This window comes from Fistularia commersonii, chromosome 5 (genome assembly GCF_037954325.1).
Source record: "Fistularia commersonii isolate RoL2024-O1a breed Wild chromosome 5, RoL_Fcom_v1.0, whole genome shotgun sequence".
Lineage (NCBI taxonomy): Eukaryota > Metazoa > Chordata > Actinopteri > Syngnathiformes > Fistulariidae > Fistularia > Fistularia commersonii.
The window spans coordinates 3,146,178-3,214,549 of record NC_141288.1 but is presented as its reverse complement, the minus strand read 5'-3'; the positions used below and the strand labels follow the sequence as shown (position 1 = coordinate 3,214,549).

At 42.5% G+C, this 68,372-nt stretch overlaps 8 protein-coding genes across 17 annotated transcripts in view; 4 read left to right on the top strand and 4 right to left on the bottom strand.

Moving 5' to 3' along the window:
• saxo6 (stabilizer of axonemal microtubules 6) overlaps positions 1–3,576 on the top strand; it is a 9,255-nt gene extending 5,679 nt beyond the window's left edge. For 2 of the 6 annotated variants that reach the window (XM_086146120.1, XM_086146122.1), the window contains exons 9-15: positions 1,258–1,424; positions 1,491–1,583; positions 1,778–1,854; positions 1,963–2,018; positions 2,416–2,626; positions 3,133–3,177; positions 3,247–3,575. In XM_086146120.1, coding sequence (XP_086002246.1) covers positions 1,258–1,424; positions 1,491–1,583; positions 1,778–1,854; positions 1,963–2,018; positions 2,416–2,626; positions 3,133–3,177; positions 3,247–3,356 — 759 coding nt within the window. In that variant the 3' untranslated portion in view covers positions 3,357–3,575. Of the gene's footprint in view, positions 1–1,251; positions 1,425–1,490; positions 1,584–1,777; positions 1,855–1,962; positions 2,019–2,415; positions 2,627–3,132; positions 3,178–3,246 lie in introns of all 6 variants that reach the window. The other 4 variants (XM_086146119.1, XM_086146121.1, XM_086146124.1 and 1 more) reach the window with 3 other exon arrangements.
• A 1,487-nt stretch (positions 3,577–5,063) lies between these two features.
• Positions 5,064–6,593, top strand: LOC147233858 (uncharacterized). The gene is made up of 5 exons (XM_086147377.1): positions 5,064–5,198; positions 5,422–5,484; positions 6,012–6,161; positions 6,282–6,341; positions 6,464–6,593. Exons 1-5 carry the CDS (start codon positions 5,064–5,066, stop codon positions 6,548–6,550), a joined length of 495 nt encoding a protein of 164 aa, XP_086003503.1. The 3' UTR covers positions 6,551–6,593.
• Positions 6,594–15,356: 8,763 nt separating this feature from the next.
• Positions 15,357–19,050, top strand: LOC147233857 (uncharacterized). The gene is made up of 5 exons (XM_086147376.1): positions 15,357–15,555; positions 15,750–15,804; positions 16,893–17,059; positions 17,191–17,256; positions 18,563–19,050. Exons 1-5 carry the CDS (start codon positions 15,388–15,390, stop codon positions 18,659–18,661), a joined length of 555 nt encoding a protein of 184 aa, XP_086003502.1. The 5' UTR covers positions 15,357–15,387; the 3' UTR covers positions 18,662–19,050.
• A 1,689-nt stretch (positions 19,051–20,739) lies between these two features.
• Positions 20,740–23,095, bottom strand: LOC147233856 (uncharacterized). 5 transcript variants are annotated; one of them, XM_086146452.1, is made up of 6 exons: positions 22,960–23,095; positions 21,972–22,129; positions 21,700–21,801; positions 21,491–21,616; positions 21,277–21,318; positions 20,740–21,201 (listed from the first exon to the last, which is right to left on the bottom strand). In XM_086146452.1, the coding sequence occupies exons 2-6, from the start codon at positions 22,125–22,127 to the stop codon at positions 21,103–21,105; spliced, it is 525 nt and encodes a 174-aa protein (XP_086002578.1). In that variant the 5' UTR covers positions 22,128–22,129; positions 22,960–23,095; the 3' UTR covers positions 20,740–21,102. The 5 variants fall into 5 exon arrangements, with proteins under 5 accessions (XP_086002578.1, XP_086002579.1, XP_086002580.1 ...); XM_086146453.1 differs by having other exon boundaries at positions 22,967–23,072; XM_086146454.1 differs by having other exon boundaries at positions 21,972–22,132; positions 22,960–23,063.
• Positions 23,096–24,180: 1,085 nt separating this feature from the next.
• LOC147233855 (bestrophin-3-like) lies at positions 24,181–32,588 on the top strand. The gene is made up of 14 exons (XM_086146450.1): positions 24,181–24,296; positions 24,596–24,778; positions 25,168–25,262; positions 26,097–26,184; positions 26,632–26,777; positions 27,631–27,785; positions 28,293–28,370; positions 28,501–28,653; positions 28,720–28,800; positions 28,950–29,101; positions 30,019–30,106; positions 30,435–30,553; positions 30,633–30,884; positions 31,185–32,588. The coding sequence occupies exons 2-14, from the start codon at positions 24,627–24,629 to the stop codon at positions 31,579–31,581; spliced, it is 1,956 nt and encodes a 651-aa protein (XP_086002576.1). The 5' UTR covers positions 24,181–24,296; positions 24,596–24,626; the 3' UTR covers positions 31,582–32,588.
• A 281-nt stretch (positions 32,589–32,869) lies between these two features.
• Positions 32,870–38,405, bottom strand: nots (nothepsin). Its single transcript, XM_086147375.1, has 10 exons — positions 38,367–38,405; positions 38,263–38,272; positions 37,941–38,155; positions 36,570–36,687; positions 36,179–36,297; positions 35,711–35,910; positions 35,099–35,224; positions 34,085–34,229; positions 33,148–33,246; positions 32,870–33,062 (listed from the first exon to the last, which is right to left on the bottom strand). Exons 1-10 carry the CDS (start codon positions 38,403–38,405, stop codon positions 32,886–32,888), a joined length of 1,248 nt encoding a protein of 415 aa, XP_086003501.1. The 3' UTR covers positions 32,870–32,885.
• Positions 38,406–40,046: 1,641 nt separating this feature from the next.
• On the bottom strand, positions 40,047–46,379 carry cct2 (chaperonin containing TCP1, subunit 2 (beta)). The gene is made up of 16 exons (XM_086146451.1): positions 46,316–46,379; positions 45,022–45,096; positions 44,877–44,942; positions 44,257–44,368; positions 43,860–43,936; positions 43,661–43,773; positions 43,323–43,525; positions 43,152–43,252; positions 42,899–43,026; positions 42,432–42,535; positions 42,117–42,236; positions 41,880–42,008; positions 41,682–41,785; positions 41,506–41,605; positions 41,020–41,161; positions 40,047–40,350 (listed from the first exon to the last, which is right to left on the bottom strand). Exons 1-16 carry the CDS (start codon positions 46,316–46,318, stop codon positions 40,320–40,322), a joined length of 1,608 nt encoding a protein of 535 aa, XP_086002577.1. The 5' UTR covers positions 46,319–46,379; the 3' UTR covers positions 40,047–40,319.
• A 4,486-nt stretch (positions 46,380–50,865) lies between these two features.
• On the bottom strand, positions 50,866–65,630 carry myrfl (myelin regulatory factor like). Its single transcript, XM_086146118.1, has 24 exons — positions 65,376–65,630; positions 63,476–63,610; positions 61,960–62,053; positions 61,427–61,488; positions 60,482–60,902; positions 60,026–60,217; positions 59,756–59,951; positions 59,101–59,177; positions 58,213–58,323; positions 58,037–58,127; positions 57,714–57,914; positions 57,469–57,577; positions 56,612–56,721; positions 56,357–56,502; positions 55,826–55,987; positions 55,673–55,741; positions 55,252–55,295; positions 54,144–54,287; positions 53,892–53,939; positions 53,503–53,587; positions 53,348–53,422; positions 52,538–52,649; positions 52,045–52,116; positions 50,866–51,096 (listed from the first exon to the last, which is right to left on the bottom strand). The coding sequence occupies exons 2-24, from the start codon at positions 63,546–63,548 to the stop codon at positions 51,007–51,009; spliced, it is 2,784 nt and encodes a 927-aa protein (XP_086002244.1). The 5' UTR covers positions 63,549–63,610; positions 65,376–65,630; the 3' UTR covers positions 50,866–51,006.
• Between the last annotated feature and the right edge of the window lie 2,742 nt (positions 65,631–68,372).

Here is a 68,372-nt window from a genome sequence, read left to right as displayed (position 1 = left end):
AACAAAGAAAACACCATAAAAAAAAATCAGAAAACACCTGAAAACAACTAGAAAACACCTGAGACTTTCGGGAGAAAAAAAAAAAAATCTACAAAGTTGCATGAAATCCTGTGACGAGTCAGAATATTGATTATCACTTCACGTTCTCGCTAAATCAAGAAGGAATTTCTTCATCATCCTTTAGATCAGAACCATTCCTGGATGAAAAAAACAGAGCCCGTAAAAGCGAGAAAGAATCAAGGTTTTATTTTAAAGCTCGGGATCCGGAGAATCGAGTCCCGGAAAAACCCGGACGGAACCACAGATCTGACCCGCGAGGGGTCAGAAGGTTCTCCGAGTGACCTTTTGACCCCCTCTCTTCTCCCCCTGCGTCTCTTCTGGAGTGTGTTTCGGGGTCAGGACGAGGCCGTAGATTAAAATCGGGTCGACCGGTAACCAGAAAAAAAAATCCCAGGGCTTCTTTCTCGTGGCTTCTAGGTTGGAGGAGACGAGAAACAGCTTGATCATCAATGAGAAAAAGTGTGATGATCAGAAACAAACAGCCGGATAATCATTGAGAAATATTGTGATAATCAATAAGAAGCAGCCTTGAGAGTCTAATGATCAATAATACGCATTTTAATGATCAATAAGAAACGACAGACATAAATCAATAAGAAATGCTGTGGTTTCTTATTGTGTGCCTGTGCGTGTGTGTGTGTGTGTGTGTATTTGTCTGTTTATCTTTGTGTGTGTGTGTATGGGTCTGTCTGAGTTCGTGTATGTGTGTGTGTGTGTGTGTGTGTGTGTGTGTGTGTGTGTGTGTGTCTGTCTGTCTATGTGTGTTTGTCTGTTTGTCTGAGTGTGTTTGTCTGTGTGTGTCCCCGTCTGTGAGTGTGTGTGTGTGTCCCCGTCTGTGAGTGTGTGTGTGTGTGTGTGTGTGTGTGTATTTTTGTGTGTCCATGTGTGTGTGTCTGTCTGTCTGTGTTCGTCCGGTCATCTGTGTGTGTGTGTGTGTGTGTGTGTATGTCCTAGTCTGTGTGTGTGCGTCTGTCTGTGTGTTTGTCCGGTCATCTGTGTGTGTGTGTGTGTCCTTGTCTGTGTGTGTGTTTTTATGTGTGTGTGTGTGTGTGTGTGTGTGTCTCCCTGTCTGTATGTGTTTGTCTATCTATGTGTGGTTGTGTGGGTTCATGTGTAACTGTCTTTTCATCTATGTGTGTGTGTATGTTTGTGTGTGTGTGTGTGTGTGTGTGTGTGTGTGTGTGTGTGTAGCTGCAGGCTCTGCGTGAGGAAGCCTCCTTGTACCGCCGTAGAGGTTGGGGTCTCCACTTCAGCAGGAAGCACCTGAACCAGCTTCTGTCCGAACACAACGCGCTGTGGGAGCCCAGCGACTCCACCGCCGCCACGACCTCCGACCTCCCGGAGGAGCCTGAGGAGGAGGCCAGGTGAGGAGGAGGAGGAGGTCACATGACTCCCGCTCGTCTCCGGCTAACCCAGCGTTCTCTCGGCAGCGGCCGCCACCCGGACTCTTCTTCCGTGGTGTCTTCGGCGGCCGGACCCCCGTCGGAGAGGGTTCTAGAAGCTGAGGACGAGGAACCCGAGCGGTGAGTCGAAGGTTCCTTCGTCGGCGGCTCCTTCCCTCCCAGACCCCCCCCTAGAACCCGAGCGCCCGCTCGGCGGCGGGTCGTTCTCGGCGTGAGTTCCTCGGTTCTCGGATTCTGACAGCGGAGAACGTCTGGGAGAACCTGAGCGTCCTCGGAGGAGACGGAGAAAAGACCCGTGTGTTTGTGCATCTCAGGGAGAAGCCGAGGGTCCCGACACAGAGGAACAAGATGGAGCCGTACCGAAGAACCCGTGTTCCCACACCTGCCGCGGGTACAGCCGACACACACACACACACACACACACACACACACACACACACACACACACACACACATATACTAAACAGTCACACTGTTGTGATGGCTGTATGTCTTGCAGGATGTGCCGCCCTGCACAGTAAGCCCACGCACCAGGAGGTGTCTCCACACACACAGGTGCGTGCACACACACACACACACACACACACACACACACACAGGTGACTCCATACACACTGACATGGTTCCAAACACACACCAACACATGTTTCTTCACACATACGCACACAGGTAGCTACAGAAACACATACACACAGGTCGCTACACAAATTCAGGTAGCTCCACACACACACACACACACACACACACACACACACACACGTAGCTCCATGCATACACAGGTAGCTACACACACAAACACACAGTTAGCGCCACACAAAAACACACACACAAAAGTAGCTTGACACACAAGACAGGTAGCTACAAACACACACACACAGGTAGCTCCACACACACACACACATCGTGTGGTCCTGTGTGTCATCACCCCACCGATGCTGCCGTCTCTCCGCAGGGGTGCGGAACTACTGTTTCCATAGCGACGGAGGAGGAGGTCCGGCAGGGCCCGGGTTCGGAGGTCGTCTCCGACCCCCCGTGTTCCCCCGGCGCCAGGTGGAAGCAGGCCTCTCCTCAGGCTCCGCCCCCAGCGGCCCAGCACACACAGGCTCCGCCCCCTCAGTACTGCATCCGGGGCCTCATGAGACACCCGGACTTCCAGCACAACGGTGAGTCTGTTCCTTCATCCCGCTCGTCTGATTCACTCACTGATTCATTTCCTGCTCGTCTGATTCACTCACTGATTCATTTCCTGCTCGTCCTCATTCGTTCACTGATTCATTTCCTGCTCGTCTGATTCACTCACTGATTCACTTCCTGCTCGTCTTCTTCATTCGCTGATTCGTTTCCTGCTCGTCCTCATTCGTTCACTAATTTGTTTCCTGCTCGTCTGATTCACTCACTGATTCATTTCCTCCTCTTCATCCTCACTCACTGATTCATTTCTTTCTCATCTTCATCACTCACTGATTCACTTCCTGCTCGTCTTCATTCACTGATTCATTTCCTGTTTTTTTCTTCTGTTGAGATATATGTGTGTGGGTGAGTGTATGTGCTTGTGTTTCTGCTTGTGTGTGTGTGTTGGAGGACTAATTTCTCAGGTTTGTTGTCTGATGCTGACTGATAACCGATGCGATCAATAAATCAATAACCTCCCGGTGCTGTGTGTCACCAGGTGACCTGGGTCTGAGGTGTCGAGCGCCCAGGTGTTCGGAGGAAGGTGAGTCTGATCTCGCCGTCTCCCCGCGTCCTTTCCAGGCCTCGCTAACCCCGCCTCGCTGTCGCCTAGACGACCGTCTCTCGGTGATGTCGTGGCACTCGGCGGCCTCCTGCTCGGCGGCGTCCGCCGTCCTGGAGCGCGCTCAGAGGAGACGGGAGAACTTCTGGGGGAAGAGCTGACCTCTGACCCCGCTACAAAGGTTACCGTAGAAACCAGACCATTCGTAGACGAGTTTCAACGGCAGAATAGAGACGGAAATATTTTTCGACAACAAAACATACAAACATTTTGTACTTTTTTTGATTTTAGTAAAAATGATTTTGAGATCAAACTGTTTACTTTCTGGTTATTTTTGTAAATGTATTTATTTAGTCTTTGACATCAGTGGAGGAAAGAAAAAAAAGATAAGCGACTGGAATAATTAATAAGAAAAAAAAATCTCCAGGGAAGAAACAAGCATCAGTTTAAGATTAGATAAAGTTATTCAAAGTGAAGAATTTACTGCATATATTTAAATTAGCTCCACTGCTAATAAATACATAATAACAAGTGAGTGGTTTTGTGAATTATCCAGTCTGACAACTCATATCTCCAGACTGAAGTTACGGAAACGTTTGTTTGGCCCGCAAACTTTCCACCTGCCAAAACTTCCATGTGTTTCCCCACATATTTCACACACACACACACACACGTGCACATACGCGTGCAGACACACACGCCTATAGCTGGCAGATATGACCGTCACTTCCAGTTGCTATTCAAACACAGCAACATAGTACACACAGGTGACGTACACACAGGTGACCGTGAATTCCCAGTCCAACATACACACACCCACACACACACACACCTACACACACCTCACGAGGGATGCTGGTGAGCTCGTCTGACCACCAGGGGGCTCTACACTTTTTCACCCTCACTAGATGTGCGAGAGTCCTAACAGCAATTCGGAAAACTGTCAGATTATTTTTTTTTCTTAATTTACATTTTTTCTTAACATTATCTTTGAATTCATGCCAAAGTACAGATCATGTTGTCCCAAAAAAATTGTTTTAGGTCATTAATTACTACTTTATTATAGTGATTTATTTCCTAATTAGTTGATGATGATGAGACTTAATTGAGACTTTTTTTTTTCCAATTATCTATCTTTTATTTTATTTGGTTTTGATATTTGGTGTGTAACTTTCTATATTATTTCTTTTTAAATTACAAATCGAATATATATATATATATATATTGAATTAGTAAACATTATATATATATATATTGTTTACTAATTCAATAAATCTAAATAAATTAAAACATTTTAATTGATCTCAAATTATATTTTTCAATTTCAGTTATAAAAGTAAACTGTAAAACAAAATCTGTGACTAATTTGAACTAAATTGTGTTCAATCCTGACCACGACAAAGGTGTTCCTGTGGCGATGAGCTTAAAGGTTTAAAACCTCAAACTGAGTTCTGGGTAAAAGGTTAAATCTCTGCTCATCTTTACTGTCACCCAAATCAAGATGAAGCTGCTGAACAAACACCTGCACAACCTGTTTGCAGTTTACATACACACACACACACACACACGCACACACACTCACAAACACAGAGGCGAATGCAAAAAAAAAAGAGGAAATGATGTCACAGAAAAGCCAGAAATTAAAAAGTGCAAATCAGACTCCCTTGAATTTCCTGTCGGCCTGACAGTAAACACACACTGACCTCCCCGTGTGTGTGTTAGGGGGGGTTTTTCACTGGCCTACATTCGAGCGAGGGGGCGGAGGGGGGTGAGTGTATAAAGATGTGGCGCAGCGTCTCCTCACCATCACCGCCAACCACCTTCACCGGCTGCTCAAGTCTCATCTCGCCAACGCCTCGGGTTCCACGATGACCTCCTCCGTCTTCCTGATGTTGCCGCTGCTCCTGGTCAGCTGGTCAGGTGCTCAGCCGGTGGGTTGGCCACTCAGCGAGGCCCTCAAGAGCCAGGAGACGCACGAAGCAGTTCAGCAGGTTTCCCATCACGTGAGTGTCTTACAAAGTTCTCCTCGACTACGACCTCAGCTTCTCGTGGTTCTCCATCGTTGTCCTGGAAGCTCAACTTAAACGTATAACGGTTGAGCTGAACGACGCCGACTTATTCCCGGGATTTTAGTGCAGATCGTTGACGTTGATGACGGGAAGCTTCGGATGAAGGGTTTGAGGTGATGATGTCATCGTGTGTGTGTGTGTGTGTGTGTGTGTACAGTACCAGAGAGCTCAGTCGGAAGAAGACGCCAGTTTCAGGCTACTGCCCCGCACCAACGACCTCGTGAGTAGCGCACACACACACACTCACACATCATTTGATTCCCCTTTTTTTTTTTTTAGCAAAAAGGACCTCTGAATGATCTGAAAAATAAGAAAACATTGTCTTTAAAAGTGGAAAACAATTTTAAAAAGCAGAAATGTATCCATGTAATAAGAATGAGAATAACAACTTTATTTATCCCGAAGGAAATTGTTGTGCCAGAGTCTCAAGTAAAACATAACAATAATATATAATAGTAGGAAATTATATGAACAGTGAAAAAAAAGGGGGAGAATAAGAAATACAAATAAAACTATAAAGTGTCAAAGTCAAGGCTATTAAGTGTTTTAAGGTCTTAAGTACAAAGCTTTTGAGATTCCCTGCGGCTGAAGGAAGAGGAATTAAAAAGTAAAATTAACCAGAAACCACAATAGAATTTGAGGCAATTAATAAAAATAACTTTTATTAGTGTTGCACTCATTCAGTTATCTATGACTAGTTTATTAGCATCTCTTTCAGCTAATTATCCTTCGACCTTTGACCCCCAGGAGAGTTGGAAGGCCTGCTGCCTCTTCGTCAACATCCTGGACTACTACGTCCGCAACATCCTACCTCTGCGCCATCACGAACATCCCATGATAGTGCCGCTGCACATCGACCTGACCCGGATCAGCGACGACCTGCATTCCAAGGGCTGCGTGAGTCCTCGCTAATATCCGCATATAAAGTACCAAAGTACAGATTTTGTAAAAGATGAGCGCCGATCCAAACGCAGTAAAGCGTGCAAAGTGTGGTAAAACCCCTCCTCCCTCCTGCAGGTGTCGATTCACTACCGCGACCATGAGCACACTGTCACCTTCCGGGAGAAGCTCCGCAAGGTGATGCTTCACACTCTTCTTCTGAAAAGACGCTCATTCGAGTCCTACTCTTGATGTGTGTGTGTGTGTGTGTGTGTGTGTTTCCATCCTGCTCTGACGTGTGTGTTGTCGGTATCGTCCAGATGGAGCTCGACCGGCAGGGGGTCAAAGCGCTGAGCGAGGTCGACATCCTCTTCTCGAACCTGCACGACAAATGCGTCAGGGAATGACGGCTCTTCTGTTCATGAATCCGAGGATATTTATGCTTCCCTGCCGAGCGCCAGGGGTATTTATTCCGATCTATTTATTGATTTATTGATTGGGGCCTGGAAGCCGCCGGTGATTAAATATTTAAAGCCTTCATGTGTTACAGCTTTTATTTTGAAAGTAATAAAGTTTGCATCTAAAGCTCAACTGCTTCATGTCGTTTTCCGTGTCCTGATCCTTCCTCTCGACTTTCAGTTTGACCCCCCAAAATAAAAAGAAAAAGGGCTTTCATTTGTTTAACAACTGTAAATAGAATTACAATCAAATAGAATAATAATTTCAAATTAAACTACAGAAAAATAATTTGTGAAAATTGTTAAAACTAAAAACTACATACAATTATAACATAATAAAAACTACAATTATAATACATTTCCATAAAATAAATGTAACTCTTTAAAATTACTCTTTTAAAACCTATTGAAAAATATAATTATATTTTTATCTTATACAAAAAAAAAAATGTTTTACTCAATGAAAATTAAGGGGCAAAATGTGAGTATATCTGATCATTCATTGAAATTAATAATCTCAATATAAGAAATAAAAATAGTAGATAATCACATTAAGTTGATCAAAATCAATAAATAAAATTGAGTAAAAATTAAAATGAATCACAAGAAAATTGTTTAAAAAATTCTATAAAAGTTAAAAACATTAATTCTTTGAAAATCAGAAACAGAAGTAAAAAAACAGAAAATGTCAATATCATTTAGATTTTAAAAAATCCCAATAATTATTTTAATTTTTTAATAATGTAATAAACAAAATAAAGGTAAAGGGCTACAAAGTCAATTTCATGTATTAATAAATTATATCAAAATTAGAAAAAGTCCCTTAAAATTAGGGAATTCAAAACCTAAACTTATAAAATACTGATGATAAATTCTTCCACACATTGTAAAAAATTGGAAGATGACAGTTCCCCAAAATGACAAAAATTAATTTGTTCCAAAATTTTCGAATAAGCTGCTAGAATTTCAGGATTAAAACTCCTTTCAGATCCAATTTTCTTAATAATTCTTTGAAATTGAAAATAGAAAAAATTGAAGTCTCAGATATAGTTCAAACTGACGATTTGAAGTCTACAATTTCCAGAAAATACATTTTATACTACTTCAAAATCTTAGAAATGATCAAAAATAAATAACTGAAAAAGTACAATAAACAATCCAAGGAAATGAAATTTGATAGAAAAAAAAACAATTTGTGGTTTTGAAATACCGCACAACACTTTGAGGATAAAAATTCCATTGAACTATTTTGATTTGATTTATACATTATTGATCAAAATGCTTAAAAATAAGAATAGAGAAAAACATTAAGAAACTGGAAAGTTAAATATTACTGTTCAAAGGATGTTGATAATTTATTTAAAAAATATTACTGGAACACAATTTTGCCCTATAATTTTTTCAACATTTTGAAATAACTTACAAAAAGTTCAAGTAAATAGATTTGGTGATTTAAAAAATGTATTGAAATTTTTAGGAAGACTAAAAATTTAGGGATGAAAATAAAAGAAAATTAGATAACTGAAAAATGTGGAATGAACCACAGAAATGATTAATGAATCCAAAAGAGATCACTGAGTATTAACAATAGAAACCATAAAATAACAAATAATATTGTTCTAAGAAAAATGCCAAAAATGAAAGAAATAAATTCCAGAAAATAAATTTGATGCTTAAAAAAGTGTGAAATATATAAAAAAAGGGGTAAGGACAAATTTAATATTTTGAGTAATTCTTTGGAATGAGATAAATAATAGATACATGAAAAAAACATGTAAAAATGCCTGAAGGACTGAATATTCCAAAAATACTTTTGGTTAAATCAAATAACATTTTCCTTGAAATTGTTAAAATGAAAAACTGAAAGTTTTTGATAATATTACAGAAATTCACACAAGTTAAAATATTTAAAAGATTAATTAATACATAAATTATAAGGGTTACATTTTCAGATTCCAAAAATTTCCCAAAACATTTCGAAAAACAGACAATACTTTTTTAAAACTATAAAACGTTTGTGGAAGCATTGCGAGACAAAAACTATGCTTATTGTCTAAACTCATGTTTCCATGGAGAGAGGAGTGAGAACAACAAGTCAAAACAATAGCATTCACTCAGAATGAAGGAGGTGTCCTTGCTAGATCTACTGTCTGTCTTCCAGACAAAGTGTCCTTCTCCAAACATTGTGTCCTTCTCGGTCTCGTACAAAAAACCGACCAGACATCTGACTGTGTCCTTCAAGATGGTGCCTCCTCTCTATACGTGAAAATCCCGCCCCACTTGCATGTTCTCTGCATGGCTTGTGCCTTTTGAGGCCATGAAATAAACATCTGAAAGCCATTCCGACCATTCTTAGTTATTTCCTAAGGAAGCCTCCAAAAATTTTTCACATCAAAAAATAAACGATATACTTTTTAGATATAAAAATAAGATTTTTTTTTTTTAAATATCTTAAGTTAAACTTTAGAATTTAAAATAGATCACTTTCAGGCAAAAAAAAAAATCATAATTACAATTAAATTGATTGAATTAAATGCACTTTTTTTTTCATTAGCAATTCATTTTTACATGTTTAAAAGTTTTACATTTTGCTATAATCAATTTCATAAAATATCAACGAATCGTTTTAAAAAATCTCTAAGAGTTAATGCAAAAAATATTCAGAAAAAAATGATTGCTGAAAAAAATTCCAATAAATTATTGTTGCAAATCAGTCAATGAAAATTCAATTTAAAATTCGTGACACTTACAATTTAGAAAAAAAAAAAAAAAACTTAAAAATAAGGGACACATTTTTACAAGATAAAAATGTATTGTTAAAAACAAAAGAATAAGGTCCCTCAAAAAAAAAAAATAAAGATATTAAATAAAGATTCAATTTCCTGAGAGTTGAATTTTTAGAAAAGTTTATTTTGTTTAAATAGTCACAAAAAATGTAGGATGCATTTCAAAAACGTTTTTTATGTGTTGATTTTTCAAAAAAAAAACAATTTTCTGAAACATCTCAGAAAACATTTTTTTAATTATTAAAGAATTGAAAATCAGATAATTGTTTAATTGTTTAATCCAAAGCAATGTTTTCAAATAAATCACTCCCATTAAAATTTCTTTAAAATCAAGGGATAATTACATATACATAAACCGCCTCAAAAAAACACTGAATGCCAGCTGCAAAAGTACTAAAATAATTTGAAAATTCTTCAAAAAACCAGACAAAGGGATAGTTGGTGTGACAGAAAATTTAAACCTGATTTTTTAGTTTATAATAAGAAAATTAAGGTACTCAAAATCACCAAACATTTACAACTGTTAAATATTTTCCAAACCATAAAAAAGACAAGTAAAATATCTAAAGATAAGAGGCTTGTGGCTCAAATGGTTTTTTTTTTAAGTGAAAATAAGGGCGAAAAATCTTCCAGATAAGCAACAGGAAAAAAACAAACAATGTAATAAATTCAAAAAGGATTCACCCCTTGGAGGGTAGCGGCGGGGTGAGGGTGATGGTGTGTGCGGGGGGGTGGTTACTTCCAGGATTCACCCACAGCCTCAGTGGGTTCTTTATCTGGTGCAGCATCTGCAGAAACCACAAGTACAACAGACCTACTTATCTACATTCACTGCACTCAATATGTGTGTGAGTGTGTGTGTATAGAAGATGAGATAAGATTATTATTTGGTATTACATTATTACAACATTATTTGTATTGTGCAGTTAAACGGAGGACAATGTGTGGTGGAATGTATGCCTCTAATGAGTATTTCATTAAAATCAATGCTATTTAATTTTTTTTTTTTAAATTGGAACTCCAAAATTGGAATATTATGCTGACATCTTGTAACATCAAAATAAAACGTGCTGCGCAAAAATATCCGCCGCAACGCCATTAATTTTACTTTTGCTTCCCTGGGGTGCAGACGCTGCGTACTGGGGTTCAGGGGCAAAAATAACTTTAAAACAGGTAAAATAAATATTTTAGTTGACAATTCAATTTCCAAATATATAGTGCTCAACTTTCGGTGAAAGAGTCCCTTATTTATTTTCGGTGACAGCTGACAACACGACTCAGTACATGAAACAGCATTTTTGGATTTTCTGCAGAGTGATCATTTAAGTGTTTGATGTTTTATATTATAAAAACAGTAAAGATTCAAAATTGATATTAAGTATTTTATTTGGATGTCACCTTTGATCTAATTTATTTTGGAGTTCAAAATGTTTTTTTGGGATGCAGAAATGGAATTTTGTTTTCTTGTCTTGCAACACGCTATTGGATTTTTATACGCAGCATAAAAGATATATGCAGCGTTTGCTTATGTAAGATGTCAAAAGGGTTTTTGTGGTTCCAATGTTTTTTTTTCAGTGAGAAACTGGACCAAATGGCTCTTTGAGTGTCGAACGTCACCAAGCTATGAAGATGCTGATTAGATGACTAACTGATCATTTCTGGCAAACCGTTAGGAAACCTCCCTGGTTTTTAAAAACCCCGCTGCTGACTTCGGGTGATTTTCAGAAAAAACATTTTAAGAGTCAAACGCGCCATTTTGTTGATTTAGATGAAACACTCCATTTGATTTTTGGATAATTTTTTGGTTCATTTTTGATCGAATGTCAGGAATCCTCCTGTCTTGTCCCCGCCTCCTTTGAATGGTGACTTGCTGAACAAATGTGAATACAAAAAGTTATCTATTTCACTATTTTCTCTCAATTTTCAGGAAAAGTCTTATAGATTTAAAAAAAAAATGTATCTGCCATATCATTTGTTGATAATGTTCAGATTCTTCTGGCAATTTTTGTTAATTTACTGTCATTTTTCCTGCTCATGTTTTTGTCCATCCTGCTATTTCTTTCTTAATTTCTGATCAACTTCTCAAATTACCTGCAGATTATTGCTGGATTATTTCAAGGTCATTTTTGATGGATTTTTAAATCCCCTCTTGGTGAATGTTATCCGTATATAATTCTAAAATGATTTTCCCTGGGATTCTTACTCCCAAATTCCCAGATGATTTCTATCTGATTTCCAATAATCTCTTGAAAATGATGTTCAGGTTCTTTTTTGATTAATCTTTACTTCATTTCTTGGCCATTCAGTTTGCTGTTCTGCTTTTTTGTTAAGACTTTGATTTTCTTGTATATTATTAGTCTGTTTCCCACAACACAGTGCAGTTCTTTTGGTTTCTGGTCAAGTGTCAGGTTTGTCTTGTTTTCTTTGGGGTTTATTTTAAAACGCAAAACAAACATTAATAACAGACAGAGTTATTTATAGATCCACATGTCTGTGGCCGGACTTACCTGTGTGACATCATCAGAGTGGGATTTCCCCAACCAGGAAGTGGGGAAGAAACTACAGCAAACTCTCCGCTGAGTGTGTGTGTGAGGGAGTGAGTGTGTGTGTGTGAGAGAGTGAATTAGTGTAAGCCTGTGTGTGTATGCGGAGAGAGTGAGGAGGGTTGCCTGTGGATATGCATATATGTGTGTGTGTGCGTGTATATATATATATATATATATATATATATATAGTTGAACAGGTGTGAATGTGTGTGTGTGGCCACCTGTCATTGAAAATGTGTAGTTTGATGGCGTGATACCTTCAAGGAACGACCTAACCATGATGCTCTGCGCCACAGAAGGACACCTGATCCAAGCCTTTTCATGGACTGTCTCATATGACAAAGAAATTAAAACATGGAGAAATTACTTTCAAAATCATCCAAAGTGGAAAGAATTTTATGATTCCTGAAAAATAATGTCTAAAAGTCATCAGGGGAAAAAACATTTCTTTCCATTTGCATCATAAAGACAAGACTGGAGAAGACAATCTTATGTGTGTGTGTGTGTGTGTGTGTGTGTGTGTCTTTCCAAATATTTAATTTATGTCTGTAAATCCCAGCAAGGCTAATGATCACTTTTTGACATTCTCCTAATTTTTTCCCTTGTTTTTCTTCTTGAAATTACAGTTTCAGTTTTAGAATAGAATGTACTTTATTGATCCCCAAATAAGGAAATGATAAAGTTGATATTTTACATTTTTTTCGCTGTTGAGGGGAAATTTGTCCGTTTTTTTAAAGTCAATTTTCTCTTTCCTCATCTTAAACTGTCTAGTTGTAAAGTTAGAAAAGAATCAGCAGCCGGCACTGGGAGCGTCCACCATGGCTCAGGAGTTCTTTTTTCCAGTGTCAGGACCCGCGGGACGAGTGCATGTCAATGAGATCTGGTTCTGATGTTACTTCCCAATTGTTCTGTTCTGTTCAAACGCGTCAGCGTCACCTGCGGGGCCTCCCCGCCACAGGATATCATCACGCCGCTGGGCTTTTTATCCTTTCGAAAAGCGCATCAGCCGGGGGGTGCTGTCACAGTTACTCTGGAAAATGATGAACATACAAAAAACAATGCAGCATAAAAATAAAGTGAGAATAAGCATAGCCTAGATTAGCATGAAAGATGCAAGATTTAAAGGCTTGTATTGTCGTTACACAAATGACAACAAAATTGGAGAGCTGGTGTTGTCTCAAAAAACAAAATTGAAAAGGCAGAAGACAACAATAAGTTAAAGATACAAGGCAAAATATATAAGACCATGCCCAAAAGAATAATTAGATTAAAAAAGTAAAACAAATAAAAACCCAAAACTAACAAAGGTCAAAACCAGATTATAGTCTTTTTTGATAATATGATAATGGTCTGTTATGATAATCTTCAATAAAGGTGCGCGATTGTGAGTCAAATCTGTACCTGTCAATAACCGTAGTGTATTCGTAAGTTACCGGCAGCGACTCGTCACCTGCTCCGTCTCAGGAGGTGAGATTCACGATGCTTTGAAAGGTCAGCGAGACTGTAACCTACTTTGTTTAGACTCCAGAAACTGCTTGGTAAGAACAACAAATAAAAAAAACAAACACTCTGTTTTAACCTACAAAATTTCGAAAGAACATTGATGGTTCGTTTATCCGCTCCTTGTCAGCTCTACACTGATTCAAGCCTTTTCGATCTTATTTTATTTTAATTCTATTTTCCAAAAGTGGTCTCCCTGCCCGATGATTCTCTGCTCTTCTTTATAAAATCACCGCCGTATATATATTTATATATATAATATGTAACACATATTTTTTTAATACTTGAAAGGCCTGATTTTACATTGTGCAAAAGATAGCTCAAATATGTCTAAACTAATGATAAAAAGAAATTACGAGAAAAAGAGCAAGAAATTATTTTAGTAAATATAAATAAAAAAGTGTTGGGGGAAAAAATAGAGAAAAGTGTTAAAAATATGTAAAATAAAATTGAATAAATGAAAAATGGATATTAGATTAAGCATTTTAAGAGAATTGGATTTTCAATAAGCATGAAATGACATAAAGTAAGAAAGTAAAAAAAAAGAAAACTGAAAATTTAGTAAGACATTTTATGGAGGTCTTTCTGTCTAAAACTGCCAGATTAGGCTTCTTAATTCAGCCGGGAAGGATTGGGTTTGTACGGGATTATTCTGAGTGTAATGGCGTCACTGCGGCGAACTGACCTGGTTACCGCTCTTGCACCGGAAGCCTCCCTCTGCTCCGGTACGGACTCTTGATGTGGGTCGGCCAGGGAACCGGCGGCTTCCAAAGGCGTCCGCCTGCGGAGGCGGTAGAAACCTGCCATGTCACTGTTTCCTCGTCCGCCAAGCCCATGGCCACAACCTACTTCTGTTTCACCGCGAATCTGAAGCACCAAAAACCAGGTTTTTGGCCAGACAGAGCCATCGGCGGTGGCAGGAAGTGACATCATCGCTGAGGAGGAAAGGAGCAGAGGTAGACGGCGGAGGAGAAGAGGGCTAAGGAGAGGAGGCAAGGAAGGAGGAGGTGATGGTAAGAGAAAGCAAGAGGTGGAAGATTTCAAAAAGTAAAACAAGAAAGATGGGGAGAATTAAGAAAAACAAGTAGACAGCAGAGTGGAGGAATATGGAGGGGAGTGTGAAAGAAATGATGAAATGGAGGAGTGAAGGAATCAAAGCAGGGCGAAGGAAAGAGTGGAGGGAAGGAGGAGTGAAGGGAGGAAGCGGAAGGGGTGAAGAGAGAATAACAGGTGAGAATGAGCTAAAACGGGGGGGCAATTATTTTAGCTGCCGAGTTACATTTCTTATTTAATTTTTATGCGCCACTGAGGTATCATGAAAAGTGAACAAAATGAGAATTGCAATTTAAATATTTACATTTGTTGGCATTTTATTTCAACTTTAAGATCATTAGAGATCATGTAGATGTGGCGACATTATTTTGTACGTAATCATCCATACAAAATTAATCAGAATAAGGAAAAAAATAAGGACTTTCTAAATTCAATACTGATTGAAAATTGTTATTAAAATATCCAAAGAAAATAGATTGGCGGGCCGGATAAAAACGCAAAACGTGACGGATGTGGCCCGCGGGCTGTCAAATGCCCGGGTCTTAGCTAAACCAAGGAAAAGAAAGGGGGAGTAAAGGACACGTTCAGAAAAGGCGGAACAGCGCTGGAATATGAAAAGGAGGAAATTAGAGTAAGCAAGCAGGGAGGGAGTAAGTTAGAAGGAGGAAGAAGCAAGTGAGAGGGGATTGTTGGAGATAGATAGAGAAGGAGAGAGAGGTGACATCACGGGGATTCCTTACAAAGCTGACTCAGCGACTCAGTGATAGGTGACTTGGTGATTTTGTTTGAAAGATGAGACCAGGAAGGGGACGAGGGAGGAGGGGGCAAGGGGGAAGGGGAGGAGAGGAGAGAAGAGGACATATATAAGCAACAGAGGTAGGTCAACCTGCAGCAGTTCAAGATGTCTCTTCCCATCGGGACGTCCATCCTCATCCTCTTACTCCTCACCCACCATGGGGGAGTCGCTACGACAACGGCCGTGCCGGGGCTCACCTGTCGGCAGGAGATCCCCCCCCAGCTGATCCGGGAGCTGTGGAGCCAGACCAGACTGCTGATAAACAAGCTGCCGGTAAGACCTGCAAGTGTCGCCGATGCTTTTGTCCATTGATCAGCACAGGTGCAGAGAGAACCATGGTGACAACATTCACTGGAAAAAACAGTCGAGAAAACCCAGGACTGAGTGAAGGAGCGATGCTATTGAAACTAAGTAGTTTCAACTGATGTCTTCAAGGGCCAACCTAATTGTGATGCTCTGACCCACAGAGGGAGGACCCGTGGACCAGGCACTGGCGGCTCCTCCCCAGGTTCTGCGTGGATTGTCAGGTCAGTGAACCCATCAGATTAAAACAGCGCCCGTTCCTACCAGACACTCTAAGACCACCAGGCCCAGTTCAATCGGCCGATGAACTCCATTCAGAAAAAGGCCTATTTACTGGCTAGTGAAGGACTGTTCATCTCACATTTCTACAGAAATAAAGTCCATATTCACCATATTCACGCCACACAGTCAGGTCTCAGCTTTGTTTTTAAAACCACCCTCCCGCCGCTCATCATGAAACCAAGGGCCTGATTTCATTGATATTTTGTATTTGGGAGTTTGGTGTCCAGGCTTTCAGTCCCTGCAGCAAACACCACTTTCTTGTGACTTTAAACCCCATTTTATATAATGTGATTTTTTTTGTGACTAAGACAGTATTATTGTAATTTTTGGTTGATTATGTCTCTGTAGGATTCCTAGCTGTATGTTTTTATGTACTTCAAATTCCATCCCCACTGAGTTCAGACGGCATCCTGTCAAAAACATAGACTTTATGAATGGAGTTTGGCACGGATGCTGCGATATTTGACGCTCAAAACATGGGATATATGTCACTGTCTGAGAGTCAGCTCTGATGGAAATGACATACTTAACTCTTCGGTCTGATGATTAAAATATTCAGAAGGAACAAAAGATGAAATCATTTTATCTCCATTCAAGTAAGCAAAGATGCTGAACAAGTTCTTGCTCAATCGACCCATAACCTGAAAGCCTGGAACTTTTAATCTGTTGACAAATCACGTGACTCAGTTTAAAAAAATAGAAGAGTCCCCCCGCCCACCCACCGAAACTCTGACATTCTCCTGCACCCCCACAGTGAAAAAATGGAGTGTTGCAATCACCATAATTGATGAAAGAGTGGCGAGTCAAAAGGTCTAGACTTTCTAGAATTCCTTTCCTTACACTGTGAAGAACAAACTGAAAACCAGCACAGAGATCATAACTAGTGAAAAATGTTTGTCCCCAAGATTGTGATTCACTGGCCAAATTCAGATTTGGGACTTATTTATCTTAAGTGTCGTTTTACTTCCTTTATCATAATAACACATATTTATTGCATTGGTCTACATTATGAAAACACAACACAGTGACTGCATACATTTCCTGTCCACAGCAACCGATTGGCTGGCCGGAGATCAAAATGATGATTGACACTTACCAGAAGAGTGTCTTCAGCAGCAACACCATCCAGAAGCTCCTCCCCATTCACTATAACGACCTTCTCTACCGCCTGCAGCAGTCACTGAAGAACTGCGTGAGTACACACACACACACACACACACACACACACACACACACACACACACACACACACACACACACACACACACACACACACACACACACAAAGATGTCACATTTATGTTTGTTTGACATTGTGTTTAGGTTTCCAATGCAACACCTTCCAATTTGCTCAAAGTCGCTGAGATGCTGGAGAAGAAAATCAAAAAGGTAAAACTAAATCAGTACAGCAGTACCGACTGAGTACCAGTACTGCCTGTTAGTGTTTTCAAGTACTGTACTGATCCTCTCACTGCTGCTGCTATCGCTCTATCCATTCTGTTACAATGAATAGTACTTCAAATACTCTTACTACTAGTGATACTCACAGTCCTGGTACTTCTCCATTTACAACTTGATGTTCTGCTGCTAACAATGGTAAAAGTAAGCATCCTCCAGTAATACAACTACTGCTGCTGCTTATTGAGTTAATAAAAACAAATACTGCCAAAATTAAATGTGTAACTCAGCTGTTGGACCAGAGGGTAACGTGAATATTACTCTATGAACAATGCTAATGCTGGCACTGCTAAGACACTACAGTAGAATAACTATTTAACTACCACAACAGCTAATGATCCTGAGCTACATTTCTCAGTTAACTAGTGGCAGTAATAGTAATGGTAGTGATAGTAGTGCTACCACATTAACAAATAGAGCATTTAATATCACACCTTTCTCTGCTGCTTCTTCAGACACAATTTTCTTTCTAAATAAATTTGAATAATATGAGTCCAATATCATTTCCAGACTGCTGGTACAGAGGGAAGACTCAAAGCGATTGTTGTTTTTATTTTTCCAGCCACAGCTGCTTATCCAACAATCACTTTCACCTGTTCATTTATGTAACTGTGACCATGGTTACAGCTAAAGGTTTCGACTGGAATAGCAGCATCGATACAACTCTTAATGTTACAGCAACTACCTCTTTCTGCAACTATAAATTATAATGTTACTGAATTTGCAAACACATTGTCAATATTACTAACAAATACACTCAGCTAACTTTGAAGCAATTCCATTAAGACTTATGCTACTGCTAATTTATTTACCGCATTCTCTGCTGCCGCTACATTCACTAACACTGCTAGTGCTAAAGCTAATAGTATGACTATTGCTGATATTAACTTCCCTTGCATTATAGCATTTACTGTTTACGATGATAAAAAGGAAATGTATGGAAATTATATTACATTTACCGCTACTTCAAATGGTTTCGGTTGTGTAGTTTACTGTTTAGCTTCTATTAGCCAGCTGCTAGCGTTAATTAGCGATATTTTAGCGTCGCATAGCCACTACCTTCAATGTTACAGCAATGATTGTTTGCTGGCACCTCTCGCTTTTAGCATTTACAGACTCAGACGTTTCCGCCAACTTTTAGCGCCTACTGTCCGCATCTGAGGATGTCGATTACTCATTGGCCGTTCAATTATTTAAATTCACTTCTCATTGGCTGCAATGATTTTGTCCGTTATAGAGGAGGAGGAGGAGGAGGAGGGGCGCAGGAGTGATGAAAGCTGTGGCGGAGTTTACATTTGTCCTCAAGTGGACGGTGGAGCTGATGGATTTCTTTTAAAAAACACCCTCATCTTCACCATCAGTATTATCATCGCCACCGTGGGCGCGACCTTTGACGTATTTAATCCGGAGGTCTGACCGTCAAAATAGAGCTTCATTCGGGGCTGCAAATCCCTGCAGTGTTAAACGCGATTTCTTGTCACTTCTTTTAATTCCGTTTCCAAGGAGACCTTATTCCAGTTTTTATAATATGTTTGCAAAATGCAGGAAACTCTTAGCACTTTCATCAAAACTGTCTTGCCTCCTATATTGCCGTGGGTGTCTATTTATTTTTTTGCTGCGGTAAAGGGCATTCTAGGAATTTTGCAGAGAATAACTCATGGTATTTTTCTGATGTTTTTGAAAGAAATCAAATACTTCTGGAGGGAAAATGTAGCAAGGATCTAAAAACGGGCAGAAAATAGTAAAGTTTGAAAAAAACAACAACAGTATAACAGTTAAAAGAAAACAATGATATGCAGGGAAAACATCAGGATACTTTTATTACAATAACAGAAATATATTTCTGGTGGTAAGTAAATTACCCAAGGAAAATTGTCTTATTGTCTCAACATTTTAACATAAAATGAACATTTTTAAATTTAAGAAAATAATAAGAGGAAGTATTTTCGATATGTTTTTATACAATATTTGAATATTTAAATCATATGTATATAAATTATTTATTTATTGCTTTGAGGAAAACCAGAGTAAATGAACAAATACACATGAAGGATGTATCTGAACCTGTCTAAATGATTAAAAATAACAGGATTATTCTGCTCAATGAATGATACAGATCAGATTTTAACAAGTTTCAGAATGAAAGTTGCCGTGTGTCTTTTTACACAACTGATAAATATGTTTGTGTGTATTTATGTCTTACTTGTTTGAAAAGAGCAGCTCATTTGTAACTTACATGTGAAACTGAGAAAATGTTTTAAACAGACTTTAAAAAAATGGCAAAAAAAAAATCCTTTTACAGAAAAATCAATAAAATTACTCATGTTTGTCTGACTTACTTTCTTTTTTGATTCATGTTTCTAAATACAATTAAGTTGACTCATCAGTGACAGGATGATTTCATTTGTTTAATCACTTATTTATTGTTCTCTTCCTTGTTTTCTAATGACTTTCATTTGATCCATTTTGAAATGCCTTATTTGTTAGTTTGAATAAGAATTACAAATATTGAAATGTTATTTTAAGTTACATATTTTTTGTTTTTCATATTGACTTTCTTATCTTTTCTTAGTTTGAATAAACTGTAAAACCCTTGAAGCTGTTTAATTCAAACACACACACATACACGCATACATATATATATATATATATATATATATATATATATATATATACATATATACATATATATATTTACCAGCTCCTATTTTACAAATTAATTCAATTTATTTAAAATACTTTTGGTTATTTATGTTTCCCATACCTCTCATATTGTAAGTCTTCAAACTGCACTGAAATAAAGTATTCCCATCATTTAGTCAAACATTTTATCCCATTTTTGAAATGTTTGTTCTAATTGTCTCTGAGTTCCTTGATCACTTTGTTCTTGTTAAATAAAGTGTAAATGATTTTCTTTGTCAAATATTTTACTATCTTCTTGTCTTTTTTATGAATGAGGTTTGTATCTGAAGCAGCACTTCTATTAGAAACTGAAACAAACAAACATGTTTGAAAGAAATGAAAAAACAAAACAACCTCTTGAAGGAATTAGACGATAAAGCAATAGATAAATTCTAAGAAATGAAAAGAACAGATTTTCAGGTGGAATTACGGTAAATGGAGAGAAAGATCAGAGGGAGGTGAAAGGAAGTTTATTATCCAAAATATCAGGTTTCAACAACTGAGACTAAGACGAGAGTTGCTGCATTTACCAACATGTTCTGCAGACTGGATACAGAGAACGCGGAAAACCAACACCAGACACCACTCATCCCCTCAGATTAGCTTTCATTGTCTTTCTCCTTCCCCTTCAGAAAACAGTTTCTTCTTCATTCTGGACACCAAATTCCAGTGTCTTAGAATGCACTTGTTTCCCAAAAAAGGGACAAATTTTAAATTCAAATTTTCGGGGTATTTTTCTTAATTTCAGTGCTACCTTGGTGCCTCGGGGGGAGTTGCTACAATTTTTCAGTTGTTTTTACCCACTCATTTTCTGAAACTCTTGGGCCATTTTCCATGCGGCCTCTCAGGGTCATTTCCTGGTAGTGAGTTTAATCTTAACCTACTTCACTTTGTTGCTTGGAAACTTCTTACTCACTTTCAGGCAATATTTAACATCTATTTTGCAGACGCTCAGATCAGTGAATGCACACTGATAAACAGTCCCCCCCTGTGTTCTGACTATGCACTGCAGACGTAACCCACTGTGTCCTTTCTGAGAGAGTGGCGCATCTCTGCTGGGCGGGTCCGGGTCATAGCCAACGGAGTGCGTTTGTTTTACGTCTCCTGGCGTCCCCTTAGCAGCAGATCCACGTAGGCCCCTGTCACCAGGCTGTCCTCCGACACCCCCAGCTGGCTCATCAGCTGCTCGGCCACCTGCGACCAAGCAGAGTGTCAGATGCTGCTCTGGGCTCAGCACCCACTTGCTCCTCCTCTGGAGTTCGAACCCACCTGCTGCCCCTCCGCCAGTGTCTGCTCTGGACGCATCACCACCTGAACCAGACACGTTTACGACGTTTTACGCAAAGTTCACAGCTCCTTCCTCACAGGCTTCAGTCACCTGCCACTAAGGACACCGATTCTAACAAACTCAAGCGTTGCTGTTGAGCCACAGACGGTTGGATGGGTTTGAGTGTGTGTGTCTGTGTGTGTGTGAGAGAGAGACCTCCAGCTCCATGTAGTTTCCCAATCCCTCCACCGTATCCAGGTGAACTCTGGTCTGTCCAATTAGGAAGAGCCGGCGCTCCTTCTTGACTTCACCTTTGACTCCAAGGGCGTCTGTCAGTACTTTCTAGACACACAAAGACACACACAGATGCTAATGTGATCACCAGCCACAAATACAAACCACACACACACAAAGGGGAGGGTTACCTTGAGGCCTTGGGGGTCCATAGTCTGACTGATGGAGTAGCAGGATAATTTGGGTCCATCAGTGTCAGGGCGTTGGTAGAAGATCAGCTCTCCAGACCCATCCTGAGCACACGCACACACACACACACGCACACGCACATCAACACACACACACACGCTTCATTCTTCTGGAAACATTTGTTGTGCTGAAACAATTTAATTCAAACAGACCAGTTTAATTTGTTCAATTCTCTCATCTCCATTCATGTTTTCTGTTTTAGGTATCTACACACCATTAAGTCCCGCAGCTTCAGTCTTCCCTGGCTGCAGTTGAAGAAGGTGTCGTGCTGCCTGATGACGGTGCCCTCTGACTGGCTAAGCCGGGCCGCCGTCTGAGCAAACTGCGCCAGATCACTCACTGCAGCTTTGATTTCCACGTTGGACGGCATTGCTACTGAGCGCGTGCAAAAGTGGAGAGGCGAGGGAATTTAACGTGTTGTTAGAGATCCGAATCAGAATCAGAAAAACTGTATTTGTCCCCGATGCGCAATTGAGGGGCAAATGGGGTAGCAGCATCAAGATCATGAACATCAAGAAAAGTTTTTTTTTTTTCCATGAAAGAAAAGAAGATAATTATATAATTATATATATATATATATATATATATGTAGTGTTTTACAGTGATTTATTTGTGTCGAAACCTTAATACCAAACAGTTCAAACAATGTCAATAACACTGTGCTAATACAGAATGTGCAATTTGTTTTCACTTGTGAACATCGCCATGGAGAAAACCAGCAAGTCCCCTGCAAAGGACATCTACATTTCAGGTGACAGCAATGTATTGGATGCAAATGTAAATATAATGACCAATTGTTTCATTAAACAACCACCAATTTGCAACTGAACCATATGAGTCTTGGATGAAGCCATGGTCACCACTTAACAAATCAGAAAATATGGCAGCTTTGTTTCTAGAATATTATACATAGAAGTACAAATTCAAATTATATCAGGTTTAATTATGCATGTTACATTTAACTGACATAAATTTTCGTAGTTCAATAGTAGTATTACTGTGAAAGTACAGCGTCACCACTGAAGTCAAACAAGGATGGCTAATGGCTACTCCTAGCAAAGGTGCATGCTAACACTGAAATGCATTGTACTCGGCAGGTTTGCTACATGTTAGCGAAAACTTCGTCTTTGTAATTAGCATATAGCTAAAGCTAGCTAATAGCGCGGTTAAAATAAACGTATTAGTAGACAGCGAATACAAACATTTTACTTGTGTTTCGACGGCGGTGTTTTGTTTTTTAATCGTCGCGTCCACGCTTGATTTTACCGCGTCACACGGAGCGGAAATCGGTACGGCGACCAGCTGAAAGCCGTAGTATGACTCGGGGAGGCAAAGCAAGCTGACCGTAGATCAGCCTTTAAAGGCCTTACATGTTCAGCACCGGAACCCCGCCCAACTTTTTATTACGCCACATCCGGGAAAAGAGGAGCGAAATAAAACAGAGGTCTCACTCTGCTCCTGAAATGATGACTCAATTCGCCCTCGTAGTAGGATAAGATAAGAACTGTTTTTGTATCAAAAATGAGAAAAAAATAAAATAAATATAAATAAATATACAGAGAGACACAATATGAATATAAATATAAATAAAAATAGAGAGACGACGCACATCTGGAGGACTATTTTACTTTTTTTATTTACAGAGGAAAAGAAGCAGAAACACAACGTTAAAAGCGGAATACCACCAAATACCTGCAAAGAATTTCATATTTTGTTTAACAGAAATATTTTTTTATAGATGCCCTGTTGCCAAATTTGCGCTTCGCCAACACAGTGGTCTGGTAAAAAAAAACAATTATTTTTTATATAAACTTGAAATTTTAAGAGATAAAAATTAAACAAGGCTTCATTTCAAGTTACAGATTATAATATTTTGCTTAACCTGAGGGTGTGTATCAAATACAAACCTCTGTGGTAAGTCAGATATTTTAAAACATTTATTCAAAATTCAAAAACCATATCGTGGCTGAAAAAACATGAATACACAAAAAAATCACGTAATACACAAAGCTATGGTTTCAAACACCTAATTATTTATTCTGAAGGTATCTGGCAAATAATTGTTGGATAATATTATTAGTAACATGTTAGGTCTATTTGAACGAACTACTGTTCCACCAATGGCCACCAGATGCAGCTACAACTACACTTTCGTGACCAGAAAAGGGAAAGTGGTCCTTTCAGTGCTTTTAGTTTAAATTAAATGTACAACTAAATGACTGAAACTGAAATAATTTTCTGTTTGATTCTGTAAGTTGCAGAGAGAGTTTCTATTTGTACATGTTTACCTCCTCACATACACGCATACACGCACAAACACACAAGCATGGCTACATTTAGCTCTGTGGCTCATCAATAAGGCTTGTGCTGCATGGAATTACTGGGCAACTGGATAGCATCATGGGGAGGAGGAGGCGGAGGGAGGGAGGGAGGGAGAGAGGGAGCGAGACAGAGGGAGCAGGGGAGCAGGACAGGCTGGCAAGCAGAAGCGAAAGAGGGGAAAAGAAAGGTGCTGCTGAGGAGAAACATCTGGAAGTTTGTGAGTAAAATCGCTTTTGATGTATTTCTGGGGGATGTAGCTGCAGGTTAGAGGGGGGGCTGATGGGAAAATTGAATTGTCACTGCGCACCAGGTCGGACCCTGATATCCCAACTGGAAGGCTGAGGGGATAAACAAGCCCCCCCCTTACAGGAAAGAGTGAAATTATAGTTTTCTCAAGGGATGTGAAAAAATGCAATATTGATAAGTTCATTTTGCATAATTGACAAGGAAGTCGTTTTCTAGCTTTATGATATTTTTTTTCTCAGGATATTTTTGTTCCCGGTTCTTTTTCCCCAGGTTTCTCCAGGACATCTTGAAGCGTCCCAGGATGACGGTCACCTACTCCAGTAAAGTGGCCAATGCCTCTTTCTTCAGCTTCCACCGACTGCTGCTGCGCTGGAGGGGCAGCATCTACAAGCTGCTGTACCGCGAGTTCACCGTGTTCGCCCTGCTGTATACACTGCTAAGTGTGGTCTACAGGTCTCTCTCACACACACACACACACACACACTCCACACACAGTCACTTCCTGTCCTTTCTGAGAACATGTGACCCTTGTGGACAAACTCTGTAACTACAAATATGATCCCCTTCCAGCAGGCATACCGTGACAAAGAAGTTTAATTTCTATCATCTAACAGACTGTTAGCATTGAAGCTAATCAGCTGTTTCAACCAGCAGAGCCATCACATGGGAGAACCAATTGCAGAAGGGGAACGCTCTGTGATATTCCCAAATAATCCACATAAAGGACAGTCCATTTATCAGGAGGGATTCTGATTGGCGGTCAAGGAGGTCAAGTGGAGGAATTGTCTTTGAACCTTGTGTGTTTGTGTGTGTGTGTGTGTGTGTGTGTGTGTGCCTTGCAGGCTCTTCCTGACTGACCCACAGAAGAGACTCTTTGAGAAACTGTCCCTTTACTGTGACAAATACGCAGAGCAGATCCCCGTCACCTTTGTCCTTGGTGAGCCTCCGCCGGTACTGAAGCTCCGAGGTTCTTGAGGGCTGAGGAACCCAGATTTTTTTGTGATTTTGTTTTTTTTTTTTCCTAACTTAAGCAATTTCCTGCTCCGTTTTATGGGATATAATTCTCCAAGACAAAGACCAGATTCTTCACTTCTGAGGCTTAATTACGTTACGAGTAACAGCATCACAGATACAGGGATACCAACTAAAGTTTATTTTCCAATCAGCTTTAAATTTGCACCCTGAGGTCTCAGTCTGCCGCAGCCCGACCCCACCCAACCTCCGGTTGCCCCCCGGAGATTTGAGCCCGTGTGTTATTATTAATAGTCACATGAGGACGTGAGCTCATGTTGTCCTCTGAGACCTGGATTAGCACCAGCAGGAGCAGCTGATGTTCTGTTGGGTCCCAGGATGAAGAGACTGGAGGAGGACTAATGATGGGTGGAAACCCTGAGGGGGCCGGAGGGTTGCTCCCTCATTAGAGGCTAATGGAAGCTAATCATTAAAAACACAGAAGGGCTAAAAGCAAAGCCTCTGTCACAAAACGCTTTCACTTCCTGCTGCCTCGGTTCCACCGGAACAGCAGAACAATGATCAGGAGAACTTCTTATCAACGAGGCTCCGTCTTCACGGTTTCTGTGATTTCTAGCGAGTTTCAATCTGGATCCAATCTGCTGCGGAGCCCACTGGGTTTCCTGTGATCGCTCTCTGAATCTAACGGTATTTTCTCAAGGACATAGCTGCTTTAGCTGGTTTAGCTAGTTACGTTTTGATTTTTCTACGTTGAAATGTGACCCATGTTGTGGACGACAACACGTCTGTTGGTTCCCAGGGTTTTACGTGACCCTGGTGGTGAATCGGTGGTGGAACCAATTTGTCAACCTGCCCTGGACCGACAGACTCATGTTCCTCATCTCTAGGTACACTTTCACTCGCCAACATCTCAATGTGTAAAATAAAGATTGTCCTTGCATTTGTAACTAAAGAAGTCTAAAAAAATGTACTGTCAGGCAAGTCCTCATACAGGGACAGCAGGTTTGTGTGACTGTGCAGTAGTTATTCAACTACTTGTGAAGTAAACTTGCAGTTGCAGAAAACACTTCTATGTATGCCATCCAGTCAAAGTTAAGTGGGACTTAAACCATAGTACGATAAGTGTGTCATTTTTTTTCAAAAACATTCTTTTATTTTGATAAACATTTACGGTTAAGTCCAAACGTGCCCAAAATTAGCCAATATGCTACATTGTTGGGGACTTAAACAAATTCGTTACCATTGAGGACAAGTTAACCCAACTGATATTTGGTGTAGGCTAGCGAGAGTTTAGGATGGGATGTTTCATATATCTCTACCTCTGCTGCCTCTAGCTGTGTCCAGGGAAAAGACGAATACGGTCGCCTGCTGCGTCGGACCCTGGTACGATATGTCAACCTGACATCGCTGCTGATCTTCCGCTCTGTCAGTACGGCAGTCTGCAAGCGCTTCCCTACCATGGAGCACGTAGTGGAGGCCGGTGAGCATGGCTAGTGGGTAGTGCACCTTTGGACATGCCCACTCACTCTGGGCGGGGAAATATTTATGTTAAAAAATGATCTAAATGTCCTGATGCAGGCGTCATTGCAAACATAAAGACGGCTGTTTCCTTATTGGTTGTTATCAGTTTGATTTCAGATTATTTAAAAATTATTTTACTCTTTTTCCAATGATTTTCCAGCAACTTCTTTCACGATTTAGAAGTCATTTTTTTTAATTATTACATTTCTTTTACATGCAGAATTTTTTTTTCCTAATTTGTAGTGTTTTGCTTCTCGGGGCCTCTGCACCCCTGCGGATTTTTTACAGCGTTGACCACAAGGACGACGGAGGAAAATATTTTACCTTTCCAAAGCATCATAGCAGAAAAAAATTGTTTGCTCAGCTGGTTCTTCATTCTTTCGTCACGTAGCGACCGAACTTTCTTCCAGAATCCCCTCCGATATGAAGTGTACGTCCATCTGACCATGTGACTGCCGTGGCCTCACATGATCCAAACTGCTCTGAGTCAAATGGACTTGGGTGGCTTCCTGGGAGCGCCAGATTGGACCCACGGGATTGGCTTGTTATCAACCAATTAGCCTGAGAGCTGCCGGGCAGCCGGGCGTCGCCGCCTGAGATAGAGGAAACTCAGATTTTGCAGAATCCCATTCTGGGTGGTTGGAAGATTTCCGACTTTTTGAATAAATCTTGTATTCTTTTTGTTTGTAAAATCTTGTTGAGACTTTTCGTAATTTTCGTCTCTTTACTGCAATTTTTTGGAAATTTCCGAGCTAACATGCCGATGAGTGCCGACGGTACTGTTGTCAACCACGGCCTTTGTCTGCTGGCAGGTTTCATGACTCCTGAGGAGAGGAAGGTGTTCGAAAACGTCCCGTCGCCCCATCTGAAGTACTGGATCCCCGTCGTCTGGTTCTCCAATCTGGCGTCCAAAGCTCGGCAGGAGGGTCGAATCCAGGGCAGCATTGACCTGCAGAACATCCTCAACGTGATGCATCGAACTTTTCTCATGACTTGAAAACTCACCGAGCGTTTCATGGCACTAATTAGCTTTTCGGGAGGGGGGGGGGGGGGAGTCACCCTCAACTGCAGTAAATTCTGGGGTTTAACACCTTCAGTTGGACAACAAAAAAAATGTAAAAACAGATGCCTGTCTGAATATGAAGTCCAAAGAGGGATGTCCTTATATGGGGACATGTCGACTTTACGGTATCAAAGTTACCTCGGGCTCTAAAAGTGTTTATATTACTGCTCACAAACTTGTAACCGAAGTAGCCGGTGTCCTGATAGTCGTGTCAAGTATTTTTCCCTCTCTGCATGAAACCCTTCAAAACAAAAGCCTGTCTGGTTGTCCACAGAAAACCAGGGCTGCGCTGAAAGCATCTTTAGTGTTTGAGCTTCTTTCAGACAGAGACAGCATAGGTTCAGGAAGTTGAGGTTTTAGAAGGCTTGACTCAAAACCAGACATCTTCACTGACTCCACGTTATCCTTCAGGAGATGAATGCTTTCCGGACGTGGTGCGCCACCCTTTTCGGCTACGACTGGGTCGGCATCCCGCTGGTTTACACGCAGGTCCGTCCGCTGTCTGTCGCCGCCTCGGACGGGACGCAGCTCATCGAATCACGGATCCGTAATCACGTTTCCTCGGTTCCTGTAACCCAATCAGCTCACAGAGGAGGATGTTTGGCTCTTGTCTCCACAGGTCGTCACTCTGGCTGTCTACACGTTCTTCTTCGCCTGTCTGATCGGGCGACAGTTCCTGGACCCCGAACAGAAACATCCGGGTCACGACCTGGACATCTACGTCCCCGTCTTCACCCTGCTGCAGTTCTTCTTCTACGCCGGCTGGCTGAAGGTGGGGCTGAGTCTTTTTTTTTTTTTTTGAAAGCATAACACAGCTTGACTTTCTGCTGGGTTCCAGGTGGCGGAGCAGCTGATTAACCCTTTCGGAGAAGATGACGATGACTTTGAGGCGAACTGGATCATCGACAGAAACCTTCAGGTCAGGGGTTGGATCAGATTCTTCTAATTTACTGGTGTGAACTTTAAGGAGATCTTCTGATATCTATAGATATTTCGATGACTGTTAAGAAGTTAGGTGATATATCTATCCTTGTGTTGGGTTTTGCAAAATTACGAGCATCCCTCCAGGTCTCCCTTCTGGCCGTGGACGAAATGCACATGAACTTGCCTCACATGACCAAGGACATCTACTGGAACGACAGCGAGGCTCGCCCCCCCTACACGCTGGCCGCCGCGGATTCCTGCATCCCTTCCTTCCTGGGATCCACCACGGACATGGGGTCAAAGATGGTTCTACCTTCTCTGCGCTCACAGTTGCTCCGTTTAAACCATGCAGCACTTTTATTTTAGTCAAAGACAAAATCCATATGCGGACATCTCGTGATAGGTTCTCCACGATCTTGAAGTCGAATTCAATCTACTTAATTTTGACAATCAGACAAAACTTTATAACCCTCAGCCTAAAATTGCGTCCATTTCAGAACAGTTCTGACCTGAGGTCTGGACTCAGTTAGACCTCAAAATGGGTTCCGGAACCCCCACGATTTGAGCTCCAGAAGTTCTTCTGATGGATGGCGAGCATCTGTGATCTGGGACATTGTCCCTCCACCGGTGCTTCTTCCTCAGACGCCATCTAGTATGGTAGCACCCCAACAGATAGGGAACATCTCTCCAACCCGGGTGTCTAGACATAACCGCTTCGACCTTTTCAACCAAGCCCATGTTTGGAACCACCCGCTAACACAAAAAGCAGATGATTAATATTGACTTACCTGGGTTTTCATCGGTCTGAGCGTTGCAGCTGATCGGTGTAGATACGTGTTATCGCCCTCTAGTGGATGCAGCAGAAAACGACAACATTCAATATACAACAATAGTGATACTAAAACGGGTACAAAAAGGATCAACGTTTATGATTTAAACATAAAGGCGCAAACAATTCATCTTAACAGGTTAAAAATATGGAGGTGACCTTAAAATAAATAAACAAATATTGGGATATCGGGAGGTTTGGGAAACAATATATTGCAGTTTCAGCCTTTTGTTGCTATCTCCTTGCCAGTGCTAGTATCATTTTGGTACTAACTACTAGCATCGGCTAACTGGAAATGGCTAGTCCTAAAATAGACAGATGTAAACAGTATTACGGTATGGGAAGAATTGAACTAACAGACACATTTACTTCCTCCAACTGCAGACTCTCTGACATCCTCCAGTGCGACGAGGTGGACGTGGACGACGGTCGCTCTCAGAAACAGGAGTCTTTTCTCATCCGACAGGAGTCGGTATTGCAACTTTTTTTTTTAACTACATTCCTCTGTATTATTTCCACCCGTGTATTTATGTTTAAGTTACATTAAAGGGGGTCATTTGAGGAACCAAAAGTTTTCACTTAAAACAGACACACAGAAAAGGGTAAGTTTCCAAAAGATAGAAAAAAAAAAAAGCACATCCTCTGAGGGTTTTGGTTGACAAACAGCTCGGTGTGTTTAAATGACTGAAATACACTTTTGTTTTTGTTGTCTTATTAAAATCGCAGAACTCATTGTGTTTAGACAACAGAACGAACCGCTGAGTCCGAACCCATTAAAAACCCCATAACACCCTTTGCAGGTCTTTGGTCGAGTTCGGCGGCTGCTGAGTGTCCAGGAGCCTCCTGACCTCCGACCCCCGCGGCCCATCTTCAAACGATACAGCAGCGACGCCACGGGCAGCTTCTTCCCCGAATCCTGGCATGTGACGTTTCCTTCCCGCAGGAACCAAGCGGGGTTTGCTCTGCATAACTGTTAAAACTGCTTTGTCGTCCGCCAGTCGACCCAGAGCACATCAGGACCCGGAGGTCACGGCTCCGCCTCCCGTCGTCGACGCCCTCTCCACCCTGAAGGAAGTGAGCAGCAACCCTCCCTCCCCCGAGAGGTTGCCCCCTTCGGTGGTCGTCAGCCCGCCGCTGACAGCAAATCCGTATCGTGGCCAGGATTCTCCCGCCGATGACGGCGCCGTCAAGCCTCGCAACGGACTGGATGCGTCCCCGGCGGAGAACACGCCGGGTCTGGACGGCCACAGGTGATTGACGGCCAGCACGGCGTCACGTCTCGTCAACGTGACGGTTCAGACCAAAGTTCAGCCATTGGTTTAGGCATCTGTATATTTGTCAGCAAAATGTTTTTTTTTTTTTTTAGGTTACAGAACAAAAACTGCTTTTTCCAACCATTTTTGAATTTTCAGTCTCTTATCCCAACTTATTCTGGTAACAAGAAAAATGATCTCATTTTCTTGGTTGCTTGGATTGCCTTCCGCCAAATCAACGCGTATTCAGTCCGATGATCCGTACAAGACCAAACACCGATCTGTCTTTCATTTAAGGTCCAGCGTTCCAGTTTGTTACTCCCCGACCCAAATGGGACCAAAGGAATTCAGGTGGACGACCCACAGCTTCCGGAATCATCCGCCGCCCCGTCCACGAGGGCGACAGTTCTCGCTGCAGTTCTCCAGACAATCGTCGAAGGTGTCGGTGCGCAGCCTGCCGAGCCCAAAGGCTCTGGGGAAGCGCAGACGTGGCCTGTTGGGTTTCCAGAACCGTCGATCACCCGGCCCGGCCTCGGGCACCCTGCAGGTGCCGGACGCTGTGTACGACCACGACTTCCAGGGAACGGCGGGGGCCGAAGACTGTGAGGGGGAAGAACCCAGGACCCCTGACATTACAAACCCCAGCTGCCATTCAAAGAGCTCGGGGAAAGGGCCCGAATCAGCCCCAAAGTAGCGCCAGGACGCGCCACAGAACAGGAAAAGACAATGATCTTAAAACATGGTCACCATCTAGTGGCCATCAGAGGAACTGTGGCAATCAATTATATCATTTACAAGGATTGAATATTAATGAAGGACTCAACTGGTTACGGAAAACATCTGCTGCTACATTAGCGGATAGCAGAAGCCTGCAGCCGTTTGTGCTTCGACCAGCAGAGGGCCAGCGCAAGTGATAATTCACTTGACCCGGGTTTAATACCAGAACTCGCTGATGGGATCGAAGAACCTCATTGCTATTCAGTTGAACAAAAAAAACAAAGGAACCGAACTTTTCAAAGAAAAAGGAATTTCTGCACACCTTGAATCTTTTATCACAGCTTTTGTCGCCTGTTTACATTTCAGGAGTGTCCATCCCACGATGCACATGACTGGTCGCTTTGCTCCGATTAGTGGAGCCTGCTGAGTCCACGGCGATGTTTGGTCCGTAATGCCCAGCGTGAACCTGGAATGAAGAGCAGATGAGACCAGTAGAGGCCAGTAGCTGCCGTTATTTCCTCCACATGAAACCGGAGTTGGATGGTTTTCAGGAGGGAGTTCGGGAGGCTTCTAGAGCCAATAGGTATTAGGATGTATTCAAGCGTTCACTTGGATCATGATGAATTAATGCAATGTTTGGGTTTTGTGCACAGTGTGATATCAGAAGCAGGGTCTGTCCGTCGGCACACCGCTGGCGTCCTGGTTCAGTCCTTTTATTTAAGAATGTAAAAATCTGATTATTTGCTTGATATGGATAGAAAGAGTTCCTGAACCTCTGGGTCACCGTTGCCAGCGCGGTGAGTGACGAAATCCTTTGTTTACCGCTGACATCAAGTCTCCGGCTCGCCGCTGGCAGCGGTTTGCTGGGCAGAGGACGTTCGGCAAAGTCACATAAACACCCGGGGCCGTCGTGGACGGGTTGGTGCAAACACTGGCGTGCAGGAGATCAGCCTATGCAAGGAATAAACATGGTTTACAATTCAGAAGGCAATGATTTTCTTCAGTGATTCCACCATCAATGACTTGGTCTTTGAAGATCCATAAACATGAATTCAACAAAATTGCCTAAAGTTTTCCCTTCAGAATCAATAAATAAAGCATTAGAGGATAGTAAGCCCCAAATATAATCAAAAAATGAGGAAGGTCTTCCACTAAAAACAAGCCGGTGGCATCACATGGTTAGCACCATGCTAACAGTTTGTCGCTAACCGTGTCGCTCCTTCTGCAAGAACTACACCAAACTCTGTCAATTGAAGTGTTTATTGATCACGCGGCCATTGGTCAGCGGCCGGTTGGGTGTCGGGCCACCGCAAGGCCGATCCGGTCTTGGCCTCGATCGAAGATGCTGTAATACTCGGACAGAAATACGTCTCCAAGAATCCACAGCGGCCCTTGGGGGGTCACGATGTCCATGGCCTGGAAGCCACTGAAACACAGCTCCCTGTCCCCGAGCATCTCCTACAGATGAACATCAACATGGAGGTTAAAGTTTTTGTCGGCGTTCGTCAATTTGACTGCGCCCGGGACAGGAAGTGGTCCTCACCCTTCGGACGTAGCCCTCAGGCTTCAGGTGATAGTCGACGCCACCCAGGACGAAGGTCACGGTGGGCAGACTGGACAGTCGGACGCAATCGATCAGGAACTGCAGACACGAACACACTGGATTTGAAATCAGCTCGTTTTTCTGATTTGTGGATTAAAAATATTCCCTGTTCTCATTTATCAAAATACTGTAGCTTTTATGGCCTTCGAGTTTATCAGCACATTGAAATGTGAGTGCGGTAATAACTTTACTTACGAGTTTAATTCTTTCCATGACTGAGCTCGTAACTCAGTTTACTCCTGTATCCAATGAAATTTCCCCATCAAAATGAATTGAAAAGCTATTAATCTGTTCCAGCCCCTTTTTTTAACGTGTTTTAAATAAGAAAAATATGCTTTATGAATAATAAATAATGTATAAAAAATAGTAATACATAATGGTTTTACTGAGTGTATTTACTATGAAGATGTCAGCGGAGGAGGATGTGTGAGTTCTTCATTTGGTGCTCTATCGCTTTACTTAATTTAGTTCCTGGCTTAGCCTCTTAATGCTACAATGTATTGCTAAATATAAAATGATACTTTTGATGGTTGAACTTCATTTAGCGACGGAGTGATCGGCTCTTTTTAAAACCATCAAACCATCCCAACAGGCGTTGAGTGACTCTTTCGAAGCCTCGTCCGTTGACCTTTCGGCCGTCTGCTGCACCAAATCCCCATAAACGTGCTCTCTATCTCAAAACAACAACTTCTCCATCTCTTTACGAACAAGTAAAGGCAGGCGATGTGTCACTTCACGGACAGCGGCGGCCACGTCGGTGTCAAGCACGTGGCAGAGGAAATGTTCTGAATATCAGGATCAATTATCCAGGGATTCAGCTGAAGGTCTGGAGGGTGAAAAAGGTAGAAGTTAAAAGTAAACGACCCGTTTTTCTCACCTCGCCGATGTTGGTGGGCGTCGCCCCGATTAGCTGATGGATGCTCAGGACGTCATTGGTTGGCCCCGCAATGAGAGACGTTCCTGTGTCGATGATGGCCTGGCAACCTCGAGAACAGAACGAGTTGACTCCCTGCACCGCCACACTGACGCACACACACACACACACTCAGTTTTTTGTGAATTACCATAAAGAGATGTGACTATGCTAATGTTGACGTTTCTTTTTTTCCATGATTAACAGCCTTTTTCTCATCTGTTTCCCTCTATAAGTGACTATTATTCTCTCTGACTGTGTCTTAGCTTCTGTAAATGGCATCAACGGTTTCTTTTAGCAATTTGTTACCGACTCTTAACCTTGCCAGTACCTTTTAAGCAGGTTCGTAGCACTGGTTTGTGTTGACAAGTCACTCAACTACTTCAATTTCAAAACTTTGTATTCACTAAATATCATCTGGTATTTGTGTATGTAAGCATGGAATTAGCAATTCTTAAAAACATTTAGAATCTGTGTTGCACCGTGTTGACATGGTACCAACATATAGCATTATTTCAGGTTGGGTTTTTTTTCTGCAGATTTGGCTCAATGACTACATTTACTGGCCAATTGGTGGCTGACATACTTTGGACGTCATGTTTTGATATCAGCTTAACTTGCTTGGATGCTCACCAGTGGACATACTAAAAACGTTTCCGGTACCATATATTATCCCCGATGGAAACACTACCAGTAAAAAGTACCCAGTCAAGTAAAGTCATGCTTGATGTCTATCATTTGATGACCATTGATTAATATGTATTAGCTACTGTTAGCAACTTGATGACTGAGCGCCACGTCATGCTGATGCTGACTGGTCGGCAGCTACCAGCCATCTGCTGCAAAAATCTTAGCATCTACAGTATATGCAAACTATTAGCTTGTATGAGTCACGCAAGGAGTACACTCTGCAATCTAAAATATGATATTTTTATAAACAAGAGTTTCTTTTGTAAATAAACTGTGAAAGAATGAAACCTGTCCATCTTGATCTGCCAGTAGCCTTTGGCGCTGACGGGGATCCAGTTGACCGGGTTGCTGAAAAAGGCCTCGTCTATTCCGCCCAGCAGCAGCTCCCCCTCCAGGTTCCCCCCGCTCGATTTCCTGCGGGAATCAAATATATCAATGCTGACACCCTCGACCCATTTCTAAGAATTACTTACTTTTTTTTTGACAAAATATTTTTAATATTTGAGTGATGTCACGCCATTTCAAATGGATCTTTAGGGGTATCTGGATGATTTTAAGACATTCTCCTCCAATTTTATACTGGATTTCATGTAAACGTTTGGCGGCTCATGTCAAAAGCACATTTTGCGATGAACTTAATGCTTACGTGCTCCTTTTGGCTTTTGGGGTTAATTCTTCGACAAGAATTTCGAGGCAATAGATGATATTTGGACCTTCGGTGGAACTCGTACAAGTCGTTAAGTAATGTTGTGGTAATTTAGAGGTATTTCTCAGTCATTTATTGCCATTAACTTGAAAGTTTTTAAACAGTAAATATCAGAAAGTATAATAATTCCTTGAAATCCCTGCACGATACCTGGTCTGGAAACAAGAGGTCCCTGATCCAGAACTAGGCCCCACCTGTTGAGGTAGAAGGAGAAGATGGGTTGCTCCACCACCTTCTGTGCCATCATGTTGTCGAAAACAGGGTTCCCCAGGATCTCGGCCAGGGTTGGGTAAGCCATCCCCAGAACCCCGTCGAACCTCGCCATGACGAAGGTCACTCCGGGTTCATAGACCGACTCCCCAAACTCCTGGTTCAGGACGTTCAGGCCCCCGACCTGTGAGAGGAGAGCAGAAACACTTCCCAGGTTCTTTACAGTCAGGTTTCCATTCCTCAAACTTGTAAAACTTTCTTCACACCATCCCTGGAATCTCAGTGGGTCCTTTTTATGACTGATCTTTTGCCAGAAAACATAATTCACTTTTAGTTTGTTACTATACTTATTATGTCCTCTGGTCTGGGTTGTTATGAAAGTGAAACTGCAGCCACTCTGGGATTCTGATATGAAAGGGAATAAAAATAGAAGTGAAGAGAATAGAACGGACCTTCAGCGTCTCCCGGGCCATGACGCCAAGCAGGTGACCTGATCCGTAGTGAATCCCGAACATCCGACCGTCATGATTAAACGAGGTTGATTCAAAGGCCCTGAAACGCCTGTGCGATGCTACACACACACACACACAAACACACACACATACACACACAGGTGGTGACCTTCTTATCACACACATGCCAGCCGGGTCGAGCTGCTCTGACTGGAGAGATGAGGGGTGTCACACTGCCGTCAGGGTAAAGTCACATTTGAAAGTGTTCAGGAAAAACTGAAAGACTGAAACTGATTGAGGGTAAAATTTTTCATATGTTAAAAAAAAAAAAAAAAAAAAGAGAAGTGTTTGTACTGTGTGTTGTGTGCACGTGTGTGTTTAGCTGTTTTACCACAGGCCTCGCTGACGCAGTAGGATGACGGCACCCAAAGGTCAGCTGACCCGGTGTCAAACACCACTGAGAAGTTCTGCTCCGGAGTACCCAGACTGATTTCACCAAAATATTGAGCCTGAACACACACACACACACACACACACACACACACACACACACACACACACACACACACACACACACACACACACACACACACACACACACACACACACACACACACACACACACTTTGGCTGGGATCTGACTTCTCAAACTTTGCTTTTCCACAACAGTTTTGACGTGAAAAAATGGACTATACAAGAGGAGTTCCAAATAAGATGAACATCTCCTGGGAAAAGTAAAAGAATCAGAAAAAACTTTATTTGTGCCCCATAGGGCATTTGGGGGAATTAAAAAGAAACACAAACTACATTTCGATCGGTGGATGTGAATTCATTCGATCATCCATTTGTACCGCTTATCCTGGGGGTTCACCCTAGACCAGTTGTGAGTCCATCACAGGGCCACATTTAGAGATACAACCATTCACACATTTTTATAGAGAGGACTGTTTACTCTATCATTCACACGTCTGGGCAATTTAGGATCGCCGATGAACCTCCTTTGTGAACAGTGGGAGGAAACCGGAGAACCCTGAGGAAATCCATGAAGCCGCGGGGAGAAAATGGAGACTCCACCCAAAAAGGCCCCCCCGTCGGAATCCCACCCGGGACCTTCTTGCTGTGAGGTGAAAGCGTTATGAAACTGCGCCACTGTGACGCCCTGAATATAAATTAGGGCCCATAAAAAACAATGTGATGGAAAATGAAGATGTGGAAGGATGTTAGCAACTCCTCTAGCGCCATCTAGTGGCTAATTAGAAAGGCTGTTTCACCCTTTTGTTCATTATGATAAAAAGAGCACTTTACATATTCAAAAAATTTAAGTTGTCCACTGGGGGCAATTGATAAAATAATAATTAATTGAAGAATACTTCTTTCCTCAATCCAGCCATGAGAGAGAATCCGCTGAGGCCAGAGGTTATGGCAGAAAACTTGAATTTGCTTGACAAAAAAGTTAAAATCTGCTAGATGGAATACGTCGGTACATATTTCACCGCAAGGGTGATTAATGCTACCACAGAAAAAAAATTGCTTGCTTTCTTTTCTTTTGTATCATGTCCTCTGTGATTTCCTGTGCAAAGACACGTTTGGCTTCCCCTACCTCCACAGGGCTTTACTTATCCCTAGGCAAATCAATCCTGTTTCCATGGAGACATTGTTTTCGTGAAATTAAAGCTTCCATTTATGAAAACCTGGGTCAATGACAGTAGTTAAAATACATCATCAAGAGTCTCCGGACTTAAATTAAATGTATTATTCTTACATCCATGAAGTTGTAGAGTTTCTCACTGGAGCGCCCGAGTCGGAGCGACTCTGTCCCGGACGGGTAGCACTGGGCGTAGTGTCGGTTGAACATGTCGGGCCGGTAATCCCGCAGGAATTGGTTCAAAAGCCCAACTGTCCTCAGTTGGGAACGAATCGTCTGAGCCCGTTTCAGAGGAATCCTTGAAGGGTCGTGGATAAAAAAAAAAAAAGTGACTGAAAAAGACACTCAATATCACTCAGCAACGAGCAAAAAAATACTTAGGGCACGTAAAATATTTTTGGGAAAATTACAGTTGTTCTGTTTCTTCTTGTTTTCCTACCTGAGTAACGCTGAGCTCGTCCATGTCGACAGCAAAACCAGCAGCAGGAGCTTCAACATGTCCAAGTGTCAGCCCGCGTCCGACTGTCTGTCTGTCCGTCTGACTGTCCTCTGCACCTTATCACACTGCACTTCGGCTCCCATTGGCTCGAATCCACTGCAAAACTCAGCATCCTCAAATGTTTCCCTTAATCCAAAAAAAAGTGACATCTTTTTATGAACCCAGTACAACAATAAAAAGTTTTTTTTCCTACCGTTATATATTTTCTATATCAATCCTACTACTTTTGCATTGGGTCAAGCACCACGTCTGCAAGGCAGGGCGCAATGTCGTCATCCCGTGCTCATTGTACGAACTGCATGTTGACGCATTTTTGTCCTGGACGTCTATCTAAAATATTTAAAATTAATAATCTCTTGTAACAAAATATAAAATAATTTCTTAAATAATAAGACAAAACAGAAATGGTAACGCTCATCTATTGCTGAGGAAAAATGGTACACATGTATCAGTTTTATATCATATTAAAAGATTTCCGGACAAAGATATTATCATAAGGTTACATGACTGTTTATGCCAACCTTTAAAAACTTTATAAGACCTTTAAGTTCTAAATATGACCGATTTGATGTCGTTGAGTTTGAAGTTTACTTTCCAGTCTGGTTACGAAACGGGTTTGTTGACTCTGACTCGGTCACTCTGACACCAACACGCATACACCAGGGACTGAATCAGCCACAGAGGCAGAATTGTGTTAGAATGTAATAATGTAAAATTTAAAAAAATCACCTAAATCATTTTCTACATTTTTTGACATCCCTTACATTTAAAGAAAACCGATAGCAACGATGCTATGCTTATCATATGTGAGCTAGTGCGGAGCTCGCTGCTCTGCCTCAACCTAGTTCAGTATGTTAGCATGCGATGCGATTCCGCAAACACAACAAAAATAATATAAATTTGCTACCAAAGAAATAAACGTATTCCTCATTTTTTAACATATTCTAAAATATCCACATCAAATTAGACGCGATTTTGCTTACACAGGCGTTAAGGTCTCTACCCACTCGCGGAGTATGCGGAGACTTTTTGACTAGCCAACTGCATTAAGTTAGCACTCGCTGTCCTCCGGGTGAAGTAACTGAGAAGTGGAGAAGGGAATAACGGGAAATGTTTATTTACCGTCAATAAAATGTAGTACAAATAGGATCATTCATTGGTTCCAAAGCTATCATGAGGATTAGCCTTACCGTTTTATTTTTCTCGTTTCTTTTAGCTTTATAACAGGGGTAAGCTTACCACTGCAGATCGCTATTTGCTAAGCCTCCACCGTGATTAAGCAGAGGCGAAGGGGGAAAAAAACGAATGAAAATGTTATTTTATCCCTAAAATGGTTAGCGATGCCTGAAATTCAAGTGTAGAAGGCAACGTGATTTTATGAATATAAGCTGTTAGCTTTTATCATGTCATAATCAGCCTTTTCCTTTTCACTTCCCTCCACTAGTACTTTAAATGGAGGGAAAATTGAGTGAATCACTAAATGGCATTTAGTATACCTTGGGGGCGGGAGGTTAAAAATATTGATATGGCAATGAATAAATGGTGATATATAATTTATTATTAACAGTGTGTTCTGGCTATTTGTTATACTTGTTTATCTCCAGAGATTCGTCGTTTTTGGAGGCACAGTAAGTGTTGAAAAAGCTAACTGATTTGGTTCCTGAACCAAGAAAAGTATGGCAATAAAAAAAGCTAAAATACTGAGAAACAAAACCAACACAATATTCAGGATTCATTCATTTATTTCAGTAAACAAAACAACGTCCAAAGTTTTCCAAGCAACGTTGCCACCCGCTAACGTTAGCGTGGCCGGGGTCCTACAAGCTAACGTCAACATCACAAACAGTCTTTTGTTTGCTAGCTAGCATCAAGCAGCTAGCATGTTCCACGGTGAGAGTTTGACAGACAATGCTAAGAGCCTTTTGTTTTTTATTATTTCAACGACAGAGGTGATAAATAACAAAAGCGATCCGCCCCATGTGCTTTGCCGACATCCTCTAGCAGGGATGATGATCCGGAACTCTCTTCCTGCAAAAACAAACAGAAAACATCTGGTCCTGATAGCTGAAATCAACTTGACTTTACACTGAAAAATAATAACAGCCAATTCAAAGAACTTTCCTTCAGTGATTCATACAAACTATCACCATTGCTGCGTGACAATGTGTGTGTGTGTGTGTGTGTGTGTGTGTGTGTCTGTGTGTGATCCACTGTAAAGTGCTATGTAACTGCAACGTGATTAAAGTGCTATACAGTAGTCCCTTGCCATAAATACTGTGATATAAAATGGCAAAAACATGTGATATAGCGAAAAACCTGCAATATAAAATGTCCTGGAGATTGAAAGTCCAGATTTGTAATTTTAATTTCAATTAATCTGTCTCAAAAGTTTTCAATCAATAATGTAATGGCGACCTATGGCTACTATCACAGTGCAGCAGAGTTCGGCCCTGTTATGTTTCACGCATGCATTTTAATTGTGTCATGGATTAAAAATGTGGCTTTTTTTAAAACCCACGATACAATTTTATATTGTGGATTTTTGCAGTATAAATGTATATTGCATGGTGTGGTTCTAAATGGAAAACCCCTGTTTTGATGGCAAACAGGTGATTTTTTTTCTGCCGTTTCTTCAGAATTTTGAAAAAAAATCATCACCACTAGGAACTTAAATAAAATGACTGATGGAGGACCGACCTTGGTGCTGCCTTGATGATGTTGTCAACCCTCAGGATCATCTCCGCAGCCTCTGAGGCGCTGAGCAGCACCTGCCTCTTCACCTGGAACGACTCTGTGATGCCCAGGTCCACCATGTTGCCTACCGTGCCCTCGGACATGTCTGTGACACACACACACACACACACACACACACACACACACGGTGACATTCTTATAACATAAAATTAGCTGAAATTGACTGTCACAGATTAAAATTATGACTTAAAATATTAAAATTCTACAAAATAACTAAGGATCATAAAAATAAACTGGTTAAAAATTTCAAATTATAAATTGAGCTGTTTTCTTCTTATGTTATGTGGTTTATTAGAATTAAGACGTCAACACAAACTACATTGTGCTGAATGACATTGTTTAAATGGCTTGTGTTTTCCCTGACTGTACCCCTGACCTGCCACCCTCTAAATGTTCTTCACGTTTCCGTGGAAACGCATGTGGACTCACTGAGGCCGAAGGTGGTCTTGTTCTCTTGATGAGCGGCTCTCAGCTGGGCCACCAGGTCGGCACTGTCGTAGCCGGCGTTGTCGGCGATGATGGTGGGAAGCTGGGGGAGGAAACAAGGGGTCGGTCAGGGCGACAACGGAACTGATTGCATCCTGGGACACCGGGGGAGTTCATACCATCCTGAGAGCCTTGGCGAACGACTCCATGGCAACCGCCTCTTTCCCTGGCGTCCGATTAGCCAAGTCAGTCACCACCTTCGCCATCAGCATTTCAGAGCAGCCTGACAGGAAATGGACGCCAAAACTCAATTAGCTTGACCATAACTTTGTTGTCTGAACCTGTGTGTGTGTGTGTGTGTGTGTGTGTGTGTGTACCTCCTCCATAGACAGTGCGTGGCTCCTTCACCGTCTGAGCCAACACACACAGGGCGTCGTGCAGCGAACGCTCTGCCTCGTCCAGGATCTGCTGCGTCGCTCCTCTCAGGACGATGGTGCAGGCCTCACCTGTGGAACGCAGGGCGAGGTCAAACGTCAGCCTCTCAATGCCAGGCAGATATTCACGTTCTGTCAATGAGTGTGTGTGTGTGTGTGTGTGTGTGTGTGTGTTCATACCCATAGCAACTCCAGAGAAATGGATGAGCGTGTCCTCGCCAATCATCACCTCCTCGATCAATTTGCAGTGCCCGAGTTTCACCAGCTCCGGGTGGTCGAAAGTGGAGGTGATCTCACCGCCTGCCAAGAGCACACAGCGCGCACACACACACACACACACACACACACTGTAAGAATCAAAGAGCACTCCCGCCTCACATGCACACACTTTTTATTTCTACAATATCTCAGCAGCGAGACAGAAAATATTTATAATCAAAATCAACCCAGTGAGGTAACACTGGTCCATGTGTGTGTGTGTGTGTGTGTGCTTACCAGTGACCAGAGCAAGACGCTCCACGCCGGCAAAGTCAGCGTGCTCGATCGCCATGACGCCGGCCTGAGCGAACAGCTGCTCTGGATAGTTGTAGATCAGCTGCCTGTCATTGCCAGAGATTCAAAGCAGGTTAGCGGCTGCAGCGCCACCTGCTGGACAACGGCAGCTCTGCTTCTGGAAACCTGATTTCTAACCTTTGACCCCTGGACCTCAAAGGGTAACTCAACCGATCACTTATTTTGCATTTTCAGTCATTTTTCAGTTATTCAGGTTCACAATTTCAGGGAATTATAACGAAACTTTAATGGGATTTATCTTAAATTTCAAGTTATTTAAGCTGATTGTGTGTATCTGTATGCATATATATGTGTGTGTGCATTGACAGGTTTATGTGTGTGTGAATATATATACATACATGAATACATATACGTGTTTGTGTGTGTGTGTGTATGCCGTGCTCTGAGACCTGTTGATGAAGCAGTTGATGCCATGCTTCAGGATCCGCTCCACCTTCTCCTTCATCTTCTCTTTCTCGGCGAGCTCGATCTCGGCCACCTTCGCTGTGGAGTCGACGCGAACTCTGGAGCTGAAGATCTGGGCCGGACACGAGGACAGAGAGACGGCGGGTCAGCGCTCGTTGAGGTTGAGAACAACTTAAGTAGGTCGCCAAACGGCCCATCAGTTTGTTCCTGCTATGTCAAGAGGGCGGCGGAGCCAACCTTGATCTTATCAGTGTCCATGCCAGTGTTGGCGATGAGGATGTTGGCGTTCTCCATCCTCTTGGGCTGATTCACCCCGATCTTCTTGTCCAACAGGAAACCTGCGGGAAAGCAGAGCATCAGTGTCTGAACCACCGGGGAGCCAGTGCTGTAACATCGCGACGGCCGGACCTTCGTCCAAGTAGGAGTCGATGAGGCCGCCGCCCAGCTTCTTGATGACATGGATGGCCTCCAGGTTCCCGGAGCCCTTCAGGCGGAGCACGGCGTCGACAGCCAGCTGGGCGAAGTGGTCTTTGTGGTGCGTCAGCAGCTTGGAGGACAGTGTGGTGCGTGCAATGTTCATCAAGTCCTCCTGGAAACGCCCGGGTTCATTGCTATAGTGACCGGGAGGAGGAAGAGCAGACAACAGGAGAGCTTTTTGAAAGGTTTTGTTTAATTTTTTTTTTCTTGTTTCTATTTCTCGACACGCCCCTTGAGGCTCGCGGTTGACATCACGGGTGTGATCTCACCTGTGGTCCACGGCGGCCTCCTTCAGAGCCTCCCTCGCCGCCTGCGTCGCCTTCCTCCAGCCAGCAATGATGGTCTGAGGGTGGATCTTCTTGGCGATCAGAAGCTCCGCCTCCTGCCGAGGACACGGAAACGATTGGTTCACGGGACATTCGCTCACCGAGAAACCCATCAACCAGGAGGATTTTTTATTTTTTTTACCCGAAGCAGCTCGGCGGCGAGCACCGTCACAGACGTGGTTCCATCTCCCACCTCGTCATCCTGAACCTTCGACATGTCTGCGCGCACATACACACACACACATCCACAGGTCATTTCTAGATCACTTTTAACACGCAGGTCATTTATCACAGGTTATGAGTGAAGTTCCAGATGATTAATCAGATATTACTTAAATCAATCTTAAGTGAAAGTGTAACTGACAGGCCATTAAGAGCAATGTAATTCTTATTTTCATGACATTTTCAATTTCCAGTGAATTTAACCATAACCGTCGTCATTAATGTATTCATCTTTAGTGAGTGACGGTCACTCCGGGACACTTTTTCTTTCATTTTCTTAATTTCCGTCTCGGTGTTCCGACGGCGTTGTCACTCACCGACCAGCAGCTTGGCGGCGGGATTGTCGACCCCGATGGCCTTCAGGATGGTGGCGCCGTCATTGGTCACCGTCACCGTGCCGCTCTTCCCCCCGCCCAGCAGGATCTTGTCCTGCAGAACAGGAGAGTTCCCACGTCACGACCGCAGGAGGTGTCAGGACAGACGAGGTCCACTGGCCCCGAATTTCTGGGCTTCAATTTAATGTTCATCGGGTCTTCGTTGACCGTTTCCGCATTTTGTTTTCAAATCTGAGCAAAGTATCAAATCTATACCTTTTTTCTTTACGAGAATTGTACCACGTAGATCTGAAGGTTTGCAAATTGATCTGGATTTGTGATTTCATTGCCAAGAACTAAAATTAATCAATCAATCAATCAATCAATTCATAAAAAGGTTTTAAAAAACAAATAAAAATTGAAAAATCTGCTAGAAATTACATGGAAATACGCAGCAGGTTAAATTAGTCTCACTATTTAAAATATTAATGTCATGAATTGAATTCCAAATTCTTTCAATTAAAGAAAAAAAATCCAAATAAATTATACTGAAGGTGTTTCATCTTTGGACATTTAAATATTTGAAAATTCCTTTAGAACTAGCTCAGTGACAGCGGACTCACCATCCCCTTGGGCCCCAGAGTGCTCTTCACCAAGTCCCCGATGGCGATGGCGCCGATGAACGACGACTGCAGGGAGACAAGCGGTCGGGTTCAACGGAGACGTCAGATTTTCGAGGCGGAAGGAGGGAAAGTGGCAGACACTCACCAGGCGGGCCGTTTCTGCTTTCTCCTCATCGGCTCCATGTTTGAAGATGTTGACGGGGGCCATGGACAGGGACGCCTGCAGAGACCGTCGGCATCAGTATCAACCCAGAAAGAGGAACCCTCTTAAATGATTCACGCGGACAAAACCACCAGGTTTGACTGGAGTGACGGAGAGCTGTATCCGATCAAAGCCTCACATTTCTGACCATATCACCATTTTAATAAAACTTATTTAACCTTCCTTAACTTTTTTGTGTGTTAACCCTTTGGTCAAAATACAAGGGCTTATACTTGATTGAATTTTTCATCAATCTTAATCGTGGCTTGTCAACCAGTAATGACTCATTTTTTGTTTATTTTGATAGATGAGAGCTGCACTCTGGAGGGTCAACACAAATTTCCAGTCTACTCAAACACCTCTTGTTTTATTGTTTAACAAAAACTGGTAAGTGAGTTAAAGATGGAAGCACTTCCTGCCCTTGTCGTTCACACAATAAATATCAGCCTTGGTTGGAAACCATAGGTGAGGATAAAACAGAAAGACCAAACTTGTCCATGGTACGTTATACTCAAAGCAAACGCAGGATAACACTGAAGGGGGACTAATATTTTATCTTTTTAACATCTTCCTGCTATAAGCTGCATCTGCACGGACAGAGAAGCCCTTTATTCCGAGCGTCAATGAAAGCAGCATCCGTCATCCCTGGAAACCGCTAGAAGCTTTGACACCCAACAAGTAAAGCAACCAAAATCACAAAAACGGCTGTCAATCTTGTTAACCTCTCATCTCTGCTGGTAGTGGATGTTTGTTTTTGAATGAAAATAAAGAGTGTCGTTAAAGTTTCTACCCGTCGGTTAATGATCTGCTGCGCTTTGAGAACTGACAACCACAAAGCAAGTAACTGCCAAGCTTAGCTAACATGCTAATGATCAAGCGATCACGGAAGCTCCGAACCGCCTCCAGGGCAGGGCAGGTAGAGCCAAACTAACCCTATTCTGTCTGCAACAGAGCCGGATAATTAATCTGAAGGTAAGACAGTCCCGGATCGCTGACCGTCGCTGGTAGCATCACTAGCCGCTAGCGCATTCATCACGCCCCATGTGCTCGCCGGGTAGCTGCGCTAACCGGGTGCTAACGGTGCGCTAGCCGGGGTCCCGACACCCTGCATCTACGACCCGTTAGCTGCTCAGCGGCGTCTCCAAACACTTCATACCACATTCGGTGAGGCTGCTGTGGCATTTTTAACTGACACCACTAGGTTTAAACGAACAAAAACGGCTGAGTGAAAACTCACCATGATGACTGTGGTTTTGGGTCCGCACAGAAGAAGGGCTGGGTCTGGAGTGACGCATTTACGTAATGACGTAACGGTGCCTTCAGGGAGGCTCGGGAGAAATTAGTTTTAAGTCTTCAATCACAAACTATCGCTTTCCCTTCATTCACCGTTTTAGAATTAAAGATGTTTGAAGAGACACACCAAGATAAACACATACATCTCTGCGATTAACTCTTTTTTAATGAAGAAATTGTTTTTTTTGTGGTTTATTTTCTGTCTCCATGCAGGCTGTCCATCATGAAGCTCCGCCCCCTCTCCGTGTCCGTCGCCTGCGGCCCCTGTGATTGGTCACCTGCACAGGAAGGCAGTAGATGTGCATGGGGAACCTCCGGAAGTAGCTGCTGACCCACGGCCTGCAGGAATATTTCAAAACAAACACATGATTCTGCAGACAAAAAAAAACAAGAGCAACAACAAAAAACAGCAACCCTGATTAATGGGCGTACAGACTCATCCCTTTTGAATTTATTTCCTCATTTATTATTTATCTTAAAAATATTATTATTTTTATTTATTATATTTAAAACATCCATCCTGCCCTCAGGGTCACCCCAGCTGTCCAATTTGTTTTAATAAGCTACCAACCAAACATGCATTTTATGCCCCAATTTTTCATAATTATGGATAATTGGAAGTAGCTATTTTATAATTCCTGGTATCAATCTATCAATTAATTTATTCATTTTCACTGATTTTTCAACGTTGAGGTGTGGAAAGTCAGGTCAAGGGTCACGGTTCCTACTTGGCCACACGCTGGCTCAGACTCAGGTAGCAAAAGTTTTCTCGCAGCTGCTTGTTTTCCTGCTGCTGCATGAAGTCGATCTCCTGCCTCCGGCGCTCATCCAGACGCTCTGACTCCCGCAGCGCCGCCTCAATCCGCCCCAGCTGGGAGAGAACCAAATGCATTTATCACTATCATTACTGTTGGATTTTTATAAATACATCTTCTACTAGTAGTAGTCTTAGAAGGAGCAGTATCATCATCATTATCATTATATTATTATTACTACAACTAGTATTATTTGTATTCGTATCATTATTTTCATTGTTATCATATTATTATTACTTGGAGCAATATTAGTAATTTAATCCCAAAATAATAATAATTATTATTAGTAGTAGTAGTAGTGGCAGTAGTAGTTGTATTGCTATTGTTGTTATTATTATTATCATTGTTATTTGGGGAATCGGAACATTCTGAAAAACACAAGAGGAAACAAATGCAAAAATAAAATATAGAAAAGAATACTGTTATGTATCCACAATGTTGAATTCATGGCCTTTCTGTAGGATTTACAGAGATGCATATAAATATTATAATGAGTAATTCCCTGCCTGGGCCAGTAGGCTCATGTCGTCCTCTGGCGTCTCCTGCTGCTCGGAGAGGTACGGGAGCCCCGTAGCCCCCTCAGCCTCCTTCACCTGCCCTGAGCCAGGGGGAGGACAGGGGGGGATTGAGGGGAGGAGACAACTGGGGACAGAAAGAGAGAGAATGCAAGGAAGTATCTGTGTAAGGATGACAGGATTTGCCTAAACAGCTCGTCCCCAAAACACCTGAGAGGTCAGCATGGAGGGGTGAGGGCAAAAATGAACCCCAATGTTAGTGGATCATGGGTGAATCCTGGGGTCCTCAAATAAGGACATTATTTTTCAAGCTTTTCTAGGCTTCTAGAGTCCAACCAGGAGCTGGAACCAGCCGAAAATGGAAATCTGAAACCCCAAGAACGATGTTCTAGAGTGTATTGTAGATGGAAGACCGATAAGATAAGATAAGATAAGAGAAGACAAGCTATTGATTCCCATGGTGGATATTCTTTTGTCACAGCAGCGTAACAGTTATAGTGTAAAAAATAAATATGAATATAAATATAAATAGAGAGACAGTTAGAAAATAGCAAAACCATCCATGAATAAATATACAGCAGGAAGAACAGCAACAATAACAACATCAGGGATAAGAATAGACAACATAATGGAACAGTAAGGGTTAAAAAATAGACAACCAAACCTAAACGAAAATATAAATAGAGTGATAATAGTAATGACAAGAATAAAATAAATAAACAAAAACAAATTTTTTGTTCAGCGATCACGGCGTCCTCACCGCTGGAGCTGCGGTCCTCACAACGATAGCTGTATTAGCACCAAGCCAAACACACACACACACCCACACACACACACCCACACACACGTCCCAGTAAGCTAATTTCCATCCAGATAATTTACACTGAGGTCTGATCACAGTAACATATCCTCCCACCAGGTCGTGCCTCGGTGGAGAGTCAGACACGCACACACACACACACACACACACATCCTTGTCTTTGTGCACTTGCGTGGACATCAGGACACCTAATATGAAGCGTGGCCTGAACTTTGACACATACTGAAATCTAAAGCAGCCACACTCCAGGGAGAGAATTACCTCAAGAGGACGACGGGGTTATTTTTCCGTACAACTGACACTTGTGTGTGTAAGAAGTACACGCAGTACTGCAAACACTCCTCCACATACTCCATGCAGTGCTGCGAACACGCCTGTCAACCACCTGAAACCCAGGTGACCCGTCCGAGTTTAACCCCGCCTCTTGCCCTAATGCCAGCTGAGCCACCCCTCACCTCCCACGGCGCTTTTGAACAGAATAAAACATGTAGTTCCTTTAATCAACACAGAAAACATAGCTGAAAAAAAGTGTTTTTTCTTATTTCTGGTCTTTTTTCAATGGAGTTCTGAATGGAGTTTTGCGGCTATCTCCAGGTGACATCACTGACCCTCAGCCAATCAGAGACCCTCACCTGTGCTCCCTGCTAGCCGTCTCCTCCTGAATCCGAGCCAGGTGTCGGTCTCCCATGATGCTCTGCGGCAAAGATCGAGTTTCACTTAATTACAAGTCGGAAGTCGAGAAGAAGAGGCCAGACCCACTGTTTTCCCCGACAATTTGTTTCCATGGCGACAAGAGACGTTTGTCCAACTGTCAGCACTTCCTGTTTCCTTTCATCTCATACCGCCTCGAATTTACTGATTCACAGCATGCTGTAAACTGATACACACACACACACACACACACACACACACACACACACACACACACACACACACACACACACACAAACAGAGGCCAGTAGAGATTGGTTACCTGTATCTATAAAACCCTATAAAACCTTACAGGTGACTTAGTCAAGATTTAAAACAAAAATTTAAAATATTTAATTGAAATTATACGATACAGTACATAAAATAATATGTACAAAAATAGAGCAGTACATATACTGTATGCATATTTTTTATCATAATTCTAAAACCTTTTAAAATCATTTAAATACATCCATTTATTCAGAAAACTTGAGTCTTTTCTGATTCTGATTCTGCTCTGATGGTTTAAACAAACAGGAGTTTGATGTTTTGGCTGAAACTAGACATTAAGTCCAGTTTCTAATGATAATCAGCAAAAAAGAAAAAAAAAATCAATTCAAGGTTCTGCGTCGAATGGCGAGGGATCTGTGGCTCCTGATTATTGGTGATTACTTTTTAGCAATGATAAATGAACTGTTGAAACAACCGTCTTGATAATTGAAAATGTTGTGTTCTGCTTGAACATTGTTCAATATCCACTTTGAATTTGGACTGATGAGGAGGAGAATGAACGGCAGCTTTATTGTGTTATAAAACATGTATTAACTGTTAATATGCAGCCTATAAATACTAAATAAGGGCTTTCACCTACTGTGATCCAGGCTTAAGTTGGCTCTGAATGTTTAATGTGTTCTAGTTATTTGGGATTAAACGGACTTGAAAAAGAGTTTAAATAGGAATTTCATCTGGAAAGATATTAAAAAAGCATGATGTTCTCAAACTGGGATCATACATTTCAAAAAGTGCAAAGTGAGCATTTACATCTTTAATGCAAGGCAATTTTAATTTTTCTTTATATTTCAGTTTTTTTTTTGTAATTAGTTTATTTTTGCAGTTTTTAACCATATTTTTCAGATTGTGATGTCACAGTTTTCTACACCAGCAACTTTACTATTGAAATAATTTAAAAAAAAACACACAAGTGTGAAGATCTCAAACCACAGCGTCCTCGTATGAAGACGAGGTCACAGATGATGAAGGGAATTTTTTTTTTCTTATAAATAAAACAAACCGCTTGTTTTTTCTTTTTCCTGAAGTTTTTTTCTAAAAACCAACAAACAAAAACAAAGACATAAAAAGGAAAAGTCAGAAACTCACGGTCTCTTCTTCTCCTGGTGTCCGGCAGCTTCCACTGACACCTCGCCTGCATCTGTGTGTGAGTGTGTGAGTGTATGTGTGTGTTAGCTGCAGCTCCTACATTAGTCATCAGTGTGTTTGTGGGTGTGTGTGTGTGTGTGTAAACTCATACCAAAGGTGAGATAAAAAAAAGGCAAGTTTTATTGTTTTGGTTGGAATCAGGTTACGTTTTCATCACATTGAACAACTTTACATCAAAAACAACAAAAGGTAGAACAAGAAACATTGAATGGTTCAATCACTGGATCAGCGTCTTAAAATTTGTTGATATTTTCCCAAATACAAAACACACAACAAAACTGAAGAAATACTGGAGACTTTTTTGTTAAATTTAACAAAATAAAAGCAGGAAGTAAGAACATGTGTGTTGGTGCATGGGTCAGCCCACGCAGCGCCTGTAGAAGAAGAAGTGGTAGTCGGTGAAGAGCGCACCGGCGTAGTTGTGATCCGTGCTGCAGTCCGCTTGACCCTGAGCAAAGAGAGGGAAATGCAAAATAAAATAAAAGCCGGTTTATTTTTGCCTAGAATTGTGTTTGAATAGTGAGCGAGGTGTGTGTGTTCATCTGCGCGAGGCGTGTGTGTTCATCTAATTGAAATGTGCGTTACCACTTTAAGGCTTGAATTCAAATTATATCACCGTGTTTTTCGGACTATAAGTTGCACTTTTGTGCATGCGACTTATACTCGACCCTTATGCTGTGATTTTTATATTGAAACATATACGGTAATTTCACATTTTCGTTATTCTCACACTGACAGAGCTTCCACAGTTTGGTAAACTTGTTATGCTATGTTGTTTATGCTATGTTATCTAAATAGCTGTTAAAATGTTAAGTTAACATACCAGACACCTTTTCAGACTGTTGTTCTGGAATTTTTTGTGATTTCCTACTTGCTGTGAAAGAGTTTTTGGAGGAGAGAACACGCTGAGACGGAGAAGATTAAGTGAAGCCGCTGTCGCTTAATTAATTGTCGCTATAATTATTCAAATAAAGATTTGACCGGCAAATCGTTATCGTTGGGCACAGCGGCTCGGACATTACACTGTAACCTGCCTTTCAAGGTGAAATATCTGTTATTGGTCTCTGATTTCATCAAATAAATTCCCACCCAAAATGCAACTTATACTCCAAAATGACTAACGCATATTTTTTTTCTCCTTCTTTTTGGCTGGTGCGACTTATACTCCAGAGCGACTAATACTCCAGAAAATATGATATATAATCTTGTAGTGACAGAACATGGCTCTGATACTTTTGTTTGTCTATTTTGCAGATGTTTTTCAGTGATGTCTGTGTGTGTGTGTGTGTGTGTGTGTGTGTGTGTGTGTGTGTGTCTGAAGCTCTTCCCGAACTGCTGATCTTCTCGGAAGAGCCTCCGGATGGAAGTTTGAAAAGAGACAAAAGCAGGTTCTCACAGCTACTGCCGAGCGGAAGTGGTAGGAGCTGTGATGGAATCGAGCCACGTTGAGAGGCCACTCGTGCACCCCCTGCAGGCACACACATACACACACACACACACACACACACACACACACGCACACACACACACACACACACACACGCACACACACTTAGACTGTAAAACAGACTTGTGATGGCTGTCGTGGCCACATCGACGTACCCCCCCCTTAGCTTCCTGTTAGCCAACTGCTAACCAGCTAATCCAACCCAATAACTATTATTAAACCCCGACATGTGCTGTGAAAAAACGCTCCTCGAGGTTTGTCTGAAAATGTCCGCCAGAAATCAAAATGACGGCAAAAAAATTGGTTGCACAAAAATCAACACCTTATTGTTTTGTGAAATGTTTTACAATAAAAAGACAACCAATGTCTCCATATACGGTCCTCGAGTCAATAAGCTACTTCATTTACACAGTGTGTGCGTGTGTGTGTGTGTTGCACGGACCTGGGTGTTGGACGGGTATCTCTCTGACTTAGTGCCCATTTTTTCCGGAGCCCCAGAGCAAACGGTAGACTCATCGAAGCTGCAGAGGTGAACCACCAGCAGCTCGGTGGAGCTTCAAAATCAAACACAGGAAGTGGTTAAGGATCGCCGCCAGGTGACTCCATCCATCGATATATAATTAATATTATGGATTCTCGATTAAGAAATCAGTGAGTGAATCGGAACTATCAAAATTAGCTGACGAATCAACATTGGGAAAATATTTTCCAGGTAATGAAAATATACATTCAAGCAATCATCAAGCAATATTATATCATACACACACACACACACAGATCCATGTATATTTATATTATTATGAATATATTTATCCACATGCATATACACAAATATATACATAAAACTAAGAAAGTTTGTAAGGTAATAAACCTTTAGATAAATTAAAAAGCATAAAAAAAAAATTAAAATGATCATCTTGAAAAACATATAAAGTATACATATACAGAGGAATATGCACAGATAGAATAAAAAACACTAATAAGAATACAATGATGTTGCAAAGTTCGCTATAAAGTAATATATATATATAATTCTTGAATATAATTGTAAAAAAGTAATAAAGCATTGACCAACCGGACAGAATAATTTATTCAAATAGAATACTTTAAATCATGTCATATCATTTTTTTGTATATATGTATATTTATACATTTTTTTGTTGAATAATTCTGTGTTAATCTGTCCCTCAGAGTCAACACTAGAAGAAGTCTAGAATAATCAGGATCAATGTGGTAAGTGGGCGGGACTCACTTCATGACGAGGGTGACCTTCATGGTGACGGGGACGAAGGGGCTCATCGGGACCCTGAAGATGAACCTGTGGGGCCTGAGGACACACCCGGGTCAGCTCCTCGGGGCGGGGGGGCTCAGAACTGAACTGGACCCCCCCCGAGGAGCATCACTCACCCACACTGGTCCCTCAGGCAGTATCTGCTGTCAATCACCTGCTGGTTCTCTTTTATGACCACAGAGCTGATGGTGGTGTTGGTCCCTGATGGATGTTTTGCAGGACGTCACAATATACACATATATATGTAGATATTGTATATAGATAACACATTCATATCCACACAGTATATATAGCTGAGTAAATCTTCAAATTAGCAAACGCTGCACTGAGTGCATGCTCAGGAAATGCCATGATAATAATGATAGTGATATTAGTAACAACAACAATAATAATAATGTTAATGATGATGAAATGAACTTTGAGGCTGGGTGTATTTTTAACCAGTGTTTTGTGTGAATCCTGTATACATGAATATTTAATATGTGTTTCAGCTGAGTGAACTTACAGTCCTGGGCCTTTTTCAGTTGGTCAAATAAATCCTTTTCGTTTTTCTCTGAGTGTTAAAAAAATAAAAATCACGCTATAGTTAATAAACACATCAGTAAAAGATCTATTTATATTTATAACCATAGTTATATTCATATCTATTTCCTTTTTTTCTGAAAAAGGAATTTCCCCTATGGGGCTCAATAAAGTTTATCTTATCTTAAAAGGCAGTATAAATATGTCCAGCAGGGGGCGCTGTTGCCGCCCCTACCTGATGCTGCTCCCGGCTGAGCGGTACTGTTGGGGGCACTGCTGCTTTCTACTGGCGACGGGCAACAATACACCCTGTCACAGTACAGCAGGTCACAGAAGTCCACGTCTGGGGGCCAGGGACCGGAGGGCCGTGTGGAGGGGACTGGAATCACAGGCGGGGCGGGTAAAATTTTAGCAAAAAATGGAATTCATGAGGCAAAATTGTTAGTTTATAACTTCTTTCCCCCATTTGTACTCATATGAGGTCATAACATTTTGAATCCACTACAGTTTAAGCACTCATTGACTTGTAGATTGATACCACCAAGGAGCTCCACTGAACGCCACAGGAGGTCTTTCCTAATTGAGGCTATCAGACTTTCTAATTCCTCTTCCTTCAGCCGAAGGGAATATTCAAATCTTTGTACTTTTTAAGACCCTAAAACACTTTATAGCCCTGACTTTGACACTTTATAGTTTTATTTGTATTTCTTATTCTCCCTCCTTCCTACTATTATTTATTATTGCTATGTTTTACTTGAAACTCTGGCACAACAATTTCCTTCGGGATAAATAAAGTTGGTCTTATTCTTATTCTTATTGTGCTTATACATATAGAGCAGGGGTCGGGAACCATCTCTGGTCTCACCACTGTCTTGTACACCTTTCCTTTCATTCTGGCTGATAGTCTACTTTCGGATAGTAGCTCTGACACTTTGCTCCACCCATTCCAAGCTCCTTGAACCCGTTTCTGTACCTCTTTTCCACACTCTGTTACTCTGGACTGTTGACCCTCGGTATTCGAAATCCTCCAACTTCTTGATCTCCAGTCCCTGTAGCCACACCCTTCCACCCGAGTTCCTCTCATCACACACATCTATTCTGTCTTCCTGCGACTAACCCTCATTCCTTTCCTTTCCAGAGCATACCTCTACCTCTCTAGATTTTCCTCTATCAGTTCCCTGCTCTGACTACAGATCCCAACATCGCGATAAGACGGTATTAAGACTTGCTATGAAGTGAACAATGGCAATAAGAAACAGAGTATAAAAGAAACTGAAAAGGCCCAAAGACGGAGCCCTTAGGAGCTCCAGATGGAACGCCGTCGCTGCTCTGAGCTTGCTTACCTGTGCTGGTCTGAGCTGTTGTCTGGAGACCCACGCTGCCATTACTGACAGACAGAAACAACAAAAAGTGGAGGGTTAAAATTGTGAAAACCTCCTCAAATCACAGCTAATTTTACTTTAGGTGTAAATAAAGACCATGACTGCAATTGCTTTGGACCATTTGACTTTTTTTCCTGTATCAAGTGAATACTTGAAAATTTCAAACATATTCACTCAAATTCACTCAAATATATTTCAACTTGTATCTTCCCCAACTCAAATACTAGTATATTTTGTTTTCACCTTATCAATGTGGGGAAAGGCTACGGAATCCCTACATGCATTTCAGGTTGTGGCCACTAGAGGGCGCTGTGAACAAATATAAGCTTTTCTAATGGGACGTCGCCTGAGGGTTCAGTTTAGGTAACAAAAAGCCGATTACATGATTCCTGGAAAGTCCTCAAAGGTGTCCTTCAGCGTCAGCAGGTAGATTGAGGTGATGGAGATGACACTGCATTTACACACACACACACACACAGTTACATCTGTGCCAGGTTGTGAGCGGGCAACAACAGGAAGTGACATCACGCCTCACCAGAGGGCCATGGTGGCCAGCAGGCTGAAAGCGCTGGCCTGGAAGACTTTGTGCTGCATACACTGACTGTACTTTTGACGATAGCCCTCCTTCTTGGCTTTGGGGGCGGAGCATGGGTCGCCGCACGCCGCCGTCGCCACCGGCACCGCGCCACTGTGTTTTCTGCGGATCCGAGACGTGATTGGATCAAGCGATGGCGAGGGATCCTCTGGATTAAATGTCCTTCTGCTTCACAAACACAGACTTTAACTCCAAAGCTTTTTCTTTGTTTTGGAGTCTGCGACCTACATCAGGTCATCAGTGTGTGTGTGTGCGTGTGTGTGTGTGTGTGTGTTGTGTAACACAGTTGTGTTATCAAATCACAGTTCAAGGTCAGCAGAGTTGTGAAGCTTCTGTCTGAACTTTCTCGAGCCAAATAGAATCTGGCTGCTGGCCACTAGTTTGTAATGAATTATGAGAAATATAGTTGGTGGTTGCAATTCTTTATAATGTAGCATTTTTTTATGTTTTGCATGGGTGGAGTTCCTGTACCCGGCGGAGCGCAGACTCCCAGTCAGGCTCTTCAGTTTGGCCAGGCGCCGGTTCCAAACCTCCAGCTCTTTGATCCGAGTCTCCAGGTTGTCGGTGAGTTTGGACAGCTGCTGCACCGCTCCGATGTTCTCCATGAAGATCTGCTCCTGGAGGGGGAGGAGGAGGAGGCTGATGGACGGAGCTCCGGATGGACGGATTACGATGTATTATCACGAACGGAGTCCGGCTGAGGTCAGAACGTGGACGAGGAGGTACCTTGTCTACCAGCAGGAAGTTGGGGATGGTCTCGCCGTCGGAGCAGCTGACCTCGCCCACCTGCTTCACCGCCGAGGGCAGCAGCTCCTTCACCTCCTGCGCCAGAATACCTGAAACACGTCCTGCAGTTAGGAAATCTTTTAGAATAATTTAAAATTAGCAGGTAACTCACACTTTGATCACCTGAGGGTCGTTCATTGATTTTTTTTTTTTTCTTTAACCTAAAATTTCCTGCGATTCCTCGTTCAATCTCAAGTAACGCCTTGATATTTTTCAGGCATTAAAAACAAAATAATAATAATTCATTCTATCCTGGTCACATCTCTTTTTGGTTCTGAGCAATGGAGCCTGTGATTGGCTGGTCAGTGCTGTCTAATGGGCTTACATATAATGATTTTAGCAATTGTAGACTAAAAAACTGAAAATCGGAAGGAAATTTTAGGAGTTTTACTGCAGTGGCAGCTCTCCCGTCGTCTGGTTGGTTAAGAATAAAGTGGTAATCCAAGCAGTCTTAAATCGGTCTTTTCCTAGTCTTGCGTTTATTACAATATTGTAATGTCCGATCGGACATGTTCAACAATTACGAGTGTTCAACAAACCCAAGCACAATTACTTCCGAAAACCAACAACAACAGCCGCTCAAAAACCCATTACCTTCACACCTCTCAAACACCCACAAATGTTTCCAATAAGAAATAACAGAACTCTGAACATTTACAGTAACAAAGGTATCTGATATTATCGCAGGTCTACATGGTGTTGTAACACAATCAGCAACCAATAGATGAGCTCGGCAAACCGGAACCAGGAAACCCGGTGGACAAACAATCACCGATGCGCACATGGAGTTGCCTCACCTGTCTGGCGCGTCTGATCGATCCCCATAACGGTAGCAAACTCGGGTTTGTAGTCAAACTCAACCAGCCTCATCTGAGTGATTCTTTTCAGCTGCTGCTCCGAGTCCACCTGAGACACACAAACACACGGGTTACTACATTACCGCTAACCTACGCTATGCTACTAAGCTAACTAGCCATGTTCTATTCTCATTCCCAGAGTAAATCTCCTGAATGACATGTTTGGAGTTGATTGGTGGATTCACCTCCTGGATGTTGTGTTTGGCGCGGCAGTCTGATGGTTGCATGACGTTCCCCATCACCTTGATGTTGCCACAGACGACCAGCGCTTCGTCAGGGGCGTCAGTGTTGATGCCAACTCTGCCTTGGCAGACGGCGGCGTCCTGAACAGCGCCGCGCTGCCACAAGTTGTCGCCGTCTATCTCGAACTGACCCGGGTTTGAAGCCTGCGCAGTCCAGAACCCCCCCCCCCCATGTGACCTTTAGTCTGGCTGAAGGTCATTCTGGAGGTCAACCTACTGCCAGCGGGATCAGCTGGCTTCGATACGGAGTCGTTTGTATTTTTTACCCGGACGATGATTCGCTCCGACACCAGCGCCGTCAGGAGGAAAGTCTCGTTTTTCGCTGCGGCAAACAGGCCGACCACCATCTGGAAATACCTGCACAATCACCGTTAGCTTAGCATGTAGCCGCTGACCTTATTGTGGCTCAGTCATCGGTTCGCAGTTAGACACACAAACACACCTCTGGTCCGGGTTGGGTTTGCCCTTCTTTCTCATGTTGTTTGCCGTCGTCTCGCTAAAGTGAAGCCGCCCGATCGTCACCTTGGTGATTTTGCCGGCAGGGAGGCTGATTCTGAAAAATCGGTTGATTTTCAAGAAGATTTTTTTAGTAGCTCACAAAGTATCTCAGTGAGGTCCAGTGAGTAAAGGCTACACCGAATTGCTCAAAAAAAGGCTTGCAAACCTTTTGGTTCACGGTTTTGAATGTGAACCATCCACCAGTAGAACAGCCTTTTTACATCACCTGACCCTGAGTCCTCATACGGGGACATTCATATCTGTACCCTCAGAATGTTTGTGAATGAGATGAACCCAGGAGGAAGGGTGAGGCTACAGGGAGTGGAGATCAAGAAGTTGGAGGACTTCAAGTATCCAGGGTCAACAGTCCAGAGCAACAGAGTGTGGAAAAGAGGTACAGAAACGGGTTCAAGCAGCTTGGAATGGGTGGAGAAAAATGTCAGGGCTACTATGTGATAGTAGACTATCAGCCAGAATGAAAGGAAAGGTGTACAAGACAGTGGTGAGATCAGCGATGCTGTATCACCTAGAAACAATGACAGAAGGACAGGACGCAGAGCTGGAGGTCGCAGAAATGAAGATGTTGAAGGTCTCTTTGGGAGTGACCAGGATGGATAGGATCAGGAATGATTCTATCAGTGGAACAGCACATGTTAGATATTTTGGGGAGAAGGTCAGAGAAGCCGGACTGAGATGGTTGGGTCATGTACCGAGGAGGATACAGATACTGTATCATTCATGTAAAGACAGTATGGAATCCAGAGTCCAGCATACAAGTTGCTACATCGTGGATTTTCTTGGGGTGCATCTGTTTCTGCTAGGAAGTGATTACCTGACCGGGAGGAAGGGTTTCTTGCTGCGGTCGGGCTGAGACTGCTCGATGGTCACCCGGTGGGCAGGAGCTTCCAGCTGTGAGGATGACATACATTTTACTACATCGTCATTCTTCTGGTTAACGGAAGCCGATCCTTCCGATTAAATGGAAGGTAATGCATCTTCCACAGGTTTGCCGAAGAACCCGACCAGCACGGTAACATGGTGACAAGGTCTGTTGAAAAGCCTATGTATAGATATTTAGCCTGATGCTGATAAACACATAAAGCTAGGCTGATACCGTATTGACAAACTGATGTTAGGAAACCATGGGCTAAAAGAAGCAACAGTATTCCTAAATCAAGCTAATATAACTCTAATTGTAGCAGATATGTAGACAGCCACAGATGTGAAAACACAATTAAAAGTGATTAAGAGTGGAAAATACTGATTAGCACATTTATATTTCCCCTTTTTAGTTAAACCTTAAATTGACTGGGCAGTTTATAATTGTTAAGCTGTCAACTGTTGCCAGGCTAATGGTTTCACCTTAGATTTTTAGTATTTGCACTTAGCTTAGCCCTATATACCGTCACCTCTGACTGCAGATAACACGCAGGTAACACGCCAAACCCTCCCAGGTTTTTCTTATCCGGTTAAGTGCTTAATTTCACCTTAATCCCAAACACTTGTAGCTGAAAGTGGTCCACCTCCTGCGGCCCGCCGGGCGTTCCAACGTATCGTGGCTCCGCAGCCACGCCGATTCGAACTGTGACCTGGAAGTGGTTCTTCTTCTGGCAGACAAAAGCCTCATCGGCACCTGAGAAGGTGAAGCCTTTATCGGTGTCCACGTGGTAGGCCAGTGGAGATCTGGAAGGAGAAGGCGTTCCAGATTTGAATCGGACACTTCTGTCCCCGACAGCTCGTCGTATCGCGTTACTCACAGCGTCTGGTAGCTGCTGTTGAAGAGCGCGTTCCACTGCCCGGGCTGGAAGTGCTCCCAGTTCAGGAGCTGGAAGGACGTGAGGCCAATCCCGGATCCACCTCGAGTCCTGTCGCCTTCGTTGCAGGCGGCCTCGGCTCCCTGTGACCCCTCATCTGAACCCGACCGTCTCCTCTTTTTACTCTCTGGGGAGCTGGAGGCAAACGGACGATGGAGGCGACACAGAATGACAGGACACACTCAGATGGACAAGTTCGGGGTTGGGTCAAGGTCTTACAAGTTCAAATTACGATATTTTCCCAACTGAAGCGCTTTCGCTTCAGAATCTGATCAAGTAGCCTTGTTGACGGAACGGTGAGATGGTTTAACATTTTGAACAAGAGTCCACCAAGTACAAATCACTGAAAAAAAGCAGCGTCTTGATGGTGATAAAGAGTTAAACTGGACATGGACTCACCAGGAGTGTAACGAAGAGGCGGTGCATGGCATACAGGTGGATGGGGGCGGGCCTAAACCCGGATCCTGACCCGGAAGTCGGCTTTGACCTGTGCAGGGTGTGTTGTAGCTGTTGGAAGGTGGCGAGGGGGGCGTGGGCGGGGTGCAGACCTGCGAGCAGCCGTAATGTGTGTGTTCTGGTGAGTTGTGTGTGTGCCGGAGGTGGGCGAGAGGGGGCGTGGGCAATGTGCCAGACTTGACGTAAGTGTTCGTCAGGCCCAGAGCGCACAGCTGATCGTAGGACAGGTTTCCTGGGGGGATGCTGCCAGACCCTTGGCTCTGAATGTGATAGCTGGACGGGGATGCTGTATCATGAGGGAGTGGCTGGAAAACCTCCTGTGGGGTCCGCTGGTCTGACCAGCCAGGCAGCTCCGACTGGTAATCTGCCAATCAAAGAAGTACAGGTAGTCACCCAAAGCTAAGCAGGATGGATCAGGAGTAATTCCCCACAGCTCTGGAGACCATGGAGGAACCTTACAAGAGCTCAAGAAGTGGCTAACACTACTTCTGCTGACCTTAAGTGACATGCCCTAACATCATTTGGGGACCCTAAAAGAAGACCCCTTTTTTCTGGAAGAGTTCAAGACATGGCTGTCTCACTTCTCTGAAGGGAATCAAGCCACTTCAGAACCTCTTGACTTCTCAGGAACCTAAAAATCTCACCTGAATTTGGGGTCTACTACCCTAAAGGTAGGGGGGTCTACTACCTTTAGGGTAGTCTACTACCTTTAGGGTAGTAGACTAGCACCTCACCAGCACCTCACACCTGAAGACAGATGTCCTCCCATTGACTCTAACCAGCCTGTACAGTTCATGGTCCCTATGTGACCCCAGATAGCTGGAAGTCCTCCTCCAGCTGAAGGTGGTCAGGAGAACGCTCCAACTCATCAATGTGAGGGGAGAGTACCTGGTATCTGTGCAGGAGAACAGGCCTCGGAGCTGGAGTCGGGGGGCGACTCGGGAAGCATACTGCAAAGAGGCGAGACATACAGGACGTGTCAGAAGGGAACTGCCAACCCAGGACAACCATTTTCATTCAGGTTCTAAAAGCCGACGGCTGGGGTGAATCGACACGTGGCGCATTTTTCTGACTGGATGCGGAAAGACAACCTCCGGGATGAATGACCTGAACTTAGATTATCAACTAGGTCGTGCAGATGTTACATAACAATGTGTGTCCTTTACTTTTACCACCACTCTGATAATATTGCCTTCCTTCCTCCTGTTCCACAACTGAAAAGCCTGAGTAGTTTTCAGGGTGATCTTTAAGCTCTGGATCGTTCAGTTGTCCGCAAGCCGATCAGCCTGATCTCATTGACCGGCAATTAATGAGGACTGTTACGCATTGAATGTTACACTCCACCCACCTGGACTGGACAAAGTGGGACAAGTGTACTTTAGTTTTAATCAAAGATATATGAGTCTCATTGTGATTCTTACAAGCTGCTGGGATCCATGTCGTTGCTGAGGAAATGCTCCAGGATGCTGGTATCCACGGCAACAGAACTGTCCAACACACCGCTCACATCCTGACCTGCACATCAAAATCAAAATAAATTGGTCATTTCTGAGTCATTGTGAATGAGTGGTGGTTTGAATGAGTGACAAAAAATCCACTGTAAAGCACTTTGGAACCGCGAGGTGATAAAAGCGCTGCCCAATTGGAGACCATTTAATTCTCTCAACAAAAAGTTGTAACCCCATAATGGACAACCAGACCAACCTCATGGATTAATCTTTTCTTGTAATCGTGAAACTCCATTTAGAACCTCTCACACTTCGCCAAGAATGTGTAAATGTCACAAAATTCTTCAGCACCTTGAAGAAAATCAGAACGATCCCAAAATGCCCAGTCATTCATGCAGACCCCTAGAACCGGCTCTTTTTAATTGGTACAACCAAGTGACCCTGCCTGTGGACTCCTGACAAGTGGAGCCTTCCTGGGCAATCGGAAATCACCTTGCTCCATGTCTTCATCAACCAAACAGGACCTCCTAAAAGACCACAGGAACTCCTAAAGTCAAATCACAGCAGCCTATGAAACTATATGGAACCTACCAAAGAACAACAACAACCTTAGGGGGCGGTACTGTTCTCACAAAGACTCCAGAAAAAGCTTTATCAAACAGAAATTCCTTAACAGCTTCATCATGTACATTGAGCTCAAGGACAAAGGAACTTTCCAAAGAGCCAATGTGGGCACCTCAGTGTCTAGTACCAGCTTTTGAAAAGTAAAAGCAGAAGGTTCATGTGAAAAAAAACTGATGGAACGTGCTCTTTGGACATCAAATATTCATCTAGGACTCTCCCGTGTACCACCAGTAGCTCCTTAAGGATAAGAACCGCCTCAGTGAAAGACCATGACCTCCCACAACACCAGGGACAGCGCCTCAAGAACGTGAACCACCTCATTAACAACTAAGGGACAATTATAACCAACTGAAACCATCTCAAGGACACACTGAAGGTGTTTGTCCGCTGAGTACTCCAAGGCTCTCCTCATGAAGTACTAGAAAGTCATTGAAGTATCACTTCAAGAAGAAAGGAAAAATCCCTCCAAACCTCTCAAAGCCCCTCAAGGAGGGACAAATTTCTATAGCAGCTAAGAAAAAACTTGATCTGAAACCTTCAACGTCCCGATAGAGCCCTAAGATAATTCTTGTTTCCCTACCCGTCCAGATGTCCAGAGCAGAAAACCAGTGTCCCAAAAAACAGAACACAAGAGTTTGATCTGCTTTTCGTATCAGACCGGCTGGTGGTCCCCTGGTCTTGACAGCAGCCTGAGGAACCCTTCTCACCTGCAGCTGCATTTTAAACCATTGTTGAAGGTCAGAAGATCAGGATCCCAACAAGGCAGCTATGAAATCGCTCAACAAATCTCAAAGTTGTTCTGAAGCTGCAGGTTTTCTTGGGGTTGGACCGGTTGACCCAACATGCAAAAAAATCAGGAGTTTACCGTTGAAGAACTGCTGCAACGCTTCGTTTTCTCCCAGAACCTGTAGGGGCGCTCGGCAAGTTCCAGACTCCATGATGGCCGACGGCGGGGGGGGGGGCCTTGACAAGGAGGCGCCCCCTGCTGGAGCTGCTGCTGCTGCAGGTTAAGAAACACAAATGGGAGCATTTGATTTCTTTTTTTTTTCATTTCATGCCGATTTCAAAATCCTTCATAATGGAGACTAAAACAAATCATTATTCTATCTACTTTTAGATACGTTTCATAAACGGGTTTGGCTTCAGTAGTGATGGATTGTCATCTGCCAGGTATATCTTGAGTGGCTTTTGTTGCTGAACAATTTCCACAGCTGGAAGGAAACCATCAGTAACACCATGTTGGACACCAGGTGACAGAAGTTGACACCAGGTGAGACCATGTTTGACACTAGGCGACAACATGTTTATCACCAGGTGGCAGAATTTGACCCCAGAGGACACCTTGTTTGACACCAGGAAACAGCAGGTGACCTCGTCTCCATTGCGTTAAAAGCAGGTGAGTAGTGATTTTTTTCTGAAAATTACCATTTCTATGGTACACTTCTAAGCCGGTATACCCGCCAGCCGGTAAAGTCCCAATTTGCAGATGCTGTGCTCAGAAGTTCAGGCGCAGAAGTCTCATAAACCAGGTAAAATGAATATTTATGAAGATATTTTGCAAATATTTATTTTTTTTATTGTTTACTGACAGTGATTTTTTTCCCGATTTATTTTCAAAATTCAGGTCAAGGCCCCGCTACACGCTCTGAAAGCCCAAAGCTCAAAATGGGTTAATTACATAAATAAAATTTAATGTTCTCCGCAATACTTTGTGAATTTCAGACGTAACACACTTGTTTGTACAAAGTGCAAAGGTAATTAAAAGCAATACATACAGTGGTACCTTTATTTTAGACGTCAAAAAGTAATTGCGGCTCCCAGTGTTTTCTTTCCGAGGAAACCGGGTCCAAATGGCTCTTTGGGAGTTAAGGGTTGCCGACCCCCGTGCTAGTCGAAGAGCTGAAATCTCTCTTTATCCAAGCAGGGAGTTCAGAAGTTCTGAATCTGGAGAAAATCTCTGCTGTAGAAAACAGTGAGAACCCACGGAGAACCCGACGGGATTCCTTGTTAGAATCTGAGACCCGCTATGCCGAACAGCGCCCCCTACCTGCACCCGTCTGCGCTGCTGTAAATGCTGTTTTGATTGCCAATCTAATCGGATTTATTGCATAAGAAAGATCCAAATGAACCTCCATAAAAAATGACAGACGCAGAGAAGAAGAAGAAGAAGAAGAAGAAGGAGATGTTTCAAGAAAGCAGCAGGAGCGGTGTCATGGGAACCGTCAATGAAGACATGCAGCCACGGGGAGATTCATGAGCCCGTGATGGAGTCGGATCTGATCCTGGTCCCGGGGTCAAGGTCAGATCCTCCCTGATCGAAACCGTCACCTTTAACCTGGCGGGTTCTCTCCGGTTTTCGTTTCCTGATCGGAGAAATCGCAGGTTCTTTGAAAGTACCTGATGTCTTGTGTTATTTCAGGTTCAACTTGGACTTTAACGTTTGGACGGATTTCATCTCCGGCACCGTGGTCAGTTTTTGTTGATAATACAGATGGTTTTTTGAAATGTTTGTTACACCTCTCGTCACGATATTGCTCTGCTGAAGAACACTGGAGGAAGGTCTTGGTTCGTTCACGCGGGACAAGAACCGAGAAGACCCGGCCTGCGGAGAACATGAGGCAGAACTAAACCGAGCCAGAGCTCTAAATCAGACGGCGGTGCGATTGGTTCGCCCCGAGGAACCTTCTCGTTCCTCCTCCTTTAAGGAACCCTGTCGGAGATAATCGGACGCTCGCTAACAGTAGACATGTTTGTTCAAAACACACCTGCCTGCCTCTCCAAAATGGCCGCCGCTCAGTCGACCAGCGCCGATACGTGTCCTTTATCTCTCGGGTGCGTCCGGGTAAAATCCATTTGTTGGTTCGGATCCAGGCGTCGGACCCTCGGCGAGCCCGGCGGAGGTCCCGCCGTCCCCGGCAGCTTCGGCTTACGGAAAACGTTTCCTCCGGTAGAATTCTGCTTCCTGCCCGCGCCGTCCGAGGATCTTCTCTGTCAGTCGGACTTTGAGCTTTGAACAGGAAGGACGCTCGTCCACCTGGCATGTAACACACCTGTGTGTGTGTGTGTGTGTGCCATAAACCATCACCTTGTACACACTGACGCGACAACAGGATTTAAAGATACACATTAAAAAAGCTGCGATAATCGAACAATTAGCGACCAAAATACATTCACACACTCGCAAGGCTCAAGCCGCCTCTCGCAAGAAGGTCACTTAAATCTCTGAGACGGTCAAAAAAAGAGCTAAATGAGGATAAAAACAGGACAGGAGAGGCTTTTCTTATGAAACCACAGCAGAGGCGGTGTCGGCACTTGGCCTGCGGGTGGCGGTGCAGGCCGAGTGGCGACCGAGCTGAGATCCGCAAACATGAAACGTCACGTTACGGAGTTTACGCAGAATAAATAAAGTCCATTTGTTCCTTTAGGCCTGCGGGACGGAACCGATTCCAACAATCGTAAAAAAAAACAAAAAAAACCAACGTGGGGTGTGTTTGCATCGCCATGGTAACAAGACATCAATAGTATTTGGAGGACAGTGTAAAGCAGTGGTCCCCAACCTTTTTTTGTACCAGGGTTCGGTTTTATGGAAATGTTTCCCTGGGCTAGTTAGAGGTGCGGAGGTTCAAATAATAAAAAGTTAAGCTCACAGTATTGATTATGATTTCTTATAAAATTATAATATCACCGTAATTTCCGGACTATTGGGCGCACCTGAATATAAGCCGCACGGGTGAAAGCTAACAAAATAAATATATGTGTACATATATAGGCCGCACTTGTTTATAAGCTGCAGGTGTCCACGTTCCAACATGAGATATTTAAACAGGAGCATTTTTTAAACCTTTTAATTAAATACATACCGGTAAGATCCACATATACGTACTGGAAATGCTTTTTTTCCAAATAGTGCCTGAAACACAGCTGATGAAAAAGATTAATGATAAATGACACAAGGAAAAGTCCGTCCAATCCATCCATTTTCTATCCCTACTTCATCCAACTCCAGCTGATCGCTATCTTGATCTTCCTCTGCGCACTAAAACCATTGGAGTCGTTCTTCTTCAGTGTCCAACTTGAACGGCCTCAGAATTTCATTGGTCTGATGAGACGAGGTTAAATGTTTTAGAGGTAGGAAGCTTTTTAGTCCAAAAAAACACACATTTGCCGCATCATCATTTTAACCGCAGTGTTCAAAGCCTGTGGAAAAACTAGCGGCTTAGAGCCTGGAAAAAGGTGAAAAAGTTGTTTTTCAAAATAAGCTCCAGAGGGTCTTTAGAAAAAAACTATAATTTTGACCAAGAAAGATTTTTTTTTTTGCAGTTGGTTACCGGAACGTAGACCGAGGTTTGGGGAACACTGGCGTAAAGTACTACAAAAAATGGCAACAGGAGAAGCGGGAGTAGAAATGCTAACCAGCAGTGATATCTACCACTTAACTCACATGTGTCAAACTCAAGGCTTGCGGGCCAAATCTGGCCCGCTACGTCATTTTATGCGGCCCACAAGGACGTCTTAAAAGGTCTGATTATCTTTAAAAAAAAAGTCAAACGCGTGCATTGGCAGTAAACTACATTTTCCACAATTCATGCCGATCATGTTACTCATGAAGTCACGGCATCCCGCTATTAGATTGCAATGTATCCACAACAATGCAATTGTCTGTTGTCAAAGAGGACAATCTATGTCGGCATTTTGACCCAAAACACAGAGCTAATTATGCTAAAAATAGCCCTCTTGAAAAACAAAAAAATGTCTGAGAATTAGAGGAATTAAATTATGATGGCAGCAGAATGTGTTCATGAAATCCGCATCCAAAAACACTGCAGCAGTGAAAGCAAGCTTTGTAACACAGCAGCTAGTAAAAATATATATTTTTCAAATGGATATGTAGCATTATGGATTTGAATGAGTAATAAATTTAGAGTTATTTAACATTAAGGAGTAGCTACATTGATTTTACATTAGATTTGATTACATGTAGTTAGATTTATGCTGTGTGAAAATGAGTTTGACACCAAACTACCTTACTTGCTAATCACCTCTGATGCTACATTGTGTTGCTAAATATAACCTGCATGTAACCTTCATTTATCAATGGAGTGAACGCAGCTCTTCTTTTTAAAACCATCAAACCCCAACAAATGCTTGGACTCGTACTTTTCAAATGCCACTTCCCGATGGCGGCGACCACGTCGTCGTCAAAACGCTCATCCCGCTCACTCCAACTCAGACCTCGGCTCGTATCACAAAGCAAAACATCCAACGAGCAGCGACTGCTCGTGTTTTTACAGGACTGTCTCAGAAAATTAGAATATTGTGATAGAGTTCTTTATCTTCTGTAATGCAATTAAAAAAAAACAAAAATTACTTTTTCATGATATTCTAACATTTTGAGATAGGATTTTTGAGTTTTCTTAACATATAAGCCATAATCAGCAATATTGGAATAATAAAAGGCTTGCAATGTTTGATTTGTAATGAATCCAGAATGTATGACATTTTTGTTTTTGTAATTGAATTACAGAAGATAAAAACCTTTATAATTAACTTTTTAATTCCTCTTCCTTCAGCCGAAGGGAATATTCAAATCTTTGTACTTTTTAAGACCTTAAAACACTTGATAGCCTTAACTTTGACACTTTATATTTTATTGTACTTCTTATTCTCCCTCCTTCCTGCTATTATCTATTATTGTTATGTTTTACTTGAAACTCTGGCGCAACAATTTCCTTCGGGATAAATAAAGTTGTTCTTATTCTTAT

Excerpts from the sequence above, each read along its gene's own strand:
- LOC147233858 (XM_086147377.1), top strand. The coding sequence starts at position 5,064 with ATGACCTCCTCCGTCTTCCTGATGTTGCCGCTGCTCCTGGTCAGCTGG. Across the intron at positions 5,199-5,421 it reads TTCAGCAGGTTTCCCATCAC|TACCAGAGAGCTCAGTCGGA; the intron begins GTGAGTGTCTTA and ends GTGTGTGTACAG. Across the intron at positions 6,162-6,281 it reads ACCTGCATTCCAAGGGCTGC|GTGTCGATTCACTACCGCGA; the intron begins GTGAGTCCTCGC and ends TCCCTCCTGCAG.
- LOC147233857 (XM_086147376.1), top strand. The coding sequence starts at position 15,388 with ATGTCTCTTCCCATCGGGACGTCCATCCTCATCCTCTTACTCCTCACC. Across the intron at positions 15,556-15,749 it reads TGCTGATAAACAAGCTGCCG|AGGGAGGACCCGTGGACCAG; the intron begins GTAAGACCTGCA and ends TCTGACCCACAG. Across the intron at positions 17,060-17,190 it reads AGCAGTCACTGAAGAACTGC|GTTTCCAATGCAACACCTTC; the intron begins GTGAGTACACAC and ends CATTGTGTTTAG.
- LOC147233856 (XM_086146452.1), bottom strand. The coding sequence starts at position 22,127 with ATGCCGTCCAACGTGGAAATCAAAGCTGCAGTGAGTGATCTGGCGCAG. Across the intron at positions 21,802-21,971 it reads TGAAGCTGCGGGACTTAATG|GATGGGTCTGGAGAGCTGAT; the intron begins GTGTGTAGATAC and ends GCGTGTGCTCAG. Across the intron at positions 21,319-21,490 it reads GAAACTACATGGAGCTGGAG|GTGGTGATGCGTCCAGAGCA; the intron begins GTCTCTCTCTCA and ends TGTCTGGTTCAG.
- LOC147233855 (XM_086146450.1), top strand. The coding sequence starts at position 24,627 with ATGACGGTCACCTACTCCAGTAAAGTGGCCAATGCCTCTTTCTTCAGC. Across the intron at positions 24,779-25,167 it reads CTGCTAAGTGTGGTCTACAG|GCTCTTCCTGACTGACCCAC; the intron begins GTCTCTCTCACA and ends TGTGCCTTGCAG. Across the intron at positions 26,778-27,630 it reads GGAGCACGTAGTGGAGGCCG|GTTTCATGACTCCTGAGGAG; the intron begins GTGAGCATGGCT and ends GTCTGCTGGCAG.
- nots (XM_086147375.1), bottom strand. The coding sequence starts at position 38,405 with ATGGGAGCCGAAGTGCAGTGTGATAAGGTGCAGAGGACA. Across the intron at positions 35,225-35,710 it reads TTCTCCTTCTACCTCAACAG|GAAATCGAGCGGGGGGAACC; the intron begins GTGGGGCCTAGT and ends TGATTCCCGCAG. Across the intron at positions 33,247-34,084 it reads CGCCCACCAACATCGGCGAG|TTCCTGATCGATTGCGTCCG; the intron begins GTGAGAAAAACG and ends TCGTGTCTGCAG.
- cct2 (XM_086146451.1), bottom strand. Across the intron at positions 43,526-43,660 it reads GAGGCCGCCGTGGACCACAG|CAATGAACCCGGGCGTTTCC; the intron begins GTGAGATCACAC and ends CGGTCACTATAG. Across the intron at positions 41,786-41,879 it reads ACGCACTGTCTATGGAGGAG|GCTGCTCTGAAATGCTGATG; the intron begins GTACACACACAC and ends ATTTCCTGTCAG.
- myrfl (XM_086146118.1), bottom strand. The coding sequence starts at position 63,548 with ATGGAGTCTGGAACTTGCCGAGCGCCCCTACAGGTTCTGGGAGAAAAC. Across the intron at positions 55,296-55,672 it reads GAGGACTTTCCAGGAATCAT|TAATGGCAGCGTGGGTCTCC; the intron begins GTAATCGGCTTT and ends TCTGTCTGTCAG. Across the intron at positions 53,423-53,502 it reads TGCCTGAGGGACCAGTGTGG|GCCCCACAGGTTCATCTTCA; the intron begins GTGAGTGATGCT and ends GTGTGTCCTCAG.